Here is a 72,089-nt window from a genome sequence, read left to right as displayed (position 1 = left end):
TTCAGCTCAAAGTTGTTGGCTCCAATGGCAGGAATGGAGATGCTTCTTCCATCAAACTTGGACGTTGGCTTTGTGAAGTCACCAAGCATTCTCCTTGCATTATTATTATTTTCAGCTGCCATCTCCTTCTCTTGTTCTAATGTTTCTGAAAGGTTACCTTTAGAATAATGTAATTTAGCTTCTCTTAATTTCCTCTTCAAAGTCCTTTAAGGTTCTGGATCAATTTCAACAAGAGTGCCTTTTTCCCTGTTCCTGCTCATATGAAAGAGAAGAAAACAAGAAAAGAAAGAGGAATCCTCTATGTCACAGTACAGAGATTCCTTTATGTTAGTAGAAAAAGAAGGGGGGTAGGAGAATGAAGAAGAATTCGGATTTTTAGATGAAGGGAGGTGAAGAGAAGTGTTAGTAATTAAATAATTAAATAGAATAAGAAAAGAGAAGGAGAATTTTCGAAAATAATTTTGAAAAAGGAGTTAGTATTTTTCAAAAATTAGAGATAAGCTGTAATTAAAATTAAAACATGAAACAATTAGTTAAGTAAAAAGAATTTTTGAAAAAGAGAGAGATATTTTCGAAAATAGAAGAGGGAGAAGTAGTTAGGTGGTTTTGAAAAAGATAAGAAACAAACAAAAAGTTAGTTAGTTGATTGAAAAAGATTTGAAATCAAAATTTTAAAAATAAGAAGATAAGAAGTTAGATAAGATATTTTGAAATCAAATTTTGAAAAAGATAAAATTTTGAGAAGGATAAGATAAGATAAAAATTTGAAGAAAAAGATATTTTGAAAAAGATTTAATTTTTAAAATGACTTAACTAACAAGAAACTACAAGATAAGATTCTAGAATTTAAAGATTGAACCTTTCTTAACTAGAAAGTAACAAACTTCAAATTTTTGAACCAATCACATTAATTGTTAGCAAATTTTCAAAAATTAGATATAAAAGCTAAGAAAAAGATTTTTGAAAAAAAATTTTTTTTTTAAATTTTCGAAAATAAAATAAAAAAATTGAAAAAGATATGATTTTTGAAAAAGATTTTGAAAAGATAAGATTTTTAAAATTGAAATTTTGACTTGACTTGTAAGAAACAACTAATTTTAAAAATTTTTGACCAAGTCAACCCAAAATTTTGAAAATTTGGAGGGAAATAAGGAAAAGATATTTTTTTGATTTTTGAATTTTTAATTATGAGAGAGAAAAACAACAAAATTACTCAATGCATGAAATTTTTAGATCAAAACAATGAATGCATGCAAGAATGCTATGAATGTCAAGATGAACACCAAGAACACTTTGAAGATCATGATGGACATCAAGAACATGATTTTGAAAAATTTTTGATGCAAAGAAAACATGCAAGACACCAAACTTAGAAATTTTTAATGCTTGGAAAATATGAATGCAAAGATGCACATGAAAAACAAGAAAAGACACAAAACAAGAAACATCAAGATCAAACAAGAAGACTTACCAAGAACATCTTGAAGATCATGAATAACACTATGAATGCATGAATTTTCGAAAAATGCAAGAAAAATTTTTAAAAGCATGCAATTGACACCAAACTTAAAAATTGACTCAAGACTCAAACAAGAAACACAAAATATTTTTGGTTTTTATGATTTTCTAAATTTTTTTGGATTTTTATTAATTTTTTTTTCGAAAACAAAGTTAGGAAAAACGAAAAAGGAAAGAAAAATTTTGAAAAAGATTTTTGAAAAGAAAATTACCTAATCTGAGCAACAAGATGAACCGTCAGTTGTCCATACTCGAACAATCCCCGGCAACGGCGCCAAAAACTTAGTGGACGAAATTGTGATCCATATTCTTTTGTACTTATATGGAATTTGAAATTGGCACGAGTGGACACAACTCCGTTCAACTAACCAGCAAGTGTACTGGGTCATCCAAGTAATACCTTACGTGAGTAAGGGTCGATCCCACAGAGATTGTTGGTATGAAGCAAGCTATGGTCACCTTGTAAATCTCAGTTAGGCAGATTAAATTTGATTATGGTTTCGAAAATTAATAATAAAATAGAAATAATAAAAGGGATAGAATACTTATGCAGATTCATTGGTGGGAATTTCAGATAAGCGAATGGAGATACTGTATGGCTCAAGAACGCCTGCTTTCCTACTGCTTCAACTCAATCCTTCTTACTCCTTTCCATGGAAAGCTGTGTATAGGGGTTCACCGTTCGACGATGGCTACTTTGTATCCTCTCTGGAAAATGGTCCTCTGCGCTGTCACTCGCATGGCTAATCGTCTGGAGGCATCACTCTGGCCGAAGGCTACATCCCATCCTCGCAGTGAAAACTACGCTCACGCGCTCTGTCACAGCACGGCTAATCACTGGTTGGTTCCCGCTCCTGCTGGAATAGAATCCCTTGATTCTTTTGCGTCTGTCACTAATGCCCAGCACTTGCGAGTCTGAAGCACGTCACAGTCATTCATTACCGGAATCCTACTCGGAATACCACAGACAAGGTTAGACTTTCCGGATTCCCAGGATCCTACTCGGAATACCACAGACAAGGTGAGACTTTCTGGATCCTCATGAATGCCGCCATCTATCTAGCTTATACCACGAAGATTCTGTTGGGGAATCTAAGAGATACACATTCAAGCTCGGTTGCATGTAGAACGGAGGTGGTTGTCAATCACGCGCGTTCATAGGTGAGAATGATGATGAGCGTCACATAATCATCAAATTCATCATGTTCTTGGGTGCGAATGAATATCTTGGAATAAGAACAAGTTGAATTGAATGGAAGAAAATAGAATTGCATTAATACTTGAGGTACAGTAGAGCTCCACACCCTTAATCTATGGTGCGCAGAAACTCCACCGTTGAAAATACATAAGTAAAAGGTTCAGGCATGGCCGAATGGCCAGCCCCCTGAGTGATCAAGAGACCGAATAATCAAAGGCTAAACAGTCAAGAGATTAAACTGTCAAAAAATGTCTAATACAATAGTTAAATGTTCTATTTATAATAAACTAGCTCCTAAGGTTTACATGAGTAAGTAATTGATGCATAAATCCATTTCCGGGGCCCACTTGGTGTATGCTTGGGCTGAGCTTGATCAATCCACGAGCTGAGGCTTCTCTTGGAGTTGAACTCCGAGTTATGACGTGTTTTGGGCGTTCAACTCCGGATCATGACATTTTTCTGGCGTTTAACTCCAGACAGCAGCATGTACTTGGCGTTCAACGCCAAGTTACGTCGTCAATTTCTGAATAAAGTGTGGACTATTATATATTGCTGGAAAGCTCTGGATGTCTACTTTCCAAAGCCGTGGAGAGCGCGTCATTTGGAGTTCTGTAGCTCCAGAAAATCCATTTCGAGTGCAGGGAGGTCAGATTCCAACAGCATCAGCAGTCCTTTTTGTCAGCCTTTTTCAGAGTTTTGCTCAAGTCCCTCAATTTCAGCCAGAAATTACCTGAAATCACAGAAAAACACACAAACTCATAGTAAAGTCCAGAAATGTGAATTTAACATAAAAACTAATGAAAACATCCCTAAAAGTAGCTTGAACTTACTAAAAACTACCTAAAAACAATGCCAAAAAGCGTATAAATTATCCGCTCATCACGTATGCATAACTTTTTGTGCATACGCACAATGGGAATTTTTTACAACTGTGTGTTCCCATGGTAGGTCGTGCGTAAGCACGAATGCATGCACGTGAGGTCATTAATTGCAATTTGCTCAGGGCGAATTCTGGGATTCCAGAGCCCAATCCAACCCATTTCTGAAGCTATTTCAAGCCAAATCGAAAAAGGATGAAGCGGGGGCAATTAGGTTTAGGTTTTAACATGTTTTAGGTAGTTTTTCTAGAGAGGGAAGCTCCCCGTTCTCTCTAGAATTTAAGGTTTTTAGTTTAATTTCTCTTTAATTTTAGTTTTTTATACTTGTTTTAGTATAGTTTCATTTATATTTTCATGTTCTCTTATCTTGATCCTCTTCATTTCTTTTGTCATTTCCTTTATTTTGTCACTTTTATGTTTATGAACTCTTGTTAATTTCAATTTTCATTTAATGCAATTTGATGTATTTATGTTTATTGATGTTTAATTGAGTTGCTATTAATACTTTCTTGCATTTGGTAGCTTTAGCTTTTATTTTTATTGCAATTTAATATGCTTTTATTTTCATGCACACCAAGTATTTGATAAAATTCTTGGCTTAATTTTAGTGTAGTTTTTCACACTCTTTGCTTGGAATTGAGGACTTAGGTGATTTTGAGTCATTGATGTCCATTCTTGATTGATATATTAGAGTAGTTAGTTTATTTGGTTTCCACTAACGCTAGTCTTTTACTAAGATAATTAGTGAGTTGGCTAGGACTTGTGGATTGAGATTAATTATGCCGATTTGACTTATCCTCGATGTTAGGGTTGACTAAGTAGGACAAACTCTTCATAATCATCATATGTTTATGGTCAATGGCTAGGATAGGTAACCTTAACTCTCAATCCTTGCCAAGAGGTTTCTTTAGCATTTAAATTCCCTTTTCTTGATTAGTTGCTTTTCATATAATTTCATACTTGCTTGTTTAATTTCTTGCCTTTTTAATTCTCTTGTCATTTGCCATCAAACCCCCCCCATTTCCTCATAGCCAATAATTACATACTTCGTTGCAATTCCTAAGGAGAACAACTCGAGGTTTAATTACTCTCGGTTATTTTTATTTGAATTAAACTTTGATGTTGGTCAATTGTTGGGTTTGGACAATACTTGCAATGCCAATTCTATTTTGAGAAAAAATCCAAACCTATATTTGGCTCACATCAGTGGTTCATCTCTAACATCTTGTTGAATTCTTTTGTCTCCAACACCTCATAGTGAATCATTTGGGTCTTAAAGTCGAGAGACAGAGGAGAAGGTAAGGCTTGGGCTAAGTCAAACTGTCAGGCTACATAATAGAGAGAATAAATGACTAGTTTCTTTTTAAGAGGTCAGGTCGACTCATGAGGTAGTCCGACAGCGAGAATTTGAGGAGTGTTTTATTCAAGGAATGGCCCATTAAAGCCTAGGGAACATTATGTATTCCCAAAAAAGTACATATCATTTTAAATGATGCGTAACTATCCTTTCAAATGTTTTAGAATTTGAAAAGGTTGCACGTGCCTAATATGATGAATAGTAAAACTTATTTTGGAACAAAATAACAAGTTTTAAAGGGGTAATTTTTTGGTGCAAAAAATTGATTTTTCTCGACAAGAGGGCGCTTCGACTGTTAATGTTTTTGACTACAGAAGTGATGTTTCGACTACAAAAGCAGAAATATGTAAGCTGAAGTAAAAAAATGGTGCAAAAAGCATCGAAGTCGAAAGATAGTTATTGTCTTTCCTTGAGTAGCAAGGCTTGCTACTCGACCTTCAAGCTGAGTGGAGAACATGGGTGGGAAATTTGAGGAGCAAGCTAAAGAAAACGTGGAACTTGAATACCAAGGAAGATGTGGGTGTCAAAACTTGAGAGTCAAGATTTTTCATGGTCAAGGAAAGATCATGGCTGAGAAAAAGGAGGAAGTAAAATCGTGGGACAAGATTCTTTTTGGCAAGTTTATCTCCATGGTCTATAAATAGAAAAAACTTAGAAGAGTTTTGGGACTTCTTCAAAAATACTAGATCATCATAGATAAGCCTCCGCCAAAATTCCCAGTTCCAGCGACGCAATGAAAGACCATAGAGCACAAGTGCATGTGAGTGTTGGAAGTCTACTTTTATCTGCTTTTCATTTATCTTCTTTTTTCCATTTTTTCATTTATTTGTTTTCTTTTAATTATTTGCTTTACGCATTTTATTTTTACTTCTGTTCTTCAAGCATTTTTGCTCTCTTTTAATTTCAAGTTGAAAGTTTTATCCGTTTTATTGCAATTCTTTATCATTTACGACAATTCAAGCATCTCATACATTTCGACACGAATGATAAGTAATTTCTGGGTTGAGCCCATTCTTTCTCAGAGGAGTCATATCTGCTCCTCGATACTTGAGATCTTGATGCAAACTTGATTTGACACCCCGTCGAAGTTACCAAAAATCAAGTAAAACAGCTATAAATGAAACTTTTCTACATATTCATTATCAACTATAGGGAAAGCAGAAAGTACAATAACATGTACCCAAACTAAACCAGGAGGTACCTTAGACGACATATTGAGAACTACGGTATGAGACATAAAGGGTTATACCTACAAAAAAGCAAAATAAAGCTATGTCACTACAAATGTTTGCAAGTTAAAAGTCATTTACAGCAGAAGAAGTCAGACCATCATCAACAATGTTAAATTCAATTCACTCCATCAAATACGAAATGAAGCCATTCGTCGAAAAGAAAATGGCTCCATTTGAGGGCAAAGTAAAATCCCATAATTCAACATAAATCATGACAAAAGGATAATCTATAAAAATAATAAACAAGGAAATCTACCACTACAAAGAGTAATCAGAAGCTACAAACGACAACAAACTAAGAAAAGGCAATAGCAAGAAACCATGTTTAGACCATTTTTTCACTAAAGCGTCAAGACAATATCAGAACGAAAATACTTCACCCATCAAGAAACATCATCTAACAATAATGAGTAAAAGAGAAAGAAAAACAAACCTTGAATATGAACAGAATGCAAGGAAAATACGTGCAGCAACAGTACAAACAGACACAAACGAAGACTTCAAGCAGTTTTCCAAGATAGAGAAATCTTGGAGAGAGATTAATGGAAACAGAGTCACAGTGAAGAAGAAGAAAGGTCTCGAGAGAAATGAAGTAAATTTTTCAGAAGATGAAGCAAAAAAGAAGAAAGAGAAAAAGGATTATGTATATATAGCCCTAGGGGCAAAAGGGTACATTTTTTTCTCATTTAATGCATGCACGGTTACCAATGTAACTAAAAGGACGCACGAACGATTACGAAAAGACGTAACGTCCAGATTCAAAAATATGTCAAGTACCCGACTTGCTCTCCAAAGAAAATCGTAAACCCAACTTGACTGAATGAAAGCTACAAAAGATTAAGATCGACTTAGAAATGCCTGATCCTGACCTAAAGAAACTCGGCCTCAAGTAGGAGCACTGTTCATACCCTGACCCATAACTTAGCTAGACCCAAAATGAATAAAACCCAATCAACACTCTACAAATAGTGCCCAGGTCTACATTACGACGACGACATGGGCCTAGTGATAAACCATTATTTTATGATTTATATTATGTTCAATTGAGTGGCTTCTATCAAGTCTTTGCTCACTTATTCATATAAATCGCATGGTTTTACAATTCCTTCCTTATTCCTTAATATATGTGAAAATATGTTTCCGAGACCATAAAATTATTAATTTTAATTATTCTTTATTACCATTCGATGCCGTGATCCGTGTGTTGAGTATTTTCAGGCTTTATAGGGCAGGAATGGCTTAGAGAATAGGAAGGAAACATGAAAAAGTGGAAGGAACGTGCAAAAATGAAGTTTTGAAGGAAATGGCAGCGATGCGCACGCATGGATGACGCAGACGCGTGACTCGCGCAGAACCCAAGCGACGTGCACGAGTGGACGACGCGAACGCATGCCTAGCGCAAAGCACAAGCGACGCGTATGCGTGACTGACGCGTACGCGTGACAAGGAAAACTTCCAAAAGACGCGCACGCGTGACCCACGCACACGCGTAACGGACGCCACGTGCAGAAAGTTGCAGAAAACGTCCCCAGCGATTTCTGGACTACTTTTCGGCCCAAATCTAAGCCCATAAAACACAGATTAGAGACTATAATGTGGGGGAATGCATCCATTCAAGGAACAACAGAGATACAACATTTATTATTCACAATTTAGGTTTTAGATGTAGTTTTCTAGAGAGAGAGGCTCTCTCCCCTCTCTTAGATTTTAGGATTTAGGATTTCTTTTAGGATTAGGATTTTTTCTTCACAATTCCAGGTTCAATGTTCCTTTAATTTAATTTCTCTTCTACTTCTATTTATTCTATTACTTTAGTTTGTTTATTTTCCCAATTTGGTTTATGGATTCCTATGTTTAATTTGATTTTCTTATTTAATACACATTAGGTATTTCAGATTTATGATTGCTTTCTTCTATTTAGGATATAAATAATTTGGATTTTTCTCCTCCCTTTGCTTTAGTAGAGTAATTGGTGACACTTGAGTTATCAAACTCAACTGTTGATTGATATTTGAAGTTTGCTGGTTGATTTAGATCCCTCTAAAGCTAGTCTTTCCATAGAAGTTGACTAGGACTTGAGAAATCTAATTGATTAGTCCACTTGACTTTCCTTTATTTAGTAAGGGTTAACTAAGTGGGAGCAATAAATAATTTTCATCACACCTGATAAAGATAACTAGGATGGGTTTTCCAGTTCTTATACCTTACAATGGTTTTCATGATAATTAATTTACTTTATTGCCAGTTTATTTTCCTGTTCCCTATTTCAAAAACCCAAAAATATATTTTTTTCATAACCAATGATAAACACACCTTCCTGCAATTTCATGAGAGACGACCCGAGGTTTTGTTACCAACACACAACTCAAATCCTAACACAAACTCATTAGCCACCACCCCCAACCCCCCATCAACAGATACCTTCTTTCTCACCCTTCGCAACACACACAAGCTTACACTTTGTTTGGATGCAAAATGAAAAATAAAAGAAGAGAAAATGAGAGGAAGGAAAATGAAAGGAAAGAAAATAGAAAGAAAAGTTGATTTTTTTTATGTTGTTTGGATGAAGAGAAAATGAATGGAAAGAAAATAAGAGAAAATTTTTCTTTTATTTGGATGGAAGAAAAAGTAAGAAGAGAGAAAATCATAACCAATTAAAATTACATTAATATCCTTACCTATTTTATATATAAATTATAATATACTAATGTATTTAAATTATTTTTCTAATGAAAAAAGTGATTCCAATTGTATTTCAGAATTTTAACGTATTATCTTTGTTAATAATAAATATTTTTTTGAATTTATCTTTTTCTATTGTCTTTTAAATGTCATAAAAAAATATATCATTATTTTTTAAATATATACAAATAAATAACTTCATAAAAACATAATAAAAAGTACTCATAAGTTACATCATTAATATCCTTAATCATATTTAAGAAAAAATTTCACTAAATCATATTTACAAATAAAATATTATCATAAGTGGCTAGCATTCGTATGACAAAATCATATACAATTTTTATAAACATATAACAAAATGGCAAAAGTGTAACAATGACCAGGCAGGACTTCAGGAGAGTACTATTTTATCACCATACAGTACTTTGAAAAGGGTAATTTTTTATAGTCAGAGTCATCAGCACACGCCTACTTTCAAAAAATTAATTCTACATGGCTTGAGCCATCCGTACACATCTATTTCAAAAAAGAAAGTTTTCACTAGTTAAAGATATTAACACATGATCGATTTCTACTTATACTAAGCAGTGTACTCGTTGTTCCCAAAATAATTTCAAATATTATGATTCCTGCACAAGCATATACAACAAAGATAAATTAACACAAATATCAGAGTTGATCATGATAAACTAATTTATTGATATCTTTCTATTCAAACAACCAATCAATATCAAAGTATCAGTAAAAATTGATTTCCAACCATGTGTTAACATAAATAAAACAAAAAATGATATCTTGTTCAAATACATGAAGATATACTCATACTTTATGACAATAAGAAACACATAATCAATTGTTAAAAGCAATAATCTCAAATTAACCAGAAATTAAGTGCTTATAAAAATTATACCTGTAATGGTGATTGTTTTCTGAAAGTACCATATCTCCTAAGCAAACACCACCAGCAGTCATGAAATGAAAAAATGCATCCAGTCTTATTTCAGGTGGGATCCCAAAAACTTGGCGCTTTTTCTGCTCATTTTCATATAAAAATTGATAACATTGCATCCAATATAAACCTACTAGACCCAATTCAGCCAATATATCCCATACATCTTATTTACTGTAAAGACGAGGCCTACTTTGTTGCATAATAGCTAATCCTTTTTTCAGCAATCGCGACTTGTCTTTCAATTAATGAGACTTGTTTTTCGGCGATCGAAACTTGCCTCTCAACCACAGAAGCTTGTCTCTCAGCTGATTCAACCTGCCTCTGAGCCACATCATGTAGCTTGCTAGACAGATAACTACCCTCTTTTATAGCATCGGCCATGGTAGTACTTTCCAGAGCAACTTTCTCATATTGTGCCTCCAAAAAACCATTCATAGGAGACTTATGTTTTGTTCCTCTTGAAGTTGAAGTCCTAATGAGTCCTTATTTGACGATATATTTTAGCTTGATTTGAATAGATTTTATCACATAAGCTCACATTTATTCACTTAAATAGCATGCTTGTGTGTTTTCTCCCTAAATTGATCCAAAATGTGAAAACCTGCATTTTTGTGCTTAAATTAGTGATTTTAATCCCACTTTTATACTATTCGATACCATGACATGTTTGTTGAGTGATTTTAGGTCCTAGAGGCAAGATTGGCAAGACAAAAGTGGAAGGAAGCATGTACAAAGGGAGAACACATGAAAAAAATTAAGGAGAAGCAAACAGCTATGTGTGCATACGCACAACATCTAGTGCGTACGCACAAAAGGAAAATCAGTATGCGTGCGTACACACAACCCTCTGTGCGCACGCACAAGTGAAGATTCAGCAAAGTTTGCGTGCGCAAACGTCTGTGCGTACGCATAGGTACTAGCGCGTGACTTCATTAATGAGGCACGTGGCTCACGAATTTGGGGCTTTCTTGGCCCAATTTTGAATGTGCTGAAGCCAAATTGAAAGGCTATATAAAGGGGATATCAACACATATGAAGACATTAGGTTTTTATTAGGTTTTCATTAGATTTAGGAAGCTTCCATAGTTAATTAGGAGTAGGAGTAGTGTAGAATAGAGAATTCTCTCTTAGGATTTATGTAATTTCCATTGTAGCACTTTATAGCAAGCTTGATCTTGGATTTTACTTATCTTTTGTAAGTACTCTTAATCTTCTCTTTAATTACATCACTTTTGCTTTTATTTTTCTTATGGTTCAAGTGACTTTCTTAATATATGCAATTTTAGTTTCTTGAAGTTTTGATTGATGAAGTTAGTGTTTTATGCCTTCTTTATGTCTGACTTAATGTTAATTGTTGATATCGTGAATAGTTTGGATATAGTTTTCCATTTTTCTTTGCAATTTCTCATGTTTTGGTTATATGTCCACCAAATGTTTGTGAAAATGCCACTTTGTAATTTTGAGTAGATTTTCACACCTTATCTTGGGATTTGAGTTCCTAAGATACTAGAGTCATAATGCATTTAGTGGCAATTCTTGGGTAGTTAGTTGACTCTTGTGTTCCATTGACGCTAGCTTTTTACCAATTAATTTTTGTTTTTTTTTGTTGCCCACGGTATTCCCCAACCCGCAGGTCAAGGACTAATCCATCGCGAATCTGAGCTCCATTTAAGGGTCTATCGCTAGCCAATGGATTACTGCATGCACAAGGGAGGATTCGAACCCCCGACACTTGTTTAAGCGGACGAGTGAGCTGACCACTCGACCAACCCAAGTTGGTTAAGCTTTTTACCAATTAATGTTGTAAGTTAGCTAGGACTTATGGATTAAGGTCAATTATGCTTGCTTGACTTACTCCTCGATGTTAGGGGTAGACAAAGTGAGATTGACTCATCATAGTTGCCATAGTTGTGGTTATGACTATGATAGGATTCCTTGGAGTCTCATTCCCAAGTCAAGGCTCTTTATGCATTTCTGGCATTTTCACTAAGTTTTGACCTTACTTCCATTTTACTTGCATTAATATCAATTTTGATCGTTTCTTAGTTCCTTTAATCTTTCGTTCTTTGATTTCAAAACCTTTTTTCTCACAACCGAAAGTATGACATTTCAATTGCATTCTGAGGGAGAATGACCCGAGGTTTAATTACTATTGGTTATATTTGTATTTGGGAAACTAAACTTTGGTTGATTAGGAGTTGGTTACCGGTTTGGTCAATACTTGCAACGGAAGTTATTATTTTAAGTGGAAAAATCTAAACCGGTGCAATTTTCAATCTATCAAGTCCCTCCTAATTGATTTGACTGACTATGAGGAGCAGTTGGTGAATCGAAATTAGCAGAAAATGTTGGGATATCATGTCCCATATTAACATCTATGTCAGAAAATCCAATATTTTAAAATGAATCATTCAAGTCAATGGGATCTCTATCAAGTTGTTGAATTCTTTCTCGTGAAGTAGTAGCCCTTTTACTAGTAGCTCTATCAGCTCCAAACAACTCCTTCGAAGTATCATAATGCTTAATTTATATTTTTTTTCCATTTTTTTTGCATGTGGCTTTTCCTGCATAAAGAAATGTTAAAATTATTTGGTGACTCATTTCATCATTAGTATAAGTAATAAAAAAGTATAAGATACTTTAATAAATTCTTGCCATGCTTCTTCTTCAGCTTCAAACTTTCTAGTTACAGGATTCCATGCAAATCCACTTAAGTGATGAAATAAGTCATATGCCTCAGCAAAATGATATTTCAGTGTCTTCATTCTATTCTTGATGTAGTTCTTCGTTATGTGCCGGCCTATTGCTATACCCAAAGTCTTCATAACATTGGCATATGCTTCAGTTATCCACGAGCCATCGTGTCTATTACCTTTCAATGCTTCTTCTGCTAACGCATTCAGCACATCTTCATCCATATCATCAGACCATCTTAAGTTGTCTTTAGAAGGTTGAGTTGCTTCTGTTGTTTTATTTCCTTTATTTGGCATTATTTAACCTGTAACATTTTCTTAAAATATCCAATTAAACAATTTTGATGATAAACTACACACACACACACACATATATATATATGTATATATATATATGTATATATATGTATATATATATATATGTATATATATGTATATATATATATATATATGTATATATATATATACACATATTCAAATATATCAAAGGTATAATCACTCATAATGTTTGATACACATTCCACATTTCAGCTGCAATGTTATCTCGTAACAATGCTGCATGCCTATATTCCTCATCACGTTGTTGATTTGGTAGTGATCTATCTATATTACGTTCTTGTAGCAATTCTCGGTCAACCTCATCAATTATAGATTGATCAACATCAACACCCATAAAAAAGTTATGCAGTATACAACATGCCAAAAAAATGTCTCTCGTAGTTTCAAAATAATAATAAGGTTCTGTGTCGCCAGCTATAATTGGGAATCTTTTCTTTAGAACTCTAAAACATCTTTCAATGACATTTTTTTAATGAAGAATGCCAGTGGTTAAATAGTTTTTTAGGATTTTGTGGCTCATGTATTGAATACTCTTTCAGGTGATACCGAACACCTCTATATGGTGTAAGTATCCCAGGCTTAAGCATGAATCCACACTACTACATACTTGACTTTTACTAACATTTAAAAAATGTTATTAAATTATATTAAAATGTTACCTATGTATATTAGTAACATTTTAACAAATGTTAAATATACCATATGTTACTAAAGAGTTTTACTAATATTTTTCAAAAGATTTAATAACATTTAGTAAAAATATTACAATAGATCTTCTATAGTAATATTATGAGAAATGTTACAATAGACATTTTTTGGTAACACTTAAAGAAATGTTACCATAGATATATTTTGTAACACTTAAAAAAATATTACCATATATATTTTTTGTAACACTTAAAAAATGTACAATAGATATTTTATGTAACACTTAGAAAAATATTACCATAAATATTTTTTTGTAATACTTCAAAAAATGTTACCATATATATTTTTTAGTTATATTATATTATTTTTTATTTTATATTATACACAATATAAATATACTTGATGGGATATTTTTGGTTTGAGAAATGAATCTCTCCCAAAGACACACCAATCTAACCGGCAAGTGCACCGGGTCGCATCAAGTAATAAAAACTCACGGGAGTGAGGTCGATCCCACAGGGATTGAAGGATTGAGCAATTTTAGTTTAGTGGTTGAATTAGTCAAGCGAATCAAGATTTGGTTGATTGAGTTGCAGAATTTAAATTGCATTGAAAGTAAAGAGAACAAGAATTAAAGTGCTGAATCTTAAAGAACAAGGAATTAAATGGCAGAAACTTAGATTGCAAGAAATGTAAATTGCAAGAATCTTAAATGACAAGAAATGTAAATGGCTTGAAATGTAAAGGGGATTGGGACTTAGATTTGCAGGAATTAAACCAAGAGAAATTAAATTGCATCAATCAGAAGAGTAAATGGGAATTGGGATTGAATTAAATTCAAACAGACAAGTAAATTAAACAATCAGTGCAAGAAATAGAAAATTTAAATGGTAAATTTAGATCTCAGGTCCCAGAGACTAGAAAACTGAGTCTAGATCTCAATGCCTTCCTAGATCCAACAAGAACAATAGCAAGAGAATTTTAAATTGCAAGGAAATTAGATGAAGAAGCAAGTAAAAGAAACAGAAGCTTAATTGCAGTGAAATTAAACAAGATCCAAGGTGAGATTGAAACAGAATTCCTTCAATTCTCCAACCCAAGATCCGAGACAAGTGTAATTGAAATTGAAAGCAATTAAACTAAGGAAATAAAGATCACTCAGGCTCCCAAAACAGAAAAGAAAACTCTCTAAAAATTCTCAAAAGGGAAGCTCCCGAATGAATTGAATTCTAGCCTATTTATACACTTTCTTCAATTGATCTTCAAGCCTTGAGTTGGGCCTTTGCTCTTGGTGGAATTGGGTTGAAAGAAGCCTTGGTTGATTGCTCTTGAAGTTTGAAGAGAGACCCAAGTGAATCAATTGAACCGGTTTTGAGTTTTTGCAAAGTTGGGTTTTAAAGTTAGCCTCAAAGTTAGGGGGCTAACTTTGAGGCCAACTTTTTCTAGCAGCAAACATATTCTGCTGCACTTCACGTTGGAGCCAACGTTAGGGGGCTAACTTTGTCCCTAACGTTGGCCTTGCTTTGTGTTGGTGAGGCGCCAACGTTAGCCTCCAAGTTAGGGGGCTAACGTTGGCGCAAACGTTGGCACACCTTGGGGAGAATTTCTCATGCCAACGTTAGCCTCCAAGTTAGGGGGCTAACGTTGGCGCAAACTTTGAGTGCCCAGGGAGAAAATTTCAACTTCTCAAGTTAGCCTTCAAGTTAGGGGGCTAACTTTGAGGCTAACTTTTTCACCAAAAGTTTGTGCCAAAGTTTGGGGGCTAACTTTAAGTCCAACTTCATTTATTCCTGGTTCAATTTCACTTTTCTCATTGTTCTCTCTTAGCTTCTAGCATTTCCTTCTTACTTCAACTCTTTTCCAAGCTTTCTTCACCTATCATAAATCAACCAAACACATCAAAGCTATGCTCAAAATCATGAGATATTCATTCTTTCACAATATGTAACAAATATAGCATAAAACCTCACGAAATTGCATTAATTCATCTATGGTTGATTCAATCAAAGGAAGCATGAAAATCTACCCAAATTGGCTTGCTTAGAGCTCAAGAAAGTACATAATTCAATTGAAAACAAAAGAAAAAGGCTAGTGAAACTAGGCTAAGATGACCTGTCATCAATACTAAAATTAGTTACTACAACATGAAATATTTCATTAAATTCACAAATTCATAAAATAAAATTTTTATAACCTCTTTCATTAATCAATAGTCATTGTATAAGTTTACTTCGTGATGCAAATAAAATGAGAAAAGAAAAGAAAAATACTTATAACACTTAAACTCTATGAACATTCCATATAAATAAAAAAGAAAAAGTGATACAAATATTTTACCAATCACACAAGAGAACAAATATTCAATGCTGACCAATGGTTCCAAACTTCTTTCTAAACTTGAAGGAGTTTTAGCCAAAACACATGGTCCTTAATTTCACCATCACAAAATGCTGGTGTTTTCACTCTGCGGTATCCATCATAGCTCCCTTCTCCTCATACTTGACTCCACCAAATATCATATTCTCACCTACTTAGGATCATAAACAGCATACTCATTGTATTCCAAAGGGCTATCTTTATGCTTTGATGTAACTATCCTTTCCCAAGGGACTTTGATGTCATTCTTCCAAACAAAGTGCTCTGACTCATCTATTTTTTTCTTCCCCAGCCCCTTTACTCCAACCTTCTTTTACTCTTAGGCTACTTCAATGAAATAAGGGTGCTTCTACCCAAAAAGAAAAAATAAAATGAAATAAGGATGCTTAAACATTAGTCAAACTTCCATGACCATATGCATAATGCATAGTTGGATTTCTGGTTTGATGTACTCATAATCAATTGTAAATGGTGGATTAAAATCAATTAAATATTATATAATATATCATTAGTTTTTAATTAAAAAATTTTCATAATTGATTAATGTAGGTCAAAAATTACATACCTGGAGTCTCATTAAGAGGTCAGAACTTTGTTTAATGGAGAATAGATTGTTGCTGAATTTTTGGCGTAATCTTTCAACCTCAACACGTTCTTTTTCAATTCCTGCATTTGGATCAAACTCCCAATGTTCATGTCCAATGAAATTGTTCCTAGAAATTCAAATATTCTCCATTTACAAAAATTTAACTATGGCATAATCATAAGCTGTAATACTCACTGACAGATTGGGGTGTTGTAGCAGGTGGAGCACTAGGTATTGTTGTCACTTTTTCTCTAAGACCCTAAACATTTCAAACATATAAGTGTGAAAATTATTAATACTTAATTAGAAATAAGGTAAACAAAATCTAAAACGAAGACCTATGAAAAACTCCTATTATTAGTACTTAATTTAGAATACCAATAATCATCACGCATAAGTAACACCAATAAAAGCCTACCCATCAGAAATATTAGCATTTAGCAACCCCAATGTGACTCCAATCAAGGGGTCATAAGATAATATTCAAGCCAATGGATGAAAAATAAATGGTTAGAGTTAAAGAAGTTTATATAACCCTTTAAAGAACTCATTATATTCTAAAATAAATCTTAATCAAGTTTTGGCATCAAGTAATCCTGAATATTCATAAGCCAAGAAGATTGATTACACATGAACGAGAACCTTGCTATAAAATACCAAACCATCCTCATTCTGCAATACATCAACATGCACAAATTGCCATCAGAATTTAATATTGAAAATAAACTCAATACAAGGATTATTACTGCACCGAGAAGATTGTAGATCACTCTACCTACCTGAACCCATTAAGACATATCAGCCTAGCTGCACAACACTTCCTATAGTTTAGGTAGCATTTTCTGTTATGACAAAATGCCCAAATCAAAAAGAAAAAAAAATAACCATCCCAATACTGCATGAAATCATCTAGATTATAAAACGACACAAAACTATCTCTCATGATTATAGCCAAACAAGGTGGAACCAGTAAAAGTAAGATATGGTGACAAAAACTAAACACTAGTAATGGACAACAAGAAACACAAATCTTCACACTGATAAGTGTTAGAATACTAGAACACACCAGAAATAAACACTAATGATTCCTGTCCCCCACCGCAAAGAAGCTCCATATAAAAATAAATCGGTAACCTTGCAAAAAAAAAACTACATAAAATGAAATGCAAGCTTAAATTTGATTTTGCTACACATATACATACCCTTAGACCTATAGGAACACCATTGCGTTTGGCTGCCATTATTATAAAAACAATTTACACACCATTAATAAAGTTTAATATATATTGAGATTAATTGAAAGATATAGAAAAGTGTCTTTACTTGCAAAATTGACATTAGAATCAGTGGCATAATTTGGTTTTACAGACAATAGCTTAGGTGCATTAGAAGCATAGTTGGTGGTATAATAGTTCAATCTAATGAAATCATATGAATGTATGAGTTGCTTAGATTGCTCTTTAGAGAACTTAGGCAATCTACTTCCAACTATAGATTTCATGCTTTCTGGATAATCTCCTATTGTCAAAGGTTCCATAAACCTATATAAAATAACAAATAACTGTTTTACTTAGATATTAAGAACCAATCAATAATTTAAAACCAGGGCTATTAATATTAATATTAGTACTTACCATCCATACATAAAGTCAAGTGATCTTTCAGCAGCAGTTATATCAAGTGGACTATTTGAAAAAGAAGATAACTTATATATAATTTTATTGACATGAGATAACTAAAAAAAGAAAATCCAAATGCAATAGAGATAGTCTACTGGCTGAATGTAAACAATACTAACTTCATTACATACTAAATTCATTCTTGGGACTTTAGGTTACATCTTAAACCAATAAACCTTTTCGAGAGATAACTCATGACATAGTATCAAAGTCTCTTTGACCAATTATTCTAGAACTCGATTATTGTTGCCTACCATTCTTGAAAAAAGATTAAATATAAATTAAACTTTAAAGAAGATAAACTGAACATATGCATTGCTTAAGCTTCAACTCCAATAGACTCTTTGTGAGACTGCATGTTAGTTATAAAATCATTAAAATGCCTCTATCCAACTATTAAGCTTTTAGAAGAATAGGCATGATGATATATGTATCAAAATAGATTTTTAGAAAATAAAATAAAGCTCTGCACTGGTGCTCTCTTAATTAACTGTTAATTAATACATTTATATGTTTATGATGTTGGTTTCTTGATTCTCAATTTGATGCAAAAAAGTTAAAAATGAGCTGAAGTGTTTATGGATCACACTCTTGCATTACTTACATTACTGCTGTTCCGAGGGTTACCTGAAACGGGGAGGTCGATCTCGGATGAGATCTTCCGATCTGGCCAAGGCTGCCATGCTTGACTTGTTGGAGCTCGAGATGCTGCTGGTCTTCGATCGCCGGAGGGGGGTGGTACCTGTGGTGCACGAAACTGTGATCTCTAATAATGGCATTCAACTTGGTATGTGCGTTTATAACTCAGCACTTTCTTCACAACTTCACACAACTAACCAGCAAGTGCACTGGGTCGTCCAAGTAATAAACCTTACGTGAGTAAGGGTCGATCGCACGGAGATTGTTGGTATGAAGCAAGCTATGGTCATCTTATAAATCTCAGTCAGGCGGATAATAAATGGTTATAGAGTTTTCGAATAATAATAATAAATAAACAGGAAATAAAGATAGAAATACTTATGTAGATCATCGATGGAAATTTCAGATAGGCGTATGAAGATGCTGTGCTCCTTCTGAATCTCTACTTTCCTACTGCCTTCATCCAATCCTTCTTACTCCTTTCCATGGCAATCTATATGTAGGGCATCACCGTTGTCAATGGCTACATCCCATCCTCTCAGTGAAAAAGGTCCAAATGCTTTGTCACGGCACGGCTAATCATCTGTCGGTTCTTGATCATGTCGGAATAGAATCCATTGATTCTTTTGCGTTTGTCATCACGCCCAACAATCGCGAGTTTGAAGCTCGTCACAGTCATTCAATCCCAGAATCCTACTCGGAATACCACAGACAAGGTTTAGACTTTCCGGATTCTCATGAATGCCACCATCAATTCTAGCTTATACCACGAAGACTCTGATCTCACAGAATGGAAGGCTCGGTTGTCAGGCGAGGGCAACAATACGTTGTGCATTAGAAATCCAAGAGATACACACTCTAGCTTTTGCTTGTAGAACGGAAGTGGTTGTTAGTCACGCGTTCATAGGGACGGATGATGATAAGTGTCACAGATCATCACATCCATCAGGTTGAAGTACAAGTAGTATCTTAGAACAGAAATAAGATTGAATTTGAATAAAAGATAGTAGTAATTGCATTAAAACTTCGAGATACAGCATAGCTCCACACCCTTAATCTATGGTGTGTAGAAACTCCACCGTTGAAAATACATAAATGATGAAGGTTCAGGCATGGCCGAATGGCCAGCCTCCATAAATGTGATCAAAAGCCTCCTAAGATGCATAATAAAATAAAACTGAGACCAAAGATGTAACGTGGTCAAAAAGACGTCTAATACAATAGTAAAATGTCCTATTTATATTAGACTAGCTACTAGGGTTTACAGAAGTAAGTAATTGATGCAGAAATCCACTTCCAGGGCCCACTTGGTGTGTGCTTGGACTGAGCTTGAGTTTTACACGTGCAGAGGCTTCTTTTGGAGTTGAACGCCAAGTTGTAACGTGTTTTTGGCGTTCAACTCTGGTTCGTGATGTGTTTCTGGCGTTTGACTCCAGAATGCAACATGGAACTGGCGTTGAGCGCAAGTTTACATCGTTTAATCTCGAATAAAGTATGGACTATTATATATTGCTAGAAAGCTCTGGATGTCTAATTTCCAACGCAATTGAGAGCACGCCATTTGAAGTTTTGTAGAACAAGAAAATCTATTTCGAGTGCAGAGAGGTCAGAATCCAACAGCATCAGCAGTCCTTTGTCAGCCTTTTATCAGAGTTTTGCTCAAGTCCCTCAATTTCAGCCAGAAAATACCTGAAATCAAAGAAAAACACACAAACTCATAGTAAATTCCAGAAATGTGAATTTATCATTAAAATGAATGAAAACATACCTAAAAGTAACTATATCCTATTAAAAACTACCTAAAAATAATGCCAAAAAGCGTATAAATTATCCGCTCATCACAACACCAAACTTAAATTGTTGCTTGTCCCCAAGCAACTGAAAATCAATTAGGATAAAAAGAAGAGAATATACTATAAATCCCAAAATATCAATGAATATTAGTTCTAATTAGATGAGCGGGACTTGTAGCTTTTTGCTTCTGAACAGTTTTGGCATCTCACTTTCTCCTTTGAAGTTTAGAATGATTGGCATCTATAGGAACTTAGAATTTCAGATAGTGTTATTGATTCTCCTAGTTAAGTTTGTTGATTCTTGAACACAGCTACTTTTATGAGTCGTGGTCGTGGCTCTAAGCACTTTGGTTTCCAGTATTACTACCGGATACATAAATGCCACAGACACATAGCTGGGTGAACCTTTTCAGATTGTGACTCAGCTTTGCTAAAGTCCCCAGTTAGAGGTGTCTAGAGTTCTTAAGCACACTCTTTTTGCTTTGGATCACGACTTTAACCACTCAGTCTCAAGCTTTTCACTTGGACCTGTATGCCACAAGCACATGGTTAGGGACAGCTTGATTTAGCCACTTAGGCCTGGATTTTATCTCCTATCCATTGATGCTCAAAGCCTTTGATCCTTTTTACCCTTGCCTTTTGGTTTTAAGGGCTATTGACTTTTTCTGCTTGCTTTTTCTTTTCCTTTCTAATTTTTTTCGCCATTTTTTTTTCGCAAGCTTTTGCTTTTTCACTGCTTTTTCTTGCTTCAAGAATCAATTTTCATGATTTTTCAGATTGTCAATAACATTCTCTTTGTTCATCATTCATTCAAGAGCCAACAATTTTAACATTCATAAACAACAAGATAAAAAATATGCACTGTTCAAGCATTCATTCAGAAAACAAAAAGTATTGTCACCACATCAATATAATTAAACTAAATTCAAGGATAATTTCGAAATTCATGTACTTCTTGTTCTTTTGAATTAAAAACATTTTTCATTTAAGAGAGGTGAAGGATTTATGGAATTATTCATAGCCTTAAGACATAGTTACTCAATACTAATGATCATGAGGTAGAGACACAAAACATAAACACACATATAGCATAAAAACCGAAAAACAGAAAAAATAAGAACAAGGAATGAGTCCACCTTAGTGATGGTGGCGCTTTCTTCTTGAAGAACCAATGATGTCCTTGAGCTCTTCTATGTCTCTTCCTTGCCTTTGTTGCTCCTCCCTCATTGCTCTTTGATCTTCTCTAATTTCATGGAGAATGATAGAGTGTTCTTGATGTTCCACCCTTAATTGATCCATATTGTAACTCAAGTCTTCTAGAGAAGTGTTGAGTTGTTCCCAATAGTTGTTGGGAGGAAAGTGCATCCCTTGAGGCATCTCTGAGATTTCTTGGTGATGAGCTTCCTCATGTGTCTCTTGGGATCCATGAGTGGGCTCTCTTGTTTGTTCCATCCTCTTCTTAGTGATGGGCTTATCCTCCTTAATGGGGATGTCTCCTTCTATGATAACTACAGTTGAGTAACTGGTGCACGAAATTGTGATCACTACAACTCAAATAATCCCTAGTAATGGCTCCAAAGACTTGGTGCTCAATACCATGGCATAAACACAACTTCGCACAACTAACCAGCAAGTGCACTGGGTCGTCCAAGTAATAAACCTTACGCGAGTAAGGGTCGATCCCACGGAGATTGTTGGTATGAAGCAAGCTATGGTCACCTTGTAAATCTCAGTCAGGCAGACTCAAATGGGTATAGTGATAAACGAATAAAGCATAAAGATAAAGATAGAGATACTTATGTATATCATTGGTGAGAGCTTCAGATAAGCGTATGAAGATGCCTTCCCTTCCGTCTCTCTGCTTTCCTACAGTCTTCATCCAATCCTTCTTACTCCTTTCCATGGCAAGCTCATGTAGGGTTTCACCGTTGTCAGTGGCTACCTCCCATCCTCTTAGTGAAAACGTTGCATATGCTCTGTCACAGCATGGGTAATCAGCTGTCGGTTCTCGGTCAGGCCGGAATAAAATCCATCGATTCTTTTGCGTCTGTCACTAACGCCCCGCCTGCTAGGAGTTTGAAGCACGTCACAGTCATTCAATCATTGAATCCTACTCAGAATACCACAGACAAGGTTAGACCTTCCGGATTCTCTTGAATGCTGCCATCAGTTCTTGCCTATACCACGAAGACTCTGATCTCACGGAATGGCTGGCTCGTTTGTCAGGTGAGCACTCGGTTGTCAGGCGATCAACCATGCATCGTGTATCAGGAATCCAAGAGATATTCACTAAGCCTCGTATGCTTGTAGAACAAGAGTGGTTGTCAGTCACTTTGTTCATAAGTGAGAATGATGATGAGTGTCACGGATCATCACATTCATCAAGTTGATGAACAGGTGATATCTTGGAACAAGAACAAGCAGAATTGAATAGAAGAACAATAGTAATTGCATTAATACTCGAGGTACAGCAGAGCTCCACACCTTAATCTATGGTGTGTAGAAACTCCACCGTTGAAAATACATAAGAACAAGGTCTAGGCATGGCCGTGAGGCCAGCCTCCCAGTGATCAAAAGATTCAAAGATCTCCCGATGATCAAAGGATCTAAAATAATCCAAAGATGAAAAATACAATAGTAAAAGGTCCTATATATAGAGAACTAGTACATAGATGAGTAAATGACATAAAAATCCACTTCCGGGCCCACTTGGTGTGTGCTTGGGCTGAGCAAATGAAGCATTTTCGTGTAGAGACTCCTCTTGGAGTTAAACGCCAGCTTTGGTGCCAGTTTGGGCGTTTAACTCCCATTTAGGTGCCAGTTCCGGCGTTTAACGCTGGAATTTCTGTAGGTGACTTTGAACGCCGGTTTGGACCATCAAATCTTGGGCAAAGTATGGACTATCATATATTGCTGGAAAGCCCAGGATGTCTACTTTACAACGCCGTTGAGAGCGCGCCAATTGAGCTTCTGTAGCTCCAGAAAATCCACTTTGAGTGCAGGGAGGTCAGAATCCAACAGCATCTGCAGTCCTTTTGAGTCTCTGGATCAGATTTTTGCTCAGATCCCTCAATTTCAGCCAGAAAATACCTGAAATCATAGAAAAACACACAAACTCATAGTGAAGTCCAGAAAAGTGAATTTTAACTAAAAACTAATAAAAATATACTAAAAACCAACTAAAAGATACTAAAAACATACTAAAAACAATGCCAAAAAGCGTACAAATTATCCGCTCATCACAACACCAAACTTAAATTGTTGCTTGTCCCCAAGCAACTAAAAATCAAATAGGATAAAGAGAAGAGAATATGCAATGAATTCCAAAAACATCTATGAAGATCAGTATTAATTAGATGAGCGGGGATTTTAGCTTTTTGCCTCTGAATAGTTTTGGCATCTCACTTTATCCTTTGAAATTCAGAATGCTTGGCTTCTTTAGGAACTTAGAATCTAGATAGTGTTATTGATTCTCCTAGTTAAGTATGATGATTCTTGAACACAGCTACTTCATGAGTCTTGGCCGTGGCCCAAAGCACTCTGTCTTCCAGTATTACCACCGGATACATACATGCCACAGACACATAATTGGGTGAACCTTTTCAGATTGTGACTCAGCTTTGCTAAAGTCCCCAATTAGAGGTGTCCAGGGTTCTTAAGCACACTCTTATTGCCTTGGATCACAACTTTATTTCTTTCTTTTTCTTCCTTTTTCTCTTTCTTTTTCGTTTTTTTTTTTCGCTTGCTTTCTTCTTCTTTTTTTTGTATTCACTGCTTTTTCTTGCTTCAAGAATCATTTTTATGATTTTTCAGATCCTCAGTAACATGTCTCCTTTTTCATCATTCTTTCAAGAGCCAACATTCATGAACCACAAATTCAAAAGACATATGCACTGTTCAAGCATACATTCAGAGAACAAAAGTGTTGCCACCACATCAAAATAATTAAACTGCTATAAAATTCAAAATTCATGCAATTCTATTCTTTTTCAATTAAGAACAATCTCTAAGAAAGGTGATGGATTCATAGGACATTCATAACTTTAAGGCATAGACACTAAGACACTAATGATCACAAGACACAAACATGGACAAACATAAAGCACTAAAATTCGAAAAAACAGAAAATTAAAGAACAAGGAGATTAAAGAACGGGTCCACCTTAGTGATGGCGGCTTGTTCTTCCTCTTGAAGGTCTTATGGAGTGCTTGAGCTCCTCAATGTCTCTTCCTTGTCTTTGTTGCTCCTTTCTCATGATTCTTTGATCTTCTCTAATTTCATGGAGGAGAATGGAGTGTTCTTGGTGCTCCACCCTTAGTTGTCCCATGTTGGAACTCAATTCTCCTAGGGAGGTGTTTAGTTGCTCCCAATAGTCTTGTGGAGGAAAGTGCATCCCTTGAGGCATCTCAGGGATTTCATGATGAGTGGGGTCTCTTGTGTGCTCCATCTCTTCTTAGTGATGGGCTTGTCCTCATCAATAGGGGTGTCTCCCTCTATGTCAACTCCAACTGAATAACAGAGGTGACAAATGAGATGAGGGAAGGCTAACCTTGCCAAGGTGGAAGACTTGTCCGCCACCTTGTAGAGTTCTTGAGCTATGACCTCATGAACTTCCACTTCTTCTCCAATCATGATGCTATGAATCATGATGGCTCGGTCTAGAGTAACTTCGGACCGGTTGCTAGTGGGAATGATTGAGCGTTGAATAAACTCCAACCATCCTCTAGCCATGGGCTTGAGGTCATGCCTTCTCAATTGAACCGGCTTCCCTCTTGAATCTCTCTTCCATTGTGCGCCCTCTTCACATATGACTGTGAGGACTTGGTCCAACCTTTGATCAAAGTTGACCCTTCTAGTGTAAGGATGTTCATCTCCTTGCATCATGGGCAAGTTGAATGCTAACCTTACACTTTCCGGACTAAAATCCAAGTATTTCCCCCGAACCATAGTAAGATAATTCTTTGGATCCGGGTTCACGCTTTGATCATAGTTCTTGGTGATCCATGCATTGGCATAGAACTCTTGAACCATCAAGATTCCGACTTGTTGAATGGGGTTGGTGAGCACTTCCCAACCTCTTCTTCGGATCTCATGGCGGATCTCCAGATATTCACCCTTTTTGAGTGAAAAGGGGACCTCGGGGATCACCTTCTTCAAGGCCACAACTTCATAGAAGTGGTCTTGATGCATCCTTGAGATGAATCTATCTATCTCCCATGACTCGGAGGTGGAAGCTTTTGCCTTCCCTTTCCTCTTTCTAGAGGTTTCTCCGGCCTTGGATGCCATAAATGGTTATGGAAAAATGAAAAAGCAACGCTTTTACCACACCAAACTTAAAAGGTTTGCTCGTCCTTGAGCAAAAGAAGAAAGAAGAGAGTAGAAGAAGAAGAACTGAGGAAGAAGGGAGTGGCTTAAGTATTCGGCCAAGGAGGGGGAGAAGTGATGTTTAGGTTGTGTGAAAATGAAGGAGTGAAGAAGGGTATTTATAGGAGAGAGGGGGGATAGGGTTCGGCCATTATGGGTGGGTTTGGGAGGGAAAGTGGTTTGAATTTGAAGGGTGAGGTAGGTGGGGTTTTATGAAGGATGGATGTGAGTGGTGAAGAGAAAGATGGGAGTTGATAGGTGAAGGGTTTTTTGGGGAAGAGGTATTGAGGTGATTGGTGAATGGGTGAAGAAGAAGAGAGAGAGTGGTGGGTTGGTGGGGATCCTGTGGGGTCTCTAGATCCTGTGGTGTCAAGGAAAAGTCTTCCCTGCACCAAATGGCATTCAAAATCACGTTTTGAGCCATTTCTGGCGTTAAACGCCGGGCTGATGCCCATTCCTGGCGTTTAACGCCAGGTTCTTGCCCTTTTCTGGCGTTTAACGCCAGTCTGGTGCCCCTTTCTGGCGTTAAACGCCCAGAATGGTGCCAGACTGGGCGTTAAACGCCCAACTGCTAGCCTCACTGGCATTTAAACGCCAGTGGGTTCTTCCTCCAGGGTGTGCTGTTTTTCTTCCTGTTTTTCATTCTGTTTTTGTTTTTTTAATTGATTTTGTGTCTTCTTATGATCATCAACCTACAAAATAAAATAAAATAACAAAGGAAAATATATAAAATATAACATTGGGTTGCCTCCCAACAAGCGCTTCTTTAATGTCAGTAGCTTGACAGAGGGTTCTCATGGAGCCTCACAGATACTCAGAGCAATGTTGGAACCTCCCAACACCAAACTTAGAGTTTGAATGTGGGGGTTCAACACCAAACTTAGAGTTTGGTTGTGGCCTCCCAACACCAAACTTAGAGTTTGATTGTGGGGGCTCTGTTTGACTCTGATTTGAGAGAAGCTCTTCATGCTTCTTCTCCATGGTGACAGAGGGATATCCTTGAGCCTTAAACACAAAGGATTCTTCATTCACTTGAATGATCAGTTCACCTCCATCAACATCAATCACAGCTTTTGCTGTGGCTAGGAAGGGTCTGCCAAGGATGATAGATTCATCCATGCACTTCCCAGTCTCTAGGACTATGAAATCAGTAGGGATGTAATGGTCTTCAATCTTCACCAATACATCCTCTACAAGTCCATGAGCTTGTTTTCTTGAGTTGTCTGCCATCTCTAGTGAGATTCTTGCAGCTTGTATCTCAAAGATCCCTAGCTTCTCCATTACAAAGAGAGGCATGAGGTTTACACTTGACCCTAAGTCACACAGCGCCTTCTTGAAGGTCATGGTGCCTATGGTACAAGGTACTGAAAACTTCCCAGGATCTTGTCTCTTTTGAGGTAATTTCTGCCTAGACAAGTCATCCAGTTCTTTGGTGAGCAAAGGAGGTTCATCCTCCCAAGTCTCATTTCCAAATAACTTGTCATTTAGCTTCATGATTGCTTCAAGGTATTTAACAACTTGCTCTTCAGTGACATACTCATCCTCTTCAGAGGAAGAATACACATCAGAGCTCATGAAAGGCAGAAGTAAGTCCAATGGAATCTCTATGGTCTTATTTTGAGCCTCAGATTCCCATGGTTCCTCATTAGGGAACTCTGTGGAGGCTAGTGCACGCCCATTGAGGCCTTCCTCAGTGGCGTCCACTTCCTCTCTTTCCTCTCCAGATTCGGCCATGTTTATGGCTTTACACTCTCCTTTTGGATTTTCTTCTGTATTGCTTGGAAGAGTACTTGGAGGGAGTTCAGTAATTTTCTTGCTCAGCTGTCCCACTTGTGCCTCCAAATTCCTAATGGAGGATCTTGTTTCAGTCATGAAACTTTGAGTGGTTTTGATTAGATCAGAGACCATGGTTGCTAAGTCAGAGGTGTTCTGCTTAGAGCTCTCTGTCTGTTGCTGAGAAGATGATGGAAAAGGCTTGCCATTGCTAAACCTGTTTCTTCCACCATTATTGTTGAAACCTTGTTGAGGTCTCTCTTGATTCTTCCATGAGAAATTTGGGTGATTTCTCCATGAAGAATTATAGGTGTTTCCATAGGGTTCTCCTAGGTAATTCACCTCTTCCATTGAAGGGTTCTCAGGATCATAAGCTTCTTCTTCAGATGAAGCATCCTTAGTACTGCTTGGTGCATTTTGCATTCCAGACAGACTTTGAGAAATCAAATTGACTTGTTGAGTCAATATCTTGTTCTGAGCCAAAATGGCATTCAGAGCATCAATCTCAAGAACTCCTTTCTTCTGACTTGTCCCATTGTTCACGGGATTTCTTTCAGAAGTGTACATGAATTGGTTATTTGCAACCATTTCAATGAGCTCTTGAGCCTCTGTAGGCGTCTTCTTCAGATGAAGAGATCCTCCAGCAGAGCTATCCAAAGATATTTTGGATAGTTCAGAGAGACCATCATAGAAAATACCTATGATGCTCCATTCAGAAAGCATGTCAGATGGACATTTTCTGATCAATTGTTTGTATCTTTCCCAAGCTTCATAGAGGGATTCACCATCCTTCTGTCTGAAGGTTTGGACTTCCACTCTAAGCTTACTCAATTTTTGAGGTGGAAAGAACTTTGCCAAGAAGGCATTGACTAGCTTTTCCCAAGAGTCCAGGCTTTCTTTAGGTTGAGAGTCCAACCATATTCTAGCTCTGTCTCTTACAGCAAAAGGGAATAGCATCAGTCTGTAGACCTCAGGGTCAACCCCATTAGTCTTGACTGTGTCACAGATTTGCAAGAACTCAGCTAAAAACTGATGAGGATCTTCCAATGGAAGTCCATGGAACTTGCAATTCTGTTGCATTAGAGAAACTAACTGAGGCTTAAGCTCAAAGTTGTTTGCTCCAATGGCAGGGATAGAGATGCTTCTCCCATAGAAGTCGGGAGTAGGTGCAGTAAAGTCACCCAGCACCTTCCTTGCATTGTTGGCATTGTTGTTGTTTTCGGCTGCCATAGGTTCTTCTTCCTTGAAGAATTTGGTCTGGTCCTCAACAGAGAGTTGTGCCTTAGCTTCTCTCAGCTTTCGCTTCAAGGTCCTTTCAGGTTCAGGGTCAGCTTCAACAAGAATGCCTTTGTCTCTGCTCCTGCTCATATGAAAGAGAAGAGAACAAGAAAATGTGGAATCCTCTATGTCACAGTATAGAGATTCCTTGAGGTGTCAGAGGAAAAGAAAAGTAGAAGACAGAAGTAGAAAATTCGAATTTATCAAAGAAGATAGAGTTCGAATTTTGCATTAAGGAATAGTGTTAGTCCGTAAATAGAAGGATGTGAGAAGAAGGGAAGTAATATTCGAAAATTAAGTAAAAAATTTTGAAAACATTTTTAAAAAACACTACTTGATTTTCGAAAATAAGAGTGGGAAAGAAATCAAGTGATTTTTGAAAAAGATTTTGAAATTAGAAATCAAAAAGATATGATTTGAAAACTATTTTGAAAAAGATGTGATTAAAAAGATATGAATGAAAAGTTATGGTTTTAAAAAGATATGATTGAAAAGATATGATTTTGAAAACAATTTAAAAAGATTTGATTTTAAAAATTAATGACTTGCCTAACAAGAAAAGATATGATTCAAACATTAAACCTTTCTCAACAGAAAAGGCAATACACTTGAGATGTTCAATCAAATCATTAATTGTTAGTAAGTATCTTTGAAAAAGGAAAGAAATTGATTTTGAAAACATTTGATTGAAAAGATATGATTTGAAAAAGATTTGATTTTGAAAAACTTTGAAAACTTGAAAAAAAAATTTGATTTGAAAACAAAATCTTCCCCCTGGCTGGCGTTTAAACGCCAGTCTGTCCTTCTTCACTGGGCGTTTTGAACGCCCAGCTTTTTCTGTGTAATTCCTCTGCTGCATGTTCTGAATCTTCAGTTCCCTGTACTATTGACTTGAAAATAGAACCAAGATCAAATAAACAAGGAATGCAAGACACCAAACTTAAGATTAGACACTAGACTCAAGCAAGAAACATAAAGTATTTTTGGTTTTTATGATTTTAAAAATTTTTTTGTGCTTTTTTCGAAAATTATTTGGAAATAGAAAATAAAGGTTTCAGAATTCTCAATTTGAATTTCCAGGAATCATTGCAATGCTAGTCTAAGACTCCGGTCCAGGAATTAGACATGGCTTCACAGCCAGCCAAGCTTTCAAAGAAAGCTTCGGTCCAAAACACTAGACATGGCCAATGGCCAGCCAAGCCTTAGCAGATCATCGCTCCAGTAGCAAGATTGATAGAGATCAACAAGCTATTGTGATGATTAGTTGAAACCTCGGTCCAATAAGATTAGACATGGCTTCACAGCCAGCCAGATTTCAACAGATCACCATGAAACACTAGAATTCATTCTTAAGAACTCTGAAGAAGAAAAAAAAATACCTAATCTAAGCAACAAGATGAACCGTCAGTTGTCCATACACAAGAACAATCCCCGGCAACGGCGCCAAAAACTTGGTGCACGAAATTGTGATCACTACAACTCAAATAATCCCTAGTAATGGCTCCAAAGACTTGGTGCTCAATACCATGGCATAAACACAACTTCGCACAACTAACCAGCAAGTGCACTGGGTCGTCCAAGTAATAAACCTTACGCGAGTAAGGGTCGATCCCACGGAGATTGTTGGTATGAAGCAAGCTATGGTCACCTTGTAAATCTCAGTCAGGCAGACTCAAATGGGTATAGTGATAAACGAATAAAGCATAAAGATAAAGATAGAGATACTTATGTATATCATTGGTGAGAGCTTCAGATAAGCGTATGAAGATGCCTTCCCTTCCGTCTCTCTGCTTTCCTACAGTCTTCATCCAATCCTTCTTACTCCTTTCCATGGCAAGCTCATGTAGGGTTTCACCGTTGTCAGTGGCTACCTCCCATCCTCTCAGTGAAAACGTTGCCTATGCTCTGTCACAGCATGGGTAATCAGCTGTCGGTTCTCAGTCAGGCCGGAATAAAATCCATCGATTCTTTTGCGTCTGTCACTAACGCCCCGCCTGCTAGGAGTTTGAAGCACGTCACAGTCATTCAATCATTGAATCCTACTCAGAATACCACAGACAAGGTTAGACCTTCCGGATTCTCTTGAATGCTGCCATCAGTTCTCGCCTATACCACGAAGACTCTGATCTCACGGAATGGCTGGCTCGTTTGTCAGGCGAGCACTCGGTTGTCAGACGATCAACCATGCATCGTGTATCAGGAATCCAAGAGATATTCACTAAGCCTCGTATGCTTGTAGAACAAGAGTGGTTGTCAGTCACTTTGTTCATAAGTGAGAATGATGATGAGTGTCACGGATCATCACATTCATCAAGTTGAAGAACAGGTGATATCTTGGAACAAGAACAAGCGGAATTGAATAGAAGAACAATAGTAATTGCATTAATACTCGAGGTACAGCAGAGCTCCACACCTTAATCTATGGTGTGTAGAAACTCCACCGTTGAAAATACATAAGAACAAGGTCTAGGCATGGCCGTGAGGCCAGCCTCCCAATGATCAAAAGATTCAAAGATCTCCCGATGATCAAAGGATCTAAAATAATCCAAAGATGAAAAATACAATAGTAAAAGGTCCTATATATAGAGAACTAGTACATAGATGAGTAAATGACATAAAAATCCACTTCCGGGCCCACTTGGTGTGTGCTTGGGCTGAACAAATGAAGCATTTTCGTGTAGAGACTCCTCTTGGAGTTAAACGCCAGCTTTGGTGCTAGTTTGGGCGTTTAACTCCCATTTAGGTGCCAGTTCCGGCGTTTAACGCTGGAATTTCTGTAGGTGACTTTGAACGCCGGTTTGGGCCATCAAATCTTGGGCAAAGTATGGACTATCATATATTGCTGGAAAGCCCAGGATGTCTACTTTCCAACGCCGTTGAGAGCGCGCCAATTGGGCTTCTGTAGCTCCAGAAAATCCACTTTGAGTGCAGGGAGGTCAGAATCCAACAGCATATGCAGTCCTTTTGAGTCTCTGCATCAGATTTTTGCTCAGATCCCTCAATTTCAGCCAGAAAATACCTGAAATCATAGAAAAACACACAAACTCATAGTGAAGTCCAGAAAAGTGAATTTTAACTAAAAACTAATAAAAATATACTAAAAACCAACTAAAAGATACTAAAAACATACTAAAAACAATGCCAAAAAGCGTACAAATTATCCGCTCATCAGTAACATAGATGGCAAATACGATGAGAAAAAGCTAGCCTTGCCATGGTGGAGGACTTTTCGGCTATTTTGTAGAATTCAAGGGAGATGACTTCATGAACTTCTACTTCCACTCCAATCATGATGATATGAGTCATGATGGCCCGATCTACAATAACTTTAGATCGGTTGCTAGTGGGGATGATGGAGCATTGGATAAACTCCAACCATCCTCTAGCCACAGGCTTGAGGTCCAGTCTTCTTAATTGAACCGGCTTGCCTTTGGAGTCTCTTTTCTATTGAGCTCCTTCAACACATATGTCCATAAGGACTTGGTCTAACCTTTGATCAAAGTTGACCCTTCTTGTGTAGGGGCATGCATCTCCTTGCATCATGGGCAAGTTGAATGCCAACCTCACATTTTTCCGACTAAAATCTAAGTATTTCCCCCGAACCATTGAAAGATAGTTATTTGGATTCGGGTTCATACTTTGATCATGGTTCCTAGTGATCCATGCATTGGCATAGAACTCTTGAACCATTAAGATTCCGACTTGTTAAATGGGGTTGGTCAGAACTTCCCAACTTCTTCTTTGGATCTCATGTCGGATCTCTGGATACTCATTTTTCTTGAGCTTGAAAGGGACCTCAGGGATCACCTTCTTCTTGGCCACAACATCATAGAAGTGGTCTTGATGGGCTTTAGAGATGAATCTCTCCATCTCCCATGACTCGGAGGTGGAAGCTTTCGTCTTCCCTTTCCCTTTCCTAGAGGTTTCTCCGGTCTTAGGTGCCATAGGTGGTTATGGAAAAACAAAAAGCTATGCTTTTACCACACCAAACTTAGAATATTGCTCGCCCTCGAACAAAAGAAGAAAGAAAAGAAGAAGAGGAAGAGAAAACATGGAGGAGAGGGGGGAAGGTGTATTCAGCCAAGGTGTAGAAGAGGGGGTTGTGTTATATGAAAATGAAGAAGGATGGAGGGGTTTATATAGTGAGGGGAGAGGGGGTAGGTTCGGCTATTTAGGGTGGGTTTGGGTGGGAAATAAATTTTGAATTTTGAAGGTAGGTGGGGTTTATGGGAAAGAATGGATGGATGTGAGTGGTGAAGGGGAGTAATTGGAAGAGAGATTGAGGTGATTGGTGAAGGGTTTTTAGGGAAGAGTGTTTATGGGGAAGAGAGGATGAATGCAAAGAAGAGGAGAGAAGGTGAGTTGAGGTAGGTGGGGATTCTGTGGGGTCCACAGATCTTGAGGTGTCAAGGATTTACATCACTGCACCAATTAGGCATGTAAAACGCCTTTGCATACAATTCTGGCGTTTAAACGCCGAAGTGATGCTTATTTTGGGCGTTCAACGCCCAATTGCAGCATGTTTCTGGCGTTGAACGCCAGTTCCATGCTTGTTTCTGGCGTTCAGCGCCAGCTCTCCTAAGGGTATATTCCTGGCGTTTAAACGCCAGGATGTTGCTTGTTTCTGGCGTTCAACGCCAGATCCATGCTCTGTTCTGGCGTTGAATGCCAGCCAGATACTCCTTACTGGCGTTTGAACGACAGTAAGTCCTTCCTCCAGGGTGTGATTTTTCTTCTACTGTTTTTGATTTTGTTTTTAATTTTAGTATTTTTTTTGTGACTCCACATGATCATGAACCTAATAAAACATTAAAGAACAATAAAAGAAAAATAAAATTAGATAAATAAAAATTGGGTTGCCTCCCAATAAGTGCTTCTTTAATGTCAATAGCTTGACAGTGGGCTCTCATGGAGCCACACAGGTAATCAGGTCAATGTTGTAGACTCCCAACACCAAACTTAGAGTTTGGATGTGGGATTCAACACCAAACTTAGAGTTTGGCTGTGGCCTCCCAACACCAAACTTAGAGCTTAATTGTGGGGGCTTTGTTTGACTCTGTACTGAGAGAAGCTTTTCATGCTTCCTCTCCATGTATACAGAAGAACACCCTTGAGTCTTAAACACAAGGTAGTCCCCATTCAATTGAAGGACTAATTCTCTTCTGTTAACATTTATCACAACTCCCGCTGTGGCTAGGAAAGGTCTTCCAAGGATGATGCATTCATCCCCCTCCTTCCTAGTGTCTAAGATTATGAAATCAGCAGGGATGTAAAGGCCTTTAACCTTTACTATCACGTCCTCTACCAATCCATAAGCTTGTCTTACTGACTTGTCTGCCATTTGTAATGAGAATATGGCAGGCTATACCTCAATGATCCCCAGCTTCTCCATTACAGAGAGTGGCATAAGATTTATACCTGACCCTAGGTCACACAGTGCTTTTTCAAAGGTCATGGTGCCTATGGTGCAGGGTATTACGAATTTGCCAGGATCTTGTCTCTTTTGAGGTAAAATTTGCTAAACCCAGGTATCTAGTTCATTAATGAGCAAGGGAGGTTCACCTTCCCAAGTCTCATTACCAAATAACTTGGCATTCAGCTTCATGATAGCTTCTAGATATTGAGCAACTTGCTCTCCAGTTATATCTTCATCCTCTTCAGAGGAAGAATAGTCTTCAAAGCTCATGAATGGTAGAAAGAGGTTTAATGGAATCTCTATGGTCTCTATATGAGCCTCAGATTCCTTTGGATCCTCAATAGGGAACTCTTTCTTGGTTGGGAGACGTCCCATGAGGTCTTCCTCATTGGGATTCACGTCCTCCCCTTTCTCTCTAGGTTCGGCCATATTGATTATATCAATGGCCTTGCACTCTCTTTTTGGATTCTCTTCAGTATTGCTTGGGAGAGTACTAGGAGGAGTTTAAGTGACTTTCTTACTCAGCTGGCTCACTTGTGCCTCCAAATTTCTAATGGAGGACCTTGTTTCACTCATGAAGCTTAAAGTGGCCTTAGACAGATCAGAGACTATATTTGCCAAGTTAGAGGTACTCTACTCAGAATTCTCTGTCTGTTGCTGAGAAGATGATGGAAAAGGCTTGCCATTGCTAAACCTGTTTCTTCCACCATTATTAAAGCCTTGTTGAGGCTTTTGTTGATCCTTCCATGAGAAATTTGGATGATTTCTCCATGAAGAATTATAGGTGTTTCTATAAGGTTCACCCATGTAATTTACCTCTGCCATTGCAGGGTTTTCAGGATCATAAGCTTCTTCTTCAGAAGATGCCTCTTTAGTATTGTTGGATGCATTTTGCCATCCATTCAGACCTTGAGAAATCATGTTGGCTTGCTGAGTCAATATTTTGTTCTGAGCCAACATGGCATTCAGAGCATCAATTTCAAGAACTCCCTTCCTCTGAGGCGTCCCATTATTCACGGAATTCCTCTCAGAAGTGTACATGAATTGGTTATTTGCAACATTTGAATAAGTTCCTGAGCTTCTGCAGGCATTTTCTTTAGGTGAATGGATCCACCTGCAGAGTAGTCCAGTGACATCTTAGAGAACTCAGACAGACCATAATAGAATATATCTATCATGGTCCATTCTGAAAACATGTCAGAAGGACACTTTTTGGTCATCTGCTTGTATCTTTCCCAAGCTTCATAGAGGGATTCACCATCTTTTTGCTTGAAGGTCTGAACATCCACTCTAAGCTTACTCAGCTTTTAAGTAGGAAAGAACTTAACCAAGAAGGCCGTGACCAGCTTATCCCAAGAGTCCAGGCTATCCTTAGGTTGTGAGTCCAACCATGTTCTAGCTCTGTCTCTTACAGCAAAAGGGAAAAGCATGAGCCTGTAGACTTCAGGATCTACTCCATTAGTCTTAACAGTCTCACAGATCTGCAAGAACTCAGTTAATAACTGGTAGGGATCTTCTGATGGAAGTCCATGAAACTTGCAATTTTGTTGCATTAGAGCAACTAGTTGAGGTTTCAGCTCAAAATTGTTTGCTCCAATGGCAGGAATTGAGATGCTTCTTCCATCAAACTTGGAAGTAGGTGTAGTATAATCACCAAGCATCCTCCTTGCATTATTGTTGTTGGGTTCGGCTGCCATATCCTTTTCTTGTTCGAAAATTTCAGTAAGGTTGTCTCTGGATTGTTGTAATTTAGCTTCTCTTAGTTTCCTCTTCATAGTCCTTTTAGGTTCAGAATCAGCTTCAACAAGAATGCCTTTTTCCTTATTCCTGCTCATATGGGAAAGAAGAGAACAGAAAAGGAAAAGGAATCCTCTATGTCACAGTATAGAGATTTCTTTATGTTAGTAGAAGAAGAAAGGGAATAAGAGTGAAGAAGAATGAATAATCCAAACATATAGGTGAGGATAGGGGCAGAGATTGGAGATGAAGAGAAGAGTTAGTAAATGAATAAATAAATAGAATAAGATGAGAGAGGGATAAATTTTCGAAAATAAATTTTGAAAAAATAGTTAGTGATTTTTGAAAATTAAAGGAGAATAAAATTTAAAATTAAAATTTGAAACAATTAATTAATTAAAAAGAATTTTTGAAAAAGAGGGAGGTATTTTCAAAAATTGGAGAGAGAAAAGTTGTTAGGTGGTTTTGAAAAAGATAAAAAATAAACAACAGTTAATTGGTTAGTTTGAAAAAGATTTGAAAATCAAATTTGAAAGGATAAGAAGATACGAAGATATTTTGAAATCAAATTTTTGAAAAAGATAAAATTTAAAAAGATATGATAAAAAGATTTGATTAAAAATATATGGTTGGAAAAGATTTAATTTTTAAAATTAAAATTAATTACTTGACTAACAAGAAACTAAAAGATATGATTCTAGAATTTAAAGATTGAACCTTTCTTAACAATAAAGTAATAAACTTTAAATTTTTGAATCAATCACATTACTTGTTAGTTAAGTTTCGAAAATTTGAAATAAAATAAGAAAAAGATTTTGAAAAATAGTTTTAAATTTTCGAAAATCATAAGATAAAAGTAAAAGAGATTTGATTTTTGAAAAAGATTTTGAAAAGATAATATTTTTAAAATTGAAAATTTGACTTGACTTATAAGAACTAACTAATTTTAAAAATTTTTTACTAAGTCAACTTAAATTTTCGAAATTTTGAGAGAAATAAGGGAAAGATATTTTTTTGATTTTTTTGAATGTTTAATGATGAGAGAGAAAAACAACAAAAATGACTCACAATACCAAGAACACTTTGAAGATTATGATAAACATCAAGAACATATTTTTGAAAAAAAATTTATGCAAAGAAAACATGCAAGACACCAAACTTAGAAATCTTTAATGCTTAGACAATATGAATGCAACGATGCACATGAAAAACAATAAAAGACACAAAACAAGAAAACATCAAGATCAAACAAGAAGACTTACCAAGAACAACTTGAAGATCATGAAGAACACTATGAATGCATGAATTTTCGAAAATTGCAAGAACAAGATGAACATGCAATTGACACCAAACTTATAAATTAACTCAAGACTCAAACAAGAAACACAAAATATTTTTTTGATTTTATGAGTTTATTATTTTTTTGTATTTTCTTTTATTTTTTCGAAAAACATATAGGAAAAAGAAAATAAGAAATTCAAAATTTTTAATAAGAATTCCAGGAATCTTTCAATGTTGGCCTAAAGCTCCAATCCAAGGGTTGGACATGGCTTAATAGCCAGCCAGCTTTAGGATATAAATCAGGCACACAACAGCTGATATTTCAATTAACTTGCCTCTATGCTGATGGTTTGGAAGCCTCAGTCCAAAAGAATTAGACATGGCTTTACAGCCAACCAGATTTCAACATGCTTCATGAATCTCTAGAATTCATTCTTAAAAATTTTGAAAAATTTTCGAAAACAGGTGAGAACATTTTGAAAAATATTTTGAAAAATATCTATTTTTTTTTTAAAATTTTGAAAAGAAAATAAAAAGAAAATTACCTAATCTGAGCAACAAGATGAACCGATAGTTGTCCAAACTCAAACAATCCCCGGCAACGGCGCCAAAAACTTGGTGCACAAAATTGTGATCTCTAATAATGGCATTCAACTTGGTATGCACGTTTATAACTCAGCACTTTCTTCACAACTTCACACAACTAACCAGCAAGTGCACTGGGTCGTCCAAGTAATAAACCTTACGTGAGTAAGGGTCGATCCCACGGAGATTGTTGGTATGAAGCAAGCTATAGTCATCTTATAAATCTCAGTCAGGCGGATAATAAATGGTTATGGAGTTTTCGAATAATAATAATAAATAAACAGGAAATAAAGATAGAAATACTTATGTAGATCATCGATGGGAATTTCAGATAGGCGTATGAAGATGTTGTGCTCTTTCTAAATCTCTACTTTCCTACTACCTTCATCCAATCCTTCTTACTCCTTTCCATGGCAAGCTGTATGTAGGGCATCACCGTTGTCAATGGCTACATCCCATCATCTCAGTGAAAAAGGTCATAATGCTCTGTCACGACACGGCTAATCATCTGTCGGTTCTCGATCATGTCGGAATAGAATCCCTTGATTCTTTTGCATTTGTCATCACGCCCAACAATCTCGAGTTTGAAGCTTGTCACAGTCATTCAATCCCGGAATCCTACTCGGAATACCACAGACAAGGTTTAGACTTTCCGGATTCTCATGAATGCCGCCATCAATTCTAGCTTATACCACAAAGACTCTGACCTCATGGAATGGAAGGCTCGGTTGTCAGGCGAGGGCAACCATGCGTCGTGCATCAGGAATCCAAGAGATACACATTCTAGCTTTTGCTTGTAGAACGGAAGTGGTTGTAAGGCACGCGTTCATAGGGACGGATGATGATGAGTGTCACGGATCATTGATGAGCGGATAATTTGTACGCTTTTTGGCATTGTTTTTAGTATGTTTTTAGTATATTTGGTTGAGTTTTTAGTATATTTTTATTAGTTTTTAGTTAAAATTCACTTTTCTGGACTTTACTATGAGTTTGTGTGTTTTTCTGTGATTTCAGGTATTTTCTGGCTGAAATTGAGGGACCCGAGCAAAAATCTGATTTAGAGACTGAAAAGGACTGCAGATGCTGTTGGATTCTGACCTCCCTGCACTCGAAGTGGATTTTCTGGAGCTACAGAAGCCCAATTGGCGCGCTCTCAACGGCGTTGAAACGTAGACATCCTGGGCTTTCCAGCAATATATGATAGTCCATACTTTGCTCAAGATTTGATGGCCCAAACCGGCGTTCAAAGTCACCTTCAGAATTCCCAGCGTTAAACGCCGGAACTGGCACCTAAGTGGGAGTTAAACGCCCAAACTGGCACAAAAGCTGGCGTTTAACTCCAAGAGAAGTCTCTACACGAAAATGCTTCAATGCTCAGCCCAAGCACACACCAAGTGGGCCCGGAAGTGGATTTTTATGTCATTTACTCATCTTTTTCTTAAGCTACTAGTTCCCTATAAATAGGACCTTTTGCTATTGTATCTTTGGATCTTTGGACATCTAGTTCTTAGATCATTTGGGGGCTGGCCTCACGGCCATGCCTAGACCTTGTTCTTATGTATTTTCAACGGTGGAGTCTCTACACACCATAGATTAAGGTGTGGAGCTCTGCTGTACCTCGAGTATTAATGTAATTACTATTGTTCTTCTATTCAATTCCGCTTGTTCTTGTTCCAAGATATCACTTGTTCTTCAACTTGATGAATGTGATGATCCGTGACACTCATCATCATTCTCACCTATGAACGTGTGACTGACAACCACCTCCGTTCTACCTTAGATTGGGTGAATATCTCTTGGATTCCTGATACACGATGCATGGTTGATCGCCTGACAACCGAGCGCTCGCCTGACAACCGAGCGCTCGCCTGACAACCGAGCCAGCCATTCCGTGAGATCAGAGTCTTCGTGGTATAGGCTAGAACTGATGGCGGCATTTAAGGGAATCCGGAAGGTCTAACCTTGTCTGTGGTATTCTGAGTAGGATTCAATGATTGAATGACTGTGACGTGCTTCAAACTCCTGAGGGCGGGGCGTTAGTGACAGACGCAAAAAAATCACTGGATTCTATTCCGGCCTGATTGAGAACCGACAGATGGATAGCTGTGCCGTGACAGGGTGCATTGAACATTTCCACTGAGAGGATGGGAGGTAGCCACTGACAACGGTGAAACCCTTGCATAAGCTTGCCATGGAAAGGAGTAAGAAGGATTGGATGAAGACAGTAGGAAAGCAGAGAGACGGAAGGGACAGAGCATCTCCATTCGCTTATCTGAAATTCTCACCAATGGAATACATAAGTATCTCTATCTTTATCTTTATGTTTTATTCATCATCTATACCCATTTGAGTCTGCCTTACTAAGATTTACAAGGTGACCATAGCTTGCTTCATACCAACAATCTCCGTGGGATCGACCCTTACTCGCGTAAGGTTTATTACTTGGACGACCCAGTGCACTTGCTGGTTAGTTGTGCGAAGTTGTAGTGATCACGATTTCGCCCACCAAGTTTTTGGCGCCGTTGCCGGGGATTGTTTCGTGTATGGACAACTGACGGTTCATCTTGTTACTTAGATTAGGTAATTTTTTTTCAGAATTTCTTTAAAAATGAATTCTAGAGTTTGATGATGATCTGTTGAAATCTGGCTGGCTGAGAAGCCATGTCTAATCTTATTGGACCGAGGTTTCAACTCATCATCACAAGAGCTTGTTGATCTTTATCAATCTTGCTGTTGGAGCAATGATCTGCTAAGGCTTGGCTGGCCATTGGCCATGTTTTGGACCGAAGCTTTCTTTGAAAGCTTGGCTGGCTGTGAAGCCATGTCTAATTCCTGGACCGGAGTCTTAGACTAGCATTGCAATGATTCCTGGAATTCAAATTAAGAATTCTGAAACCTTTATTTTCTATTTTCATATAATTTTCGAAAAAAGCACAAAAAAAGAAAACCAAAAAGATTTTATGTTTCTTGTTGAGTATAGTGTCTTATTTTAAGTTTGGTGTCTTGCATGCATGGTTTATTTGATCTTGGTTCTATTTTCAAGTCAATAGTACAGGGAACTGAAGATTCAGAACATGCAGCAGAGGAATTACACAGAAAAAGCTGGGCGCTCAAAACGCCCAGTGAAGAAGGACAGACTAGCGTTTAAACGCCAGCCAGGGTGCCTGGTTGGGCGTTTAACGCCCAAAAAGGTAGTGCATTGGGCGTTAAATGCCAGAATGTGCACCATTCTGGGCGTTTAACGCCAGGATGGCACAAGAGGGAGGATTTTGTTTTCGAATCAATTTTTTTCAAGTTTTCAAAGTTTTTCAAAATCAAATCTTTTTCAAATCAAATCTTTTCAATCAAATCTTTTTCAAAATCAATTTCTTTCCCTTTTCAAAGATACTTGCTAACAATTAATGATTTGATTGAACAATTCAAGTATGTTGCCTTTTCTGTTGAGAAAGGTTTAATGTTTGAATCATATCTTTTCTTGTTAGGCAAGTCATTAATTTTTAAAATCAAATCTTTTTAAATTATTTTCAATCATATCTTTTTAATCACATCTTTTTCAAAATAGTTTTCAATCATATCTTTTTAAATTCTAATTTCAAATTCTTTTTCAAAAATTACTTGATTTCTTTCCCACTCTTGGTTTTCAAAAATCAATTAAAGTTTTTCAAAATTTTTTCAAAATCTTTCACTTAATTTTCGAAAATTTCTTCCTCTCTTCTCATCCTTCTATTTATGGAGTACCACTCCTCCTCAATGCACAATTCGAACTCTATCTCACTAAGTTCGAATTCTTCTACCTCTTCCTTCTATTTTTCTTTTTCTCTGACACCTCAAGGAATCTCTATACTGTGACATAGAGGATTCCATATTTTCTTGTTCTCTTCTCTTTCATATGAGCAGGAACAAAGACAAAGGCATTCTTGTTGAAGCTGACCCTGAACCTGAAAGGACCTTGAAGCGAAAGCTAAGAGAAGCTAAGGCACAACTCTCTATAGAGGACCTGACAGAAACCTTCAAAAAAGAAGAACCCATGGCAGCCGAAAACAACAACAATGCAAACAATGCAAGGAAGGTGCTGGGTGACTTTACTGCACCTACTCCCGACTTCTATGGGAGAAGCATCTCTATCCCTGCCATTGGAGCAAACAACTTTGAGCTTAAGCCTCAATTAGTTTCTCTAATGCATCAGAATTGCAAGTTCCATGGACTTCCATTGGAAGATCCTCATCAGTTCTTAGCTGAATTCTTGCAAATCTGTGACACTGTCAAGACTAATGGGGTTGACCCTGAGGTCTACAGACTTATGCTATTCCCTTTTGCTGTAAGAGACAGAGCTAGAATATGGTTGGACTTACAACCTAAAGACAGCCTGAACTCTTGGGAAAAGCTAGTCAATGCCTTCTTGGCAAAGTTCTTTCCACCTCAAAAATTGAGTAAGCTCAGAGTGGAAGTCCAAACCTTCAGACAGAAGGAAGGTGAATCCCTCTATGAAGCTTGGGAAAGATACAAACAATTGATCAGAAAATGTCCTTCTGACATGCTTTCTGAATGGAGCATCATAGGTATTTTCTATGATGGTCTCTCTGAACTATCCAAGATGTCTTTGGATAGCTCTGCTGGAGGATCTCTTCATCTGAAGAAGACGCCTACAGAAGCTCAAGAACTAATTGAAATGGTTGCAAATAACCAATTCATGTACACTTCTGAAAGGAATCCTTTGAACAATGGGACTAATCAGAAGAAAGGAGTTCTTGAGATTGATACTCTGAATGCCATTCTGGCTCAGAACAAAATATTGACTCAACAAGTCAATTTGATTTCTCAAAGTCTGTCTGGAATGCAAAATGCACCAAGCAGTACTAAGGATGCTTCATCTGAAGAAGAAGCCTATGATCCTGAGAACCCTTCAATGGAAGAGGTGAATTACCTAGGAGAACCCTATGGAAACACCTATAATTCTTCATGGAGAAATCATCCAAATTTCTCATGGAATGATCAACAGAGACCTCAACAAGGTTTCAACAACAATAGTGGTGGAAGAAACAGGTTTAGCAATGGCAAGCCTTTTCCATCATCTTCTCAGCAACAGACAGAGAATTCTAAGCAGAACCACTCTGACTTAGCAACCATGGTCTCTGATCTAATCAAAACCACTCAAAGTTTCATGACTGAAACAAGGTCCTCCATTAGGAATTTGGAGGCACAAGTGGGACAGCTGAGCAAGAAAGTTACTGAACTCCCTCCTAGTACTCTTCCAAGCAACACAGAAGAAAATCCAAAAGGAGAGTGCAAGGCCATCAACATGGCCGAATTTGGAGAGGAGGGAGAGGCAGTGAACGCCACTGAGGAAGACCTCAATGGACGTCCACTGGCCTCCACTGAGTTCCCCAATGAGGAACCATGGGAATCTGAGGCTCAAAATGAGACCATAGAGATTCCATTGGACTTACTTCTGCCTTTCATGAGCTCTGATGAGTATTCCTCCTCTGAAGAGGATGAGTATGTCACTGAAGAGCAAGTTGCTAAATACCTTGGAGCAATCATGAAGCTAAATGACAAGTTATTTGGAAATGAGACTTGGGAGAACGAACCTCCTTTGCTCACCAAAGAACTGGATGACTTGTCTAGGCAGAAATTACTTCAAAAGAGACAAGATCCTGGGAAGTTTTCACTACCTTGTACCATAGGCACCATGACCTTCAAGAAGGCTCTGTGTGACTTAGGGTCAAGTGTAAACCTCATGCCTCTCTCTGTAATGGAGAAGCTAGGGATCTTTGAGGTGCAAGCTGCAAGAATCTCACTAGAGATGGCAGACAATTCAAGAAAACAAGCTTATGGACTTGTAGAGGATGTTTTGGTGAAGATTGAAGACCATTACATCCCTGCTGATTTCATAGTCCTAGAGACTGGGAAGTGCATGGATGAATCCATCATCCTTGGCAGACCCTTCCTAGCCACAGCTAAGGCTGTGATTGATGTGGACAGAGGTGAATTGATCATTCAAGTGAATGAAGAATCCTTTGTGTTTAAGGCTCAAGGATATCCCTCTGTCACCATGGAGAGGAAGCATGAAGAGCTTCCCTCAAGACAGAGTCAAACAGAGCCCCCTCAGTCAAACTCTAAGTTTGATGTTGGGAGGCCACAACCAAACTCTAAGTTTGGTATTGAACCCCCACATTCAAACTCTAAGTTTGGTGTTGGGAGGTTCCAACATTGCTCTGAGCATTTGTGAGGCTCCATGAGAGCCCACTGTCAAGCTACTGACATTAAAGAAGCGTTTGTTGGGAGGCAACCCAATGTTATATTTTACCTATTTCCCTTTGTTATTTTATGTTTTCTGTAGGTTGATGATCATGAGAAGTCACAAAATCAATTGAAAAAGCAAAAACAGAATGAAAAACAGGAAGAAAAATAGCACACCCTGGAGGAAGAACCTACTGGCGTTTAACGCCCAGTCTGGCACCATTCTGGGCATTTAACGCCAGAAAGGGGCACCAGACTGGCGTTAAACGCCAGAAAAGGGCAAGCAATTGGCGTTAAACGCCAGAAATGGGCACCAGCCCAGCGTTTAACGCCAGAATTGGCTCAAAACGCATTTTTGCATGCCATTTGGTGCAGGGATGACTTTTCCTTGACACCTCAGGATCTGTGGACCCCACAGGATCCCCACCAACCCCCACCACCCTCTTTCTTCTTCACCCATTCACCAATCACCTCAACCACTCTTCCCCAAAAACCCTTCACCTATCAAATCCCATCATTCTCTTCACCACTCACATCCATCCTTCATAAAACCCCACCTACCTCACCATTCAAATTCAAACCACTTTCCCTCCCAAACCCACCCATAATGGCCGAACCCTACCCTCCCCTCACCCCTATATAAACCCATCTTCACTCCTTCATTTTCACACACCCTACACACTACTTCTTCCCCCTTTGGCCGCAACATAAGCCCCCTCCATCTCCTCCATTTTCTTCTTCTTCTACTCTCTTCTTTCTTCTTTTGCTCGAGGACGAGCAAACCTTTTAAGTTTGGTGTGGTAAAAGCATTGCTTTTTGTTTCTCCATAACCATTTATGGCATCCAAGGCCGGAGAAACCTCTAGAAAGAGGAAAGGGAAGGCAAAAGCTTCCACCTCCGAGTCATGGGAGATGGAGAGATTCATCTCAAGGGTGCATCAAAACCACTTCTATGAAGTTGTGGCCTTGAAGAAGGTGATCCCCGAGGTCCCTTTCAAACTCAAAAAGAGTGAATATCCGGAGATCCGACATGAGATTCGAAGAAGAGGTTGGGAAGTTCTTACCAACCCCATTCAACAAGTCGGAATCTTAATGGTTCAAGAGTTCTATGCCAATGCATGGATCACCAAGAGCCATGATCAAAGTGTGAACCCGAACCCAAGGAATTGGCTTACAATGGTTCAGGGGAAATACTTAGATTTTAGTCCGGAAAATGTAAGGTTGGCATTCAACTTGCCCATGATGCAAGGAGATGAACATCCTTACACAAGAAGGGTCAACTTTGATCAAAAAATGGACCAAGTCCTCACTGACATTTGTGAAGAGGGCGCCCAATGGAAGAGAGATTCAAGAGGGAAGCCGATTCAATTAAGAAGGCATGACCTCAAGCCCGTGGCTAGAGGATGGTTGGAGTTTATCCAACGCTCAATCATTCCCACTAGCAACCGGTCCGAAGTTACTCTAGACCGGGCCATCATGATTCATAGCATCATGATTGGAGAAGAAGTGGAAGTTCATGAGGTTATAGCTCAAGAACTCTATAAGGTGGCGGACAAGTCCTCTACCTTGGCAAGGTTAGCTTTTCCTCATCTCATTTGTCACCTCTGTTATTCAGTTGGAGTTGATATAGAGGGAGACATCCTCATTGATGAGGACAAGCCCATCACTAAGAAAAGGATGGAGCAAACAAGAGACCCTTCTCATCATGAGATCCCTGAGATGCCTCAAGGGATGCACTTTCCTCCACAAGACTATTGGGAGCAACTAAACACCTCCCTAGGAGAACTGAGTTCCAACATGGGACAACTAAGGGTGGAGCACCAAGAACACTCCATTCTCCTCCATGAAATTAGAGAAGATCAAAGAATCATGAGAGAGGAGCAACAAAGACAAGGAAGAGACATTGAGGAGCTCAAGCACTCCATAAGACCTTCAAGAGGAAGAACAAGCCGCCATCACTGAGGTGGACCTGTTCTTTAATCTCCTTGTTCTTTATTTTCTTGTTTTTCGAAATTTTCATGCTTATGTTATCCATGTTTGTGTCTTATGATCATTAGTGTCTTAGTGTCTATGCCTTAAAGTTATGAATGTCCTATGAATCCATCACCTTTCTTAAATGAAAACTGTTTTTATTACAAAAGAACAAGAAGTACAGGATTTCGAATTCATCTTTAAAACTAGCTTAATTAGTTTGATATGGTGACAATACTTTTTGTTTTCTGAATGTATGCTTGAACAGTGCATATGTCTTTTGAATTTGTTGTTCATGAATGTTAAAATTGTTGGCTCTTGAAAGAATGATGAAAAAGGAGACATGTTACTAAGGATCTGAAAAATCATAAAAATGATTCTTGAAGCAAGAAAAAGCAGTGAATACAAAAAAAAAAAGAGAAGGAGAAAAACGAAAAAAAAAAAGGGAGAAAAAGAAAAAGAAAGAAAAAGAAAGAAATAAAGTTGTGATCCAAGGCAAAAAGAGTGTGCTTAAGAACCCTGGACACCTCTAATTGGGGACTTTAGCAAAGCTGAGTCACAATCTGAAAAGGTTCACCCAATTATGTGTCTGTGGCATGTATGTATCCGGTGGTAATACTGGAAGACAGAGTGCTTTGGGCCACGGCCAAGACTCAATAAGTAGCTGTGTTCAAGAATCATCATACTTAACTAGGAGAATCAATAATGCTATCTGGATTCTGAGTTCCTAAAGAAGCCAATCATTCTGAATTTCAAAGGATAAAGTGAGATGCCAAAACTGTTCGGAGGCAAAAAGCTATTAGTCCCACTCATCTAATTTGGAGCTAAGTTTCATTGATAATTTGGAATCTATAGTATATTCTCTTCTTTTTATCTTATTTGATTTTCAGCTGCTTGGGGACAAGCAACAATTTAAGTTTGGTGTTGTGATGAGCGGATAATTTGTACGCTTTTTGGCATTGTTTTTAGTATGTTTTTAGTATATTTGGTTGAGTTTTTAGTATATTTTTATTAGTTTTTAGTTAAAATTCACTTTTCTGGACTTTACTATGAGGTTGTGTGTTTTTCTGTGATTTCAGGTATTTTCTAGCTGAAATTGAGGGACCCGAGCAAAAATCTGATTCAGAGACTGAAAAGGACTGCAGATGCTGTTGGATTCTGACCTTCCTGCACTCGAAGTGGATTTTCTGGAGCTAAAGAAGCCCAATTGGCGCGCTCTCAACGGCGTTGGAAAGTAGATATCCTGGGCTTTCCAGCAATATATGATAGTCCATACTTTGCCCAAGATTTGATGGCCCAAACCGGCGTTCAAAGTCACCTTCAGAATTCCCAGCGTTAAACGCCGGAACTGGCACCTAAGTGGGAGTTAAACGCCCAAACTGGCACAAAAGCTGGCGTTTAACTCCAAGAGAAGTCTCTACACGAAAATGCTTCAATGCTCAGCCCAAGCACACACCAAGTGGGCCCGGAAGTGGATTTTTATGTCATTTACTCATCTTTTTCTTAAGCTACTAGTTCCCTATAAATAGGACCTTTTGCTATTGTATCTTTGGATCTTTGGACATCTAGTTCTTAGATCATTTGGGGGCTGGCCTCACGGCCATGCCTAGACCTTGTTCTTATGTATTTTCAACGGTGGAGTCTCTACACACCATAGATTAAGGTGTGGAGCTCTGCTGTACCTCGAGTATTAATGTAATTACTATTGTTCTTCTATTCAATTCCGCTTGTTCTTGTTCCAAGATATCACTTGTTCTTCAACTTGATGAATGTGATGATCCGTGACACTCGTCATCATTCTCACCTATGAACGTGTGACTGACAACCACCTCCGTTCTACCTTAGATTGGGTGAATATCTCTTGGATTCCTGATACACGATGCATGGTTGATCGCCTGACAACCGAGCGCTCGCCTGACAACCGAGCCAGCCATTCCGTGAGATCAGAGTCTTCATGGTATAGGCTAGAACTGATGGCGGCATTCAAGGGAATCCGGAAGGTCTAACCTTGTCTGTGGTATTCTGAGTAGGATTCAATGATTGAATGACTGTGACGTGCTTCAAACTCCTGATGGCGGAGCGTTAGTGACAGACGCAAAAGAATCACTGGATTCTATTCCGGCCTGATTGAGAACCGACAGATGGATAGCCGTGCCGTGACAGGGTGCGTTGAACATTTCCACTGAGAGGATGGGAGGTAGCCACTGACAACGGTGAAACCCTTGCATAAGCTTGCCATGGAAAGGAGTAAGAAGGATTGGATGAAGACAGTAGGAAAGTAGAGAGACGGAAGGGACAGAGCATCTCCATTTGCTTATCTGAAATTCTCACCAATGGAATACATAAGTATCTCTATCTTTATCTTTATGTTTTATTCATCATCTATACCCATTTGAGTCTGCCTGACTAAGATTTACAAGGTGACCATAGCTTGCTTCATACCAACAATCTCCGTGGGATCGACCCTTACTCGCGTAAGGTTTATTACTTGGACGACCCAGTGCACTTGCTGGTTAGTTGTGCGAAGTTGTAGTGATCACGATTTCGCCCACCAATCATCACATCCATCAAGTTGAAGTACGAGTAGTATCTTAGAACAGAAATAAGATTGAATTTGAATAAAAGATAGTAGTAATTGCATTAAAACTTCGAGGTACAGCAGAGCTCCACACCCTTAATCTATGGTGTGTAGAAACTCCACCGTTGAAAATACATAAGTGATGAAGGTTCAGGCATGGCCGAATGGCCAGCCCCCATAAACGTGATCAATAGCCTCCTAAGATGAATAATAGAATAAAACTGAGACCAAAGATGTAACGTGGTCAAAAAGACGTCTAATACAATAGTAAAATGTCCTATTTAGACTAGACTAGCTACTAGGGTTTACAAAAGTAAGTAATTGATGCAGAAATCCACTTCTGGGGCCCACTTGGTGTGTGCTTGGGATGAGCTTGAGTTTTACATGTGCAGAGGCTTCTTTTGGAGTTGAACGCCAAGTTGTAACGTGTTTCTGGCGTTCAATTCTGGTTCGTGACGTGTTTCTAGCGTTTGACTCCAGAATGCAACATGGAACTGGCGTTGAGCGCCAGTTTACGTCATCTAATCTCGAATAAAGTATAAACTATTATATATTGCTGGAAAGCTCTGGATGTCTACTTTCCAACACCATTAAGAGCGCGCCATTTGGAGTTCTATAGCTCCAGAAAATCCATTTCGAGTGCAGGAAAGTTAGAATCCAACAGCATCTGCAGTCCTTTGTCAGCCTTTTATCAGAGTTTTGCTTAGGTCCCTCAATTTCAGCCAGAAAATACTTGAAATCACAGAAAAACACACAAGCTCGTAGTAAAGTCCAGAAATGTGAATTTAGCATAAAATCTAATGAAAACATCCCTAAAAGTAACTATATCCCATTAAAAACTACCTAAAAACAATGCCAAAAAGCGTATAAATTATCTGCTCATCAACCTGCAAGAGACTCCAATGCTTAAGTCAGTACAGGCTTTAGGTAGGTTTTTAGTAGAATTGAAGTATCTCTTATACTTGTGTGCTCCAATATATTTATATTAGTGTGGAGTGACCTTCTCCGAGATAAGTTTGTTATCTTACCTTATCTTTCGCGGGTAAGATCACCTATCTTTTGGCTAGCCGCCTTTCTAGTAGGCGGTGACTCCTCTTTCTCGGGCCTTTGTGGCGATTCGTTCAAGCTCTTTGTGAAGAGGTCGGCGGTGACCATACTTTAAAGAAGTCAATTGCTTTGTCTTCGTCCAACCGGACCTTATAGCTCGGTCCAGGGTATGAACAGTGCCCCTGCTTGAGCTTCGACCTTCTCCTGAGATTGTGCTCGTTTCTGAGCTTCAACCTCTTTAGGGGAGTCGTGCTCGAGCATTAATTTGGTTGGATTTGAGTAGCTCCTCCTCGTGCAAGTTATAAACCACTATTTTAGGGTTTATCTTGTGCTAAATTGAGTGGTTTTTATCAGTTCTTTGCACACTTATTCATGTAATTTACATGTTTTATATTTGCCTTCCTAATTTTGTGCTTTGATTGAAAACTTGCTTTTTAAGCCTTTAAATTGTCAATTTTTAACTCTCCTTTATACCATTCGATGGTGTGATTTGTGTGTTAAGTGTTTTCAGGCTTTATAGGGCAAGAATGGCTTAGAAGATGGAAAGGAAGCTTGAAAAAATGGAAGGAACACAAGAAACTAAGGAGCTGACCAGCGAGGATCGATGCACACGCATGGCTCACGCGTGCACGTGACTTGGCGCATTCCACAGCGACGCGTACGCATAACTAACGCGTACGTGTGACACGCGTAGAAGACCATCAAAAATGGTAAGATCGTTCCTGCTCCTGATGATGACGAGATTCCCATGCCTGATCCTCCTGCCAAGTCTTCTTCGGCCCCTTCTACCGAGGTGCCCCGACCTGAGTCTGAACCCGAGGTCGAGATCTTGGTCGGTCCAGACGAGGTGGTTGGTGCCACGCCAATCTCAATGCACCCTCCTTTTCAAGATGCAGCAGCTGAAGTTACTTCGGGTCCTTTGTGATATTCTCTTATATCTTTTTATCATGAACTGTTATGGTCCGACCTGTGGACCTTTTAGACTTTGATTTTGTAACTTTATTTTGTTAGTTCCTTGACACTCCTTAGTTGTCTCTTTGCAGCTTTTGTTGTTTAATCAACACACTTTCTAGCTCCTGGGTTGCCATTGAGCAGCCCTTGAGCCCTTAATGTTTTAATCTTCAATTTGAATGATGTCTCGATTTGTGATTTGGAGGTTTTTCTTTCAACCCTTATATAGTCTTGGTGACGTGGTCCTTTCGTGGGCTTTTTATGCCCTAGGATGTAACCTTTTGGTAGGCTCCTTCAGCTATGTCGCCCTTGTGATTTGCCGTCCGGGTTTTCGAGTCGAGTTCCAAATAACTTTTCTTAGGTAGTATTCTCATGCGGAACCTTTTCTTTCTAGTTTATTCGGGCAACTTCTTAGATCCATCTTGAGGTTGTGCTTTCGCTTTTTAAGTAGAGTCTCTTTTTAAGACTTGTACCCTTTAGCTAAGCACTGATGTGCGGAAAACGATCCGACACAAAACTCACCGGCAAGTGCATCGGGTCGCATCAAGTAATAAAAACTCACGAGAGTGAGGTCGATCCCACAGGGATTGAAGGATTGAGCAATTTTAGTTTAGTGGTTGATTTAGTCAAGCAAATCAAGATTTGGTTGAGTGATTTGTGATTTGCAGAATTTAAATTGCATGGAAAGTAAAGGGAATGGGGAAATTGCATGAAATTAAAGAGAACTGAAATTTAAAGTGCTGAATCTTAAAGTGCAAGAAATTAAATGGCAGAAACTTAGAACACAAGAAATGTAAATTGCAGAATCTTAAATTGCAAGAAATGTAAATGGCTTGAATTGTAAAGGGAATTGGGAATTGGATTTGCAGAAATTAAACAAGGAAAAGTAAATTGCAACAAACAAAGAAATTAGAAGATGACTTGGATTCAATCGGATCTAAAACAGAAATGTAATTGAGCTTGAAAAGCATTAAACAGGGAATGTAAAATTGGAATTCAGATCTCAGGACCCAAGAGACTAGATAACCAAGTCTAGATCTCAATGCCTTCCTAGATCCAACAAGAACAATTGCAAGGGAAATATAAATTGCAAAGAAAGTAGATGAAGAGCAATTAACCGAAACTGAAATTCAATTAAGCAGTAAATAAACAGAGAGATCCAAGGATGAGATTGAAATAGAATTTCTTCAATTCTCCAACCCAAGATCCAAGACAATTGTAATTGAAATTGAAAGCAATAAAACTAAGAGGAAGAGAAGTGAATTCTCCCTCCCTGAGACTAAGAAATTAAAGATCACTCAATACCAAAAGCTTTTCGAAAACTATTCTGAAAACTAAAAGGGAAAGCTCCCCGAATAACTTGAATTCTATCCTATTTATACACTTTCTTCAAATGATCTTCAAGCCTTGAGTTGGGCCTTTGCTCTTGGTGGAATTGGGTTGAAAGAGGCCTTGGTTGATTGCTCTTGGAGTTTGGAGAGAAACCGAAGTGAACCAAGTGAACCGGGTTTGAATGTTGCAAAAGTTTGAGTAAAAGTTTGAGTAAAAGTTTGAGGCAAACTTTTACTCCAACTTTTCATATCAGCTCCCTCATTTTGCTGATACCAACGTTGGTGCAAAAGTTAGGGGTGTAACTTTTGCTCCAACGTTAGCCTCCTCATGTGCACTTATGGCGCCAACGTTAGCCCAAAAGTTAGAGGCTAACGTTGGCGCAAACTTTTGCTCCCCCCTATGTGTATTTTCATGTGCCAACGTTAGCCTAAAAGTTAGGGGCTAACGTTGGCGCAAACTTTTGGTGCCCCAGGGAGTGTTTTGCATGTGCCAACGTTAGCCCAAAAGTTAGGGGCTAACGTTGGGGCAAACTTTTCACCCAAAAGTTTGTGCAAAAGTTTGAGGCTAACTTTTGGTCCAGCTTTTTGCTTCCTGGTTCATTTTCACTTATTCCAAAAGTTTGAGCTAAAGTTTGAGGCAAACTTTTGCTCAAACTTTTTGTCCTCTCTTCCTCCTAGCTGATGACAAGTCATCATATACCCATTTTTCAAGCTAATTTCACTTGTTTTGTTAGCATTCATGCACTTTCTTGCATCCTAAGTAAGTGATTTGGAGTGAAAATGCATAACTTCTCTAAATCAAGCAACCACCATGAATTTAATGTTAAATCATGAGGTTTAAGCTAATTTTAATTGAATTTTAATTGATTTATAAGCCTCTTGAATTTAGTGATACTTTGAGTGGTTGTTTGGTTTATTGTAGGTGAAGAAAAGAAAAGAAAATGAAAAGCGTGGCCTAAGAAGCGTGACGCAAGAAAAGGAAAGCGTGGCCAAAGAGGAGAGAAGCGTGCCGCATTAAGGTGGGGGAAGCAACATTGCCCTCCACAAGGGCAGAATGCCCTCTAGGAGGGCAACATTAGGTGACCAAACAAGAAAAGGCAACCTTGCCCTGCCCACTCCAAGGGCAGAGCACAAAATGGTGCCTTGGAGCCAAGAGAAAAGAACATTGCCCTGCCCTTGTGGAGGGCAGGATCGGGCTCCATGAGGAAGAAAATCAAGGTAAAAATATCAACTATGCAAGCCACAAGGTTCGAACAAAGAACCATGAGGAAGCCAAGCTCTAAGACCCACTAGCGTGCCAAGAAATCAAAAGAAAAAGTAGCGTGTTTGCAAGCCACCAGGTTCGAACACGGGCCATGAAGATTGGGAACCTTGCCCTGCCCTTGGCGCGGGCAGGGCAGCATTTGAAATGGTGCATGGACTTGGCGCACCAAGAAGCAAAACGCGCGCACCAAATTTCCCTTGGCAGCACCAACCGCGCACACCAACACCCCCTGGCAGCACCAAACCGTTCCTGCCCTGCCCTTGGCGCGGGCAGGGCAGCATTTGGCATTCCTGGCGCATCACGCTCGTCCTTGGCGCACCAAATTTCTTTCTGGCAGCACCAAGCGCGCGCACTCCTCATGTTTGGCGCATCAACTTTTCTGCCCTGCCCTTGGCGCGGGCAGGGCAGCCTCTTGCGCACCATTGCCGCGCCAGACTCGACCAACGCGCGCACCAAATTTCTTCCTTGGCGCACCATGGCCGCACCAAGCTTCATTTTTCTGCCCTGCCCTCCACAAGGGCAGGGCAGCCTCCTGGGAGTGAATCTAATGGGCCGAAAAATCAAATTAAATTCCCATTTTAATTCATTTCTTCACCAAATCAAAAGCCCATCCAAATCCCAAAATCCAAGAATAGAAAGTGTATAAATAGTAGTTAGTTTGATGTAATTAGGACCTTTTGCCAATTTCACTTTGACCTTTACTTTTGAATTTTCACTTTGAGTTTTCCTTTGGAGATTTCTGAGAATTGGGGAGGGAATTGATCTCTCTTCTCCCTCATTCTTGCCTTAGCAGTTTTACTCTTCTGTTTCTGAGTATTGGGTGTGTGAAATTGGGGAAATTCTATCCCAATTCCCATTCAAGCTCTTTGCACTTTGTTTTCTGCATAATTCAATTCAAATTCTGTTCATATATTACTTCTTCTTTAATTTTCTGTCAATCGCTTTGTTTACTTGGATCTAGGAAGGCAAATAGAGATCTAGGCTCTGCTACCTAGTCTCTTGAGACCTGAGACCCAAATCTTACTTGGTTCCTCTTGGAACCTCTGCTGCATTTAATTTCTTTGCTGTTTAAATTCCCATTGCTCCTAATTCAAATTCTGCTACCTTAATTGTTGCACTTTACTTCCTCTTTGTTTAGATCTTGCAATCCCATTCCTCAATTCCCTTTTATATTCAAGCCATTTACCTTTCTTGTCATTTAAGTTACTGCAATTTAAGTTTCTTGCACTTTAAGTTTCGGTCATTTACTTTCTTGCTCTCTAAGTTTCTGCACTTTTACTTTCCTGTTCTTTATTTTACTGCACTTCTCCCTTCCCCCTTTACATTTACTGTCATTTACTTCCTGTTAAACACCAATCACTCAACTAAAACTTGATTCGCTTGACTAAATCACCCACTAAACTAAAATTGCTCAATCCTTCAATCCCTGTGGGATCGACCTCACTCATGTGAGTTATTATTACTTGATGCGACCCGGTACACTTGCCGGTGAGTTTTGTGTTGGATCGTTTTCCGCACATCAAGTTTTTGGCGCCGTTGCCGGGGATTGAAATAGATTGACAATGATTAAGTGAAGTGGAGATCTAGATAAAGCATTTTTTTCTTTTCTGTTATTCTAACTCTTACTAACACACTAACTGTTTGAAACTGTGCTTAAACTAACCAAAACCTCATTCTAGCAATAGATTGAAGTTTTGTCAATTTTCTGGGTTTGTGTGTTTATTGTTGTGTGTTTGTATGTCAGGTATAGGAAGATCTTCCCCCATTATCTCTGAAATTGATCAAAGAACTCTTAGGAGAATCAGAAGAGCTGAAAGAGGGAAGAATATTGTTGGAGAAGAAGAAGAATCTGAGGAGGAATTCCAAGATATGGAAGGAGATACCAATCAACCAGGAGGAGGAGCCAACAATAACCAACAGAGAAGAGTATTGGCTTCATACACATTTGCAAATGCCAAGCATTGTGGGAGTAGCATTCTCCCTCCCAATGTCAATGCAAACAACTTTGAACTCAAGCCACAACTCATAACTCTGGTTCAAAATAATTGTTCTTTTGGAGGAGGGCCTTTGGAGGATCCAAATCAACATTTGTCTACTTTCTTGAGAATTTGTGACACAGTGAAAACAAATGGTGTGCCCCCTGATAGCTACAAGTTGCTACTCTTCCCATTCTCTCTCAGGGATAAAGCAACTCAATGGCTAGAGACCTTTCCAAAAGAAAGCATCAACACTTGGGATGACTTGGTGAGCAAGTTTCTTGCCAAATTCTACCCCCTCAAAGAGTCCTAAGGTTGAAGACAGAGGTTCAAACATTCACTCAATTGGAAGCCGAGAACTTATATGAAGCATGGGAAAGATATAAGGCTCTATTGAGGAAATGTCCCCCAGAAATGTTTACTGAATGGGATAAGTTGCAAAACTTCTATGAAGAACTCACTCTTAAAGCTCAAGAGGCTCTTGATCATTCTGCAGGAGGATCCTTGCAACTCATGAAGACCACAGAGGAAGCTCAAAACCTCATTGAGATGGTGGCCACCAACCAATATTTCTTTGCTCATCAAAGACAACGCTAACCATCACAAAGAAGAGGAGTCATGGAGTTGGAAGGAGTTGATTCAATCTTAGCTCAAAACAAGATGATGCAGCAACAGATTCAACAACAATTTGAACAAATGGCTAAGAGAATTGATGGCTTGCAAGTGGCAGCAGTGAGCACCACAAGCCAACCTCCAACCACTTGGGTGCAAAATGAAGAAACTCAAGAGGAGCAACAACAAGAGCAGGTCCAATACATGCACAACCAAAATCCTGGAACAAATGAAGTCTATGGTGATACCTACAATCCATCTTGGAAGAACCATCCCAACCTCAGATGGGGAGACAACCATAACCAAAACCAACAACCATGGCAAAGAAACACAAGCCAAAACAATTGGAAAAACACAAACCACAACCCCCAGCCTAACACTAACCAAAACTCATACAGAAAACCACAAAACAATTACCCAAATTCTAACCAATACCCACCCAATAGCCACCCAACTAACCAAAACACTTATCTTCATCCATCAACACCCCAAAATCAAACTATCTCTCAAGACTCACAAAGAATCACCAATCTAGAGGTACTCATGGAGAAACTAATGAAGAACCAAGAATTGACAACCAAGAATCAAGAAGCCTCCATGAAGAACCTAGAAAGGCAGATTGGACAAATCTCTAAGAAGATCTCTGTTGAAAAACCATCAAGTTCACTACCTAGTGATACCATTCCCAACCCAAAGGAAGAATGCAAGGTTGTGCAACTAAGAAGTGGAAGGGTGTTAACAGATAGTAGCCAAGGAGCAACAAAGAAGCTTATGGAGAATGACACTGAGCCAACAAAGAATGATGAAACCATCAACCAAGACAAGATAAGCAAGAATGCTCCAGAAAAGCTCACAGAGGAGGATAACAAGTCACAGAATGTGAAGAAAGGAAAGAAGATCTTGGAGGAACCAACTCCAAAACAGCATCAAGTGGAGAAAAGCTCAACACCACCACTCCCTTATCCACAAAGATTTCACAAGGAAACAAAGGACCAGCACTTCCACAAATTTCTTGAGACTTTCAAGAAGTTGGAAATTAACATACCTTTGGCAGAGGCTTTGGAGCAAATGCCCCTGTATGCCAAGTTCTTAAAAGAGCTCATCAACAAGAAAAGGGATTGGAATGAGAAGGAAACAGTGATGCTTAGTGAGGAATGCAGTGCACTCATTAAAAAGGGACTCCCTCCCAAGCTTGAGGACCCTGGAGGTTTCTTCTTACCATGCACTATTGGAAACCTGTTCATTAACAAAGGGATGTGCGATCTAGGAGCAAGCATAAATCTAATCCCATATTCTCTAGTGAAAAAGCTTGGCATAGAGGAGGTGAAACCAACAGAGATGACTTTGGAATTGGTGGATCAGTCAATAGTCTATCCTAAGGGGCTGATTGAGAACCTTTTAGTTAAGGTTGGCAAGTTCATCTATCCAGCAGACTTTGTGATCCTGGATTCTTCAGAAAATGGAAATGATTCCATAATACTTGGTCGACCATTTTTAGCCACTGCTAGAGCCATTGTGGACATAGAGCAAGGAGAGTTAACCCTTAGGATGCATGAGGAGAGCATCATCCTGAAAGTCTTCCCAGAATCACAAAGGGATGAAGAAACAAGCAGAATGAGTGATGATCTCCTTCCAAAGCAATCAACTGAAAAGGAAATGGAACAGAAAAACAAACAGATACAAGAAGAAAAGGGGATTCACAAGGAAGCAGGGGTGATCAGCAAGAAGGAAAGCATCACAACTCAAGAAACTGTCAAGAAAAAAAGATCAACAAGTAAGAAAAAGGTGAAGAACAAGAAAAAGGCTCACAAAGGGTGGAAGAAAAAGAAAATCCCAACTGAAGGATTTTCTAAGGGTGATAAGGTGCAATTAATATACCAACAGCAGGGAGCAGAAGATTATTACACTGTCAACCAAATTCTTTCTCTTGAGCATATGGAAATTGAGCATCAAAGCACACAGAGAAAGCTGACAGTGAGAGGTGACAAGCTGAGACATTATCAACATCAACCACCTTAAAGGGAGGTTAATGTCAAGCTAATGACAATAAAAGAGCGCTTCATGGGAGGCAACCCATGGTTTAAGACTTCTATCTTCTCCTTCATTTAATAAGCTATGATCCCTCTGAATGTGATCTTGAATTTTCATGCCTGGTAAATGCATATGTCATTTTGAAGCACATGGCAAACTTCTAAGTTTGGTGTACCTTAAGGCACACCCAAGCTCATTGTTCAAAGAAGAGGAGTGTCTTTTAGAGCATATGCGTAACTATTTTAATAAAGCATATAACCAAACACTAAGTTTGGTGTCTGCATGTGCAACAATGTTCAGAAGGATTATTTTCCAATCATGAACTCAAAACCATACAGACAAGGGATCATACATCAGTATTTTTAAAAAAAAAAAATACATCAATTGTGAGATTGGTTTGCAACTGCTAAGCCATCCCCTAAATAAAGGATAAGTTTGGTGTTCACCAACTTTTGACATCTTTAATTAAGGGGCATAATTGACAAAAAAATTTTCTTTCAAATAATAATAAACAAAACAAAATAATTCTTTTCCTATTAAATACGAATTAAATGTCAACGGCTATATTAATGATCTAAGGCCAGCTATCTTGATTCTTGCAGGAGAAAAAGATTAAGACAAAACTCAAGGAAGGGCCACGGCTAGGAGGAGCTATGTGAGGGAGGTCACATGTGCCTAGGAGAACGTGCTCATGGGGAACAAAATTTGCATGCATGCAACATTGGACACCGAAGTGCATGCAACCAATGGGAGGAGGATCCTCGTCAAGCCTCAACCATGCATGCAAGCCGTCCATCTCATGCATTCTTTGAATGAGCAAACCAATCTCAGCCCTTCAAGAACACTCACGGTCCTCTCCTCATTCATTCATTATGGTTTTGTTGAAAGGCTTGGAAACATGGCTTATAAATAGTCGTTGCACCAACACGGCACTCATATTCCCACTCAAGCCACTTTCATATGAAACCACATTCTACTCCACTTCCAAAGCCAACATAATTCCCTTACCTCACACATCAAAACCGAACCAAAATTCACCCCAAACACTACATATATTCCTTCTACTCTTACTTCCTCTTTCTTTCTACTTTAATTTTCAATGGCATCCTCAAGCTCACAAAGAAGGCCGGAAAAAGAACCTATGGTAACCGAACCTCCATCATTTGATGCAAGAAAGTTTAGATCCCAATTCCATGAAGGGAGATATCATAGGTTCATGGAGGCAAAGAATGTCATCTATGAGAAAGGCCTTGATTTGAGGGAAGGAGAATACCCCATCATGAGGCAGATTACTAGAGAAAGAAGGTGGGAACTCTTGTGTGCTCCTCTGACTGACATCAGTGCAGTAATGATTAGGGAGTTCTATGCAAATGCTGCAAAAGAAAGCAAAAATAGTGCTTCCTACACAAGTTATGTCAGAGGGGTTGAAGTGAGTTTTAGCCCAGCTGCTATCACAAGAGCTCTCAAGTTGAGAACCATAACATATCCAGAGCTTAGTTATGAGGCCAGATTGCAAAGGGAAAACAATCCTGATGAAATTCTGCAGGGGCTATGCATGGAAAATACAGATTGGGAAAGAGATTCAAAGGGGGTTCCAAGTCACATAAGGAGGATAAATCTTTCTCCTGTGGCTAAGGGATGGTATGAAATAGTAAGGAGATCTATCCTTCCTACTGGAAATGCATCTTGGGTCACAATCAAAAGAGCACTCTTGACATACTGCATCTTGCATGGAGGTGAGATCAACATTGCACAACTCATAGCTGACAGTATTCAAGAAATGGCCAATAGCACAAGCAAATCAAAAGGTCTTGGGCATCCAAGCACCATTCTCAGGCTATGTAACAAAGCCAATGTAATCTTTGAAGATGAAGACACAACAAAAGTGAAAGTAGGAAAAGGAATTACCAAGAAGAGCATGGAGGGAATTAATGAAGAAGAAGACCAAGAAGGGGTAGTAGCTCCTAGACAAAGGAGATCACAAAGAGAGGAAGGACGAAATCATGCTTATAATACCATAGATATGAGCCAATTGCAAAGATCAATTGAAGAGTTAACTCAGCAACTCATGCAGGCTCAACAAGGTCAGAATCAACTCATGCAGATCCAACAAGGCCAAAATCAAGAGGGCCAAGCGAAATATCTAGAGCCACAAGGCCAAAATCAGGAGGGCCAAGAGAAATATCGAGAGCCCCATCCTGAATTTATGGAACAATTCTTGAAAGAAAAGGAAGAACGAGAAGCTTGGCAGCATCAAATGGAGGAGAAACAAGAGAGATGGCAACAACAAATGATGACTCAGCAGCAAGAGTTTCAAGCACAGATCCTTGAAGGGCAGAAAGAGCAATACAAAGAATTCAAGGAATCATATGATAAGCTGTATTTCAGTCAAGCTAAAGCATCGGAATATAGTCACAACCTGTATCAATGGAAGAATGTTCATCATACCTTGGGAGAAGTCAGACATGCACAAAGAATGGAGTATGATGAAAACATGCAAACAAGGTTGGAGTACTTGACCCATAATTTGCCAACACTCAATCCTGAGATCAAGCCATTTGAGCAATGCCCTGAATTCTTAGCCAAGCAACAAGCCAAATCTTGTCAATACACTGAGTCAACCTTTAACACATTGGAAACTTTTGGGCTCAAAGGACTCATAGACTCTGTTTGGGCTAGAAGATGTCCTGGAAAAGAGATCCAAGATTACTCCAAGACAGGGAAGAGAAAGAAGAAGAAGGGAGAATCAAGCAGCAGCCATGACCATTAGAAGGTGGCAAAGTTCTTTCATACTTCTTCTTCCATGTCTCTAATAAGGAGATGCATGTCTGAAACATGATATGCCTCCATCATTTATTTTCTTTACTTTATGCATTTTCTGCTCTTGACTTTTCATTTTAAGTTAGTTAATAATTAGCTAGAAAAATGCCAAGTCTGCATAATGCTTGTATCCATCACTTAGCTTTAAATATTGCTTGTTTCCCATATGCTTGAATAAAAGAGTTTGGTTTGAATTGAAAAGTAAAATATCCAATGTTGCATGAGTATGAATGGAAGTTGGTGGTGGTACATGTGTTTGATTAAATGCATAACTCATGAAATAAGTGTTGCATAATATCATTCTCATTCAATTGTGAGTTAGCTTGCTGTTATAAAAACTCCTATCAATAATGAAACAACCCTTGGTAACAAAAACAGAAAGAAAAAGGGAAAGAAAAAGCCAAAATGGCAAGAAAAACAAAGAATAAAGGTTGGACACCAATAGCTTGAACCTTAGGACAAATGCCTGTGGTGTTCTTGTACTGAGATCTGCTTGGATGAGTAAATTCTAAGGGGTATTTTGAAACCCGGTCACTTAGATCAACTGATTTGGGATGGCCAATTGAAAATCCACAATAAAGAGCAACTTAGATACAAAGCACTTAGTGATCCAAAGAGATGCTGGGCATCAATGATCCTAGGAAGAATTAGTGAGCTAAGTGTCTGTGGTGGAAAGATGTTGAGCAAAAGAAAAGAAAATAAAGCCAAAGGCTATGCTGCAGCATTTGACACCCAACCTCTAAAAGAATAAAAAGCTTGTTAAAGCATTATAAGCCAAGAAAAGCTAGCAAGGGAGTGAATAACAAGTGAGTCTTATAACAGCAAGTCTAGCAAACCTTTGATGCAAAATGTGTATTATGCAGCAGCAACAATAAATGAGTTGTCATTGTCTGCATAAATGCCCCATAGATCAAGTTCTGCTATCTGCATAATAAGGATATGCATTCTTTTCTTGTTCATTTCATTTACTCTTAGTTTTGATGCTTGCTTGGGGACAAGCAAGGTTTAAGTTTGGTGTTGTGATGACAAGTCATCATATACCCATTTTTCAAGCTAATTTCACTTGTTTTGTTAGCATTCATGCACTTTCTTGCATCCTAAGTAAGTGATTTGGAGTGAAAATGCATAACTTCTCTAAATCAAGCAACCACCATGAATTTAATGTTAAATCATGAGGTTTAAGCTAATTTTAATTGAATTTTAATTGATTTATAAGCCTCTTGAATTTAGTGATACTTTGAGTGGTTGTTTGGTTTATTGTAGGTGAAGAAAAGAAAAGAAAATGAAAAGCGTGGCCTAAGAAGCGTGACGCAAGAAAAGGAAAGCGTGGCCAAAGAGGAGAGAAGCGTGCCGCATTAAGGTGGGGGAAGCAACATTGCCCTCCACAAGGGCAGAATGCCCTCTAGGAGGGCAACATTAGGTGACCAAACAAGAAAAGGCAACCTTGCCCTGCCCACTCCAAGGGCAGAGCACAAAATGGTGCCTTGGAGCCAAGAGAAAAGAACATTGCCCTGCCCTTGTGGAGGGCAGGATCGGGCTCCATGAGGAAGAAAATCAAGGTAAAAATATCAACTATGCAAGCCACAAGATTCGAACAAAGAACCATGAGGAAGCCAAGCTCTAAGACCCACTAGCGTGCCAAGAAATCAAAAGAAAAAGTAGCGTGTTTGCAAGCCACCAGGTTCGAACACGGGCCATGAAGATTGGGAACCTTGCCCTGCCCTTGGCGCGGGCAGGGCAGCATTTGAAATGGTGCATGGACTTGGCGCACCAAGAAGCAAAACGCGCGCACCAAATTTCCCTTGGCAGCACCAACCGCGCACACCAACACCCCCTGGCAGCACCAAACCGTTCCTGCCCTGCCCTTGGCGCGGGCAGGGCAGCATTTGGCATTCCTGGCGCATCACGCTCGTCCTTGGCGCACCAAATTTCTTTCTGGCAGCACCAAGCGCGCGCACTCCTCATGTTTGGCGCATCAACTTTTCTGCCCTGCCCTTGGCGCGGGCAGGGCAGCCTCTTGCGCACCATTGCCGCGCCAGACTCGACCAACGCGTGCACCAAATTTCTTCCTTGGCGCACCATGGCCGCACCAAGCTTCATTTTTCTGCCCTGCCCTCCACAAGGGCAGGGCAGCCTCCTGGGAGTGAATCTAATGGGCCGAAAAATCAAATTAAATTCCCATTTTAATTCATTTCTTCACCAAATCAAAAGCCCATCCAAATCCCAAAATCCAAGAATCGAAAGTGTATAAATAGTAGTTAGTTTGATGTAATTAGGACCTTTTGCCAATTTCACTTTGACCTTTACTTTTGAATTTTCACTTTGAGTTTTCCTTTGGAGATTTCTGAGAATTGGGGAGGGAATTGATCTCTCTTCTCCCTCATTCTTGCCTTGGCAGTTTTACTCTTCTGTTTCTGAGTATTGGGTGTGTGAAATTGGGAAAATTCTGTCCCAATTCCCATTCAAGCTCTTTGCACTTTGTTTTCTGCATAATTCAATTCAAATTCTGTTCATATATTACTTCTTCTTTAATTTTCTGTCAATCGCTTTGTTTACTTGGATCTAGGAAGGCAAATAGAGATCTAGGCTCTGCTACCTAGTCTCTTGAGACCTGAGACCCAAATCTTACTTGGTTCCTCTTGGAACCTCTGCTGCATTTAATTTCTTTGCTGTTTAAATTCCCATTGCTCCTAATTCAAATTCTGCTACCTTAATTGTTGCACTTTACTTCCTCTTTGTTTAGATCTTGCAATCCCATTCCTCAATTCCCTTTTATATTCAAGCCATTTACCTTTCTTGTCATTTAAGTTACTGCAATTTAAGTTTCTTGCACTTTAAGTTTCAGTCATTTACTTTCTTGCTCTCTAAGTTTCTGCACTTTTACTTTCCTGTTCTTTATTTTACTGCACTTCTCCCTTCCCCCTTTACATTTACTGTCATTTACTTCCTGTTAAACACCAATCACTCAACTAAAACTTGATTCGCTTGACTAAATCACCCACTAAACTAAAATTGCTCAATCCTTCAATCCCTGTGGGATCGACCTCACTCATGTGAGTTATTATTACTTGATGCGACCCGGTACACTTGCCGGTGAGTTTTGTGTTGGATCGTTTTCCGCACATCACTAGCCATTCCTTCTTGCTTCAACCTTTCTCCAAGCTTTCTTCACCTATCATTAATCAACCAAACACATCAAAGCTATGCTCAAAATCATGAGATATTCATTTTTTCACAATATGTAACAAATATAGCATAAAACCTCATGAAATTGCATTAATTCATCTATGGTTGATTCAATCAAAGGAAGCATGAAAATCTACCTAAATTGGCTTGCTTAGAGCTCAAGAAAGTGCATAATTCAAGTGAAAACAAAAGAAAAAGGCTAGTGAAACTGGGCTAAGATGACTTGTCATCACAACACCAAACTTAAAACTTGCTTGTCCCCAAGCAAGAAATGAATTATGCTCAAAGGTTCTTTCAATTAAGACGGATTGAAGAATAACTTGACAGGTCCTGTGAGTGAAGTGATTAAGTGACAGTGGGGTGAACTCTAAATCATATGCTCATGCAAGGGCTTCAGTGCTCACTAGTCCCTACATCTTGGGAGTCTTAGGTCTTAGGATTTCCATCCAAATGGTATCATGGAGATCTCTTTATATGTAATCACTTTGAAGCAGCTTATAGTTTCTTTGCTTTGGCCTTGACTCTAAGTGTCATGTCTCAAAGCGGCTCTTTAGATAAGCTTTCAATCAATACTCCTAAACCAGTTGGTTTTAAGGTATTAGGTGTTAAAGCACCCCTAAGGATTTACTTGCTCAAGCCTCTTTCTTTGACACAGCTCAACCACAAGCATTTACTAGGCTAACAACTCTTTGAGTTTTGTTTCTTCTTTCTTTTTCTGCCTAGTAATTGATGCTCAGAGCCTTGGGCCATAAGGGAGTGCTTTTGCACTTGAGCCTAGCCTTGACTTCTAAGTGTTTTGTTTTCAAGCATTTGGCTCGATACATAAACACCACAAGCACTTAGCAAATAAATTGCCATTGGTACTCAGAGCCTTCAGCTTTCTCATTCTTTCCTTTTTTATTTTATTCAAAATTATTTTTTTTTTTTTTGCTTCTTGGATCAATAAATGTTTGAGAATCTCCACAATACTTCTTTGAACTCCATGTCCTGCCTATGAGCTCCCATGCAAGTTTTCATAAGCATGCAACCTCAATACATAATCACACAACTAGAACCGCCACTTCTCCTAATCTTTTGCTTGCCTCAAAATTGTTTAATTCCTCAATACTTCTTTTAAAAGAACTTTCATGTGATGCATTTTTTTTTAAATATTGAGTGCAAACAAGTTTTGAAGAGAAAAATGTTGTGAATGATCAAGCATCTTGCTTATTGAATTGCAGAAAAACTATACTAGACAGATGGATAGATAAGGGTGTGGTATTACTTTCAATCATAGCAGTGTTTGATGTAAAACAATCACTTAGCAATACAACCTTTTGGAGTTCACTTGCTTTCCTTCTTCTCGTCATTATCATTGCTGGCCTTTCCATTCATCTTTCATCTCTTTGGTTGATGATGCTTAATCTCTCCAAAAGTTTGTATGGTATTCTGCAATGATATTGAAAGTTGCTTGTTCCCCAAGCACTTAGAAACAATGGTTAGTCTGCATGATTTATTTGTGGGCCTTTGAACTTACTTTGGTGTGGGAACACCAAACTTAGTACCTTGCCAATGGTTCTCATGCATCAAATTAACCATGTGTGAAACTCTTTTTCTTTTTTTTCAAAAGCAATAAAACTGAAAACTAGGAAACAGCAAAATAGTTAACTAGTTCATCCAATATGCTTGAAGCCAGCATTATGCAGAAAGTGGGAATGTGTTTTATGATGGGATTTTGGTGGAACACCAAACTTAGAATCCTTCATTCTCCTTTATATTATTTTGGTGTGCAACACCAAACTTAGCTTCTTGCAATCTAGATAAAACTAATTAACCGTTTTATTGAAATAGATATGAAAAGATGGTTACCTCCGGTTGGGTTGCCTCCCAACAAGCGCTCTTTATTGTCACTAGCTTGACATGTTGTTCTTCACTTTCTTCCTCTTCTTCCAGTTGGTTAAGAGGAATGACCTCAAGGGGGGAAAGTTTCAGCTGTTGTCCCCTTTCTTAGTCTTTTCTCAGCAAGCCTCCTTTTGTACACAGCTTAATTGAGCTTGCTTGCTAGTTCAGGGGAAGGATTGTTTGCAGTTGACCTTCTTTTGAATGTTGTCTTTTGTAGCTTGGTCACAATCCTCTTCTCGGTGCTTTTGTTAATTGCCTTCACTTTTTTGAATCCAAGTCTTGGTGGTTGTGTGATTGTTAGAGTCTTCTTTTCATCAAGAGCCTCTTGCAATGGTGGTTCCGTAAGCTCTTCCTCTGTGTACTTCTCTACTTCACTTGAGTTTGGAATTCTTTGGTTGTCTTTCTCACTTTCTTGCTCTTCCACTTCCTCTTTTACACTCAACATTTGTTTTAATAGCTCTTTCATGGAGGAGGTTTGGTGATCTTCCCAACATTTCTTCATCTCCTCTTCATATCTTTCAATCATGGATTCAATTGTTGAGCCATTTTGTTTCAAGGAGGTTTGAGAGAGTTGTGAGTTTTCATGTTCCCTTGTCATCTCAAGTGGCTTCTGTGAATATGCAAGGTCAGGTTCAAATGTTTCCTCTACCTCATTTTTCATTGAAATTTCTCTTGACACAGAGGCTTCCTGATGAGCGGATAATTTGTACGCTTTTTGGCATTGTTTTTAGTATGTTTTTAGTATGATCTAGTTAGTTTTTAGTATATTTTTATTAGTTTTTAGTTAAAATTCACTTTTCTGGACTTTACTATGAGTTTGTGTGTTTTTCTGTGATTTCAGGTATTTTCTGGCTGAAATTGAGGGACCTGAGCAAAAATCTGATCCAGAGACTGAAAAGGACTGCAGATGCTGTTGGATTCTCACCTCCCTGAACTCAAAGTGAATTTTCTGGAGCTACAAAAGCCCAATTGGCGCGCTCTCAACGGCGTTAGAAAGTAGACATCCTGGGCTTTCCAGCAATATATAATAGTCCATACTTTGCCCAAGATTTGATGGCCCAAACCGGCGTTCAAAGTCACCTTCAGAATTCCCAGCGTTAAACGCCGGAACTAGCACCAAAGTGGGAGTTAAACGCCCAAACTGGCACAAAAGCTGGCGTTTAACTCCAAGAAGAGTCTCTACACGAAAATTCTTCAATGCTCAGCCCAAGCACACACCAAGTGGGCCCGGAAGTGGATTTTTATGTCATTTACTCATCTCTGTACACCCTAGGCTACTAGTTCTCTATATATAGGACCTTTTACTATTGTATTTTCATCTGGGGATCTTAGATCATCTTTAGGTCTTTGAATCCTTTGATCATGTTTTGGGGGCTGGCCTCACGGCCATGCCTAGACCTTGTTCTTATGTATTTTCAACGGTGGAGTTTCTACACACCATAGATTAAGGTGTGGAGCTCTGCTGTACCTCGAGTATTAATGCAATTACTATTGTTCTTCTATTCAATTCAGCTTGTTCTTATTCCAAGATATCACTTGTTCTTCAACTTGATGAATGTGATGATCCGTGACACTCATCATCATTCTCACCTATGAACGTGTGACTGACAACCACCTCCGTTCTACCTTAGATTGGGTGAATATCTCTTGGATTCCTGATACACGATGCATGGTTGATCGCCTGACAACCGAGCGCTCGCCTGACAAACGAGCCAGCCATTCCGTGAGATCAGAATCTTCGTGGTATAAGCTAGAACTGATGGCGGCATTCAAGAGAATCCGGAAGGTCTAAACCTTGTCTGTGGTATTCTGAGTAGGATTCAATGATTGAATGACTGTGACGAGCTTCAAACTCCTGAGGGCGGGGCGTTAGTGACAGACGCAAAAGAATCACTGGATTCTATTCCGGCCTGATTGAGAACTGACAGATGGATAGCTGTGCCGTGACAGGGTGCGTTGAACATTTCCACTGAGAGGATGGGAGGTAGCCACTGACAACGGTGAAACCCTTGCATACAGCTTGCCATGGAAAGGAGTAAGAAGGATTGGATGAAGACAGTAGGAAAGCAGAGAGACGGAAGGGATAGAGCATCTCCATTCGCTTATCTGAAATTCTCACCAATGGAATACATAAGTATCTCTATCTTTATCTTTATGTTTTATTCATCATCTATACCCATTTGAGTCTGCCTGACTAAGATTTACAAGGTGACCATAGCTTGCTTCATACCAACAATCTCCGTGGGATCGACCCTTACTCGCGTAAGGTTTATTACTTGGACGACCCAGTGCACTTGCTGGTTAGTTGTGCGTAGTTGTAGTGATCACAATTTCGTCCACCAAGTTTTTGGCGCCGTTGCCGGGGATTGTTTCGTGTATGGACAACTGACGGTTCATCTTGTTGCTTAGATTAGGTATTTTTTTCAGAGTTCTTAAGAATGAGTTCTAGAGTTTCATGATGATCTGTTGAAGTCTGGCTGGCTGTGAAGCCATGTCTAATCTTATTGGACCGAGGTTTCAACTGATCATCAGAAGAGCTTGTTGATTTCTATCAATCTTGCTATTGGAGCAATGATCTGCTAAGGCTTGGCTGGCATTTGCCATGTCTAGTGTTTTGGACCGAAGCTTTCTTTGAAAGCTTGGCTGGCTGTGAAGCCATGTCTAATTCCTGGACCGGAGTCTTAGACTAGCATTACAATGATTCCTGGAATCCAAATTAAGAATTCTGAAACCTTTATTTTCTATTTTCATATAATTTTCGAAAAAGCACAAAAAAATTACAAAATCATAAAAACCAAAAATATTTTATGTTTCTTGTTTGAGTCCAGTGTCTAATTTTAAGTTTGGTGTCTTGCATGCATTGTTTATATAATCTTGGTTCTATTTTCAAGTCAATAGTACAGGGAACTGAAGATTCAGAACATGCAGCAGAGGAATTTCACAGAAAAAGCTGGGCGTTCAAAACACCCAGTGAAGAAGGACAGACTGGCGTTTAAACGCCAGCCAGGGTGCCTGGTTGGGCGTTTAACGCCCAAAAAGGTAGTGCATTGTGCGTTAAACGCCAGAATGTGCACCATTATGGGCGTTTAATGCCAGGATGGCACAAGAGGGAAGATTTTGTTTTCAAATCAATTTTTTTTTCAAGTTTTCAAAGTTTTTCAAAATCAAATCTTTTTCAAATCATATCTTTTCAATCAAATGTTTTCAAAATCAATTTCTTTCCTTTTTCAAAGATACTTGCTAACAATTAATGATTTGATTCAACATTTCAAGTATGTTGCATTTTCTGTTGAGAAAGGTTTAATGTTTGAATCATATCTTTTCTTGTTAGGCAAGTCATTAATTTTTAAAATCAAATCTTTTTAAAATTGTTTTCAAATCATATCTTTTCAATTACATCTTTTTCAAAACAGTTTTTAATCATATCTTTTTGATTTCTGATTTCAAAATCTTTTTCAAAAATTACTTGGTCTCTTTCTCACTCTTGATTTTCGAAAATCAAATTAAAGTTTTTCAAAATGTTTTTTCTAAAAAAAATTCTTTTTAGTTAATTTTCGAAAAGTCTCTTCCCCTCTTCTCACATCCTTCTATTTATGGAGTATCACTCCTCCTCAATGCACAATTTGAACTCTGTCTCACTAAGTTCGAATTCTTCTACCTCTTTCTTCTATTTTTCTTTTCCTCTGATACCTCAAGGAATCTCTATACTGTGACATAGAGGATTCTATATTTTCTTGTTCTCTTCTCTTTCATATGAGCAGGAACAAAGACAAAGGCATTCTTGTTGAAGCTGACCCTGAACCTGAAAGGACCTTGAAGCGAAAGCTAAGAGAAGCTAAGGCACAATTCTCTGTAGAGGACTTAACCGAATTCTTCAAAGAAGAAGAACACATGGCAGCCGAAAACAACAACAATGTAAGGAAGGTGCTGGGTGACTTTACTGCACCTACTCCCGACTTCTATGGGAGAAGCATCTCTATCCCTGCCATTGGAGCAAACAACTTTGAGCTTAAGCCTCAATTAGTTTCTCTAATGCAACAGAATTGCAAGTTCCATGGACTTCCATTGGAAGATCCTCATCAGTTCTTAGCTGAATTCTTGCAAATCTGTGACACTGTCAAGACTAATGGGGTTGACCCTGAGGTCTACAGACTTATGCTATTCCCTTTTGCTGTAAGAGACAGAGCTAGAATATGGTTGGACTTACAACCTAAAGACAGCCTGAACTCTTGGGAAAAGCTAGTCAATGCCTTCTTGGCAAAGTTCTTTCCACCTCAAAAATTGAGTAAGCTTAGAGTGGAAGTCCAAACCTTCAGACAGAAGGATGAAGAATCCCTCTATGAAGCTTGAGAAAGATACAAACAATTAATCAGAAAATGTCCTTCTGACATGCTTTCTGAATGGAGCATCATAGGTATTTTCTATGATGGTCTCTCTGAACTATCCAAGATGTCTTTGGATAGCTCTGCTGGAGGATCTCTTCATCTGAAGAAGACGCCTACAGAAGCTCAAGAACTAATTGAAATGGTTGCAAATAACCAATTCATGTACACTTCTGAAAGGAATCCTGTGAACAATGGGACTAATCAGAAGAAAGGAGTTCTTGAGATTGATACTATGAATGCCATATTGGCTCAGAACAAAATATTGACTCAGCAAGTCAATTTGATTTCTCAAAGTCTGTCTGGAATGCAAAATGCACCAAGCAGTACTAAGGATGCTTCATCTGAAGAAGAAGCTTATGATCCTGAGAACCCTTCAATGGAAGAGGTGAATTACATGGGAGAACCCTATGGAAACACCTATAATTCTTCATGGAGAAATCACCCAAATTTCTCATGGAAGGATCAAGAGAGACCTCAACAAGGTTTCAATAACAATAATGGTGGAAGAAACTGGTTTAGCAATGGCAAGCCTTTTCCATCATCTTCTCAGCAACAGAGAGAGAATTCTAAGCAGAACCACTCTGACTTAGCAACCATGGTCTCTGATCTAATCAAAACCACTCAAAGTTTCATGACTGAAACAAGGTCCTCCATTAGGAATTTAGAGGCACAAGTGGGACAGCTGAGCAAGAAAATTACTGAACTCCCTCCTAGTACTCTTCCAAGCAATACAGAAGAAAATCCAAAAGGAGAGTGCAAGGCCATCAACATGGCCGAATTTGGAGAGGAAGGAGAGGAAGTGAACGCCACTGAGGAAGACCTCAATGGGCGTGCACTAGCCTCCACTGAGTTCCCCAATGAGGAACCATGGGAATCTGAGGCTCAAAATGAGACCATAGAGATTCCATTGGACCTACTTCTGCCATTCATGAGCTCTGATGAGTATTTTTCCTCTGAAGAGGATGAGTATGTCACTGAAGAGCAAGTTGCTAAATACCTTGGAGCAATCATGAAGCTAAATGACAAGTTATTTGGAAATGAGACTTGGGAGAACAAACCTCCTTTGCTCACCAAAGAACTGGATGACTTGTCTAGGCAGAAATTACCTCAAAAGAGACAAGATCCTGGGAAGTTTTCAACACCTTGTACCATAGGCACCATGACCTTCAAGAAGGCTCTGTGTGACTTAGGGTCAAGTGTAAACCTCATGCCTCTCTCTGTAATGGAGAAGCTAGGGATCTTTGAGGTGCAAGCTGCAAGAATCTCACTGGAGATGGCAGACAATTCAAGAAAACAAGCTTATGGACTTGTAGAGGATGTTCTGGTGAAAATTGAAGACCATTACATCCCTACTGATTTCATAGTCCTAGAGACTGGGAAGTGCATGGATGAATCCATCATCCTTGGCAGACCCTTCCTAGCCACAGCTAAGGCTGTGATTGATGTTGATAGAGGTGAACTGATCATTCAAGTGAATGAGGAGTCCTTTGTGTTTAAGGCTCAAAGATATCCCTCTGTCACCATGGAGAGGAAGCATGAAGAGCTTCTCTCAAATCAGAGTCAAACAGAGCCCCCACAGTCAAACTCTAAGTTTGGTGTTGGGAGGCCACAACCAAACTCTAAGTTTTGTGTTGAACCCCCACATTCAAACTCTAAGTTTGGTGTTGGGAGGTTTCAACATTGCTCTGAGCATCTGTGAGGCTCCATGAGAGCCCACTGTCAAGCTACTGACATTAAAGAAGCGCTTGTTGGGAGGCAACCCAATCTTACTATATTTTATCTATTTCCCTTTGTTATTTTATGTTTTCTG

General features: G+C 38.6%; 4 non-coding genes across 4 annotated transcripts; 2 read left to right on the top strand and 2 right to left on the bottom strand.

Annotated features, from left to right (window-relative positions):
- The first annotated feature begins 28,431 nt into the window (after nucleotides 1–28,431).
- LOC130959616 (small nucleolar RNA R71) lies at nucleotides 28,432–28,535 on the top strand. Its single transcript, XR_009078688.1, has one exon. It is a non-coding gene; the product is annotated as a small nucleolar RNA R71 (small nucleolar RNA).
- Nucleotides 28,536–35,598: 7,063 nt separating this feature from the next.
- On the top strand, nucleotides 35,599–35,702 carry LOC130959211 (small nucleolar RNA R71). The gene has a single exon (XR_009078306.1). It is a non-coding gene; the product is annotated as a small nucleolar RNA R71 (small nucleolar RNA).
- A 6,737-nt stretch (nucleotides 35,703–42,439) lies between these two features.
- LOC130958862 (small nucleolar RNA R71) lies at nucleotides 42,440–42,543 on the bottom strand. Its single transcript, XR_009077964.1, has one exon. It is a non-coding gene; the product is annotated as a small nucleolar RNA R71 (small nucleolar RNA).
- Nucleotides 42,544–70,181: 27,638 nt separating this feature from the next.
- LOC130958755 (small nucleolar RNA R71) lies at nucleotides 70,182–70,289 on the bottom strand. Its single transcript, XR_009077861.1, has one exon. It is a non-coding gene; the product is annotated as a small nucleolar RNA R71 (small nucleolar RNA).
- Between the last annotated feature and the right edge of the window lie 1,800 nt (nucleotides 70,290–72,089).

The sequence above is a fragment of the Arachis stenosperma genome, chromosome 10 (assembly GCF_014773155.1).
Source record: "Arachis stenosperma cultivar V10309 chromosome 10, arast.V10309.gnm1.PFL2, whole genome shotgun sequence".
Classification (NCBI taxonomy): Eukaryota; Viridiplantae; Streptophyta; class Magnoliopsida; order Fabales; family Fabaceae; genus Arachis; species Arachis stenosperma.
The sequence above is the reverse complement of the archived record's forward strand: the minus strand, read 5'-3'. Positions and strand labels throughout refer to the sequence as shown.